At 50.5% G+C, this 63,331-nt stretch overlaps 3 pseudogenes; all 3 read right to left on the bottom strand.

Annotated features, from left to right (window-relative positions):
* Nucleotides 1-29,826: 29,826 nt before the first annotated feature.
* Nucleotides 29,827-44,788, bottom strand: LOC114814548 (annotated as a pseudogene).
* A 2,017-nt stretch (nt 44,789-46,805) lies between these two features.
* LOC100082174 lies at nt 46,806-47,744 on the bottom strand (annotated as a pseudogene).
* A 5,008-nt stretch (nt 47,745-52,752) lies between these two features.
* On the bottom strand, nt 52,753-53,700 carry LOC100082201 (annotated as a pseudogene).
* Nucleotides 53,701-63,331: the final 9,631 nt, after the last annotated feature.

Here is a 63,331-nt window from a genome sequence, read left to right on the forward strand (position 1 = left end):
AAGGCAAAGGCTGAGGGGCCCAGACCGGAATGAGAAGGGTTCGGGATCAAACCTGCAAGGCAAAGGCTTGGGGGGCGGGGGGGCAACCTACGAGGCAAAGGCTGTGGGACCCAAACTGGAACAAAAAGGCTTCTGGGCCAAACCTTCAAAGCAAAGGCTGCGGGACCCAAACTGGAAAGAAAAGGGTATGGGGCCAAACATGCAAGGCAAAGACTGTGGGGCCCAAATTGGAAGGAAAAGAGTCTGGGGCCAAACCCGCTAGGCAAAGGCTGAGGGGCCCAGATTGGAACAAAAATGGTTCAGGGCCAAACCTACAAGGCAAACTCTGTGGGGGAGCAAACTGGAACAAAAAGGGTTTGGGGACAAACCTGCAAGGCAAAGGCTGCAGGACCCAAACCGGAACTAAAAGTGTTCGGGGCCAAACCTGCATGTCAAAGGCTGTGGAGGACAAGCTAGAACGAAAAGGGTTTGGGGCCAAACCTTAAAGGCAAAGCCTGCAGGGCACAAGCTGGAACAAAAAGCGTTCGAAGTCAAACCTGCAATGCAAAGGCTGCAGGGCCCAACCTGGAATGAAAAGGTTTCAGGACCAGGCCTGCAAGGCAACGGCTGTGAGGGCAACCTTCAAGGCAAAGGTGGTGGGGCCTAAACTGGTACGAAAAGCATTCAGGGCCAAACCTGCAAGAGAAGGTCTGTGAGTTCTAAACTGGAACCAAAAGCCTCATGTCCAAACCTGCAAGCCAAAGGCTGTGGGGCCCAAACTGGAACCAAAGGGGTTCGGGGCCCAACCTGCAAGGCCAAGGCTGTGGGGCCCAAACCTGAATGAAAAGGGTTTGGGGCCAAATCTGTAAAACATACTCCTGGAGGCCAAAACTGGAACCAAAAGGGTTCGGGGCCAAACCTGCAAGGCAAAGGCTGCAGGGCCCAAACTACAATGGAAAGAGTTTGGGGCCACAGTTGCAAATCATAAGTGTGGGGCCCAAACTGGAATGAAAATGGTTCGGGGCCAAACCATTTGCAAGGCAGAGGCTGCAGGCCCCAAACTGGACCAAAAAGGGTACAGGGACAAACCTACAAGGCAAAAGCTGTGGGGCCCAATCTGGAACGAAAAGAATTCGGGGCCAAGCCTGCAAGGTAAAGGTTTAGGGACCCAAACTGGAACAAAAAGCGTTCGGGGCCATACCTGCAAAGCTTAGGCTGGGGGCACAAACTGGAACCAAAAGGCTTCGGGGCCAAACCTGCAAGAAAAACGTTGTGGGGGGAGGCAAAACTGTAAGGAAACAACTTGCAAACCCAAACTTGAACAAAAAGGGTTCAGGGCCAGGCCTGCAAGGCAAAGGCTGGGTGGGCAAATCAACAGGGAAAAGGCTACGGGCCCCAAACTGGAATGAAAAGCATTCGGGGCCAAACCTGCAAGGCAATGGCTCCGTGGCCCAAACTGGAACGAAAAGAGTTTGGGCACAAATCTGCAAAGCAAAGGCTGGGGGGCATAAACATGCAAGGCAAAGGCTGCAGGGCCGAAACTGGAATGAAAGGCTTCGGGGCCAAAACTGCAAGGCAAAAGCTGTAAGGCCCAAACTAGAACCAAAATGGTTTGGGGCCAAACCTGCAAGGCAAACTCTAAGGGGCAAAAACTGGAACAAGAAGGGTTCGAGGCCACACCCGCAAGGCAATGGCTGAAGGGCCCAAAACAGAATGAAAAGGGTTCAGGTCCACACCAACAAGACAATTCTAGGGATCCCAAACTGGAACCAAAAGGGTTCAGGTCCAGACCTTCAAGGCAAAGGCTGCGGGGCCCAAGTCTGAACAAAAAGGGGTTGGGGCCAAAACTGTAGGGCAAATTCTAGGGGGTCCAAAGTGGAACCAAAGGGGTTTGGGGCCAAACCTCCAAGGGAAAGGCTGCGGGGCCCAAACTGGAACCAAAAAGGTACAGGGCCAAAACTGCAAGGCAAAGGCTGCGGGACGCGAACTGGAATCAAAAGTGTTCGGGGCCGAATTTGCAATGATAAGGCTGCGGGGCCCAAAGTGGAAGGAAGAGGCTTCAGATAAAAACCTGCAAGGCAAAGGCTGTGGGACCAAAACTGAAAAGAAAGTGTTTGGGGCCACACCTGCAAGGCAAAGGCTGCAGGGCCGAAACTGGAACTAAAAGCGTTCGGAGCCAAACTTGCAAGGCAAAGGCTGTGAGGCCCAAACTAGAACCAAAATGGTTTGGGGCCAAACCTGCAAGGCCAACTCTAGGGGTCCCAAACTGGAACCAAAAGGGGTTAGGGCATTACCTGCAAGGCAAACTCTCAGGGGGGCCAAGCTGGTACCAAAAGGATTCGGCTCCAGACCTTTGAGGCAAAGGCTGAAGGACCCAAACTGAAATGAAAAGGGTTCAGGACCAAACCTGCAAGGCAAACTCTTGGAGGGGCCAAACTGGTACCAAAAGTGTTCTGGGCCAACCTGCAAGGCAAAGGCTGCGGGACCCAAACTGAAACAAAATGGGTTGGGGCAAAACCTGAAAGCCAAAATCTGGTGGGGGGGTCACACTGGAAAAATTAGGGTTGGGGTCCATATACGCAAGGCAAAGGCTGCGGGGCCTAAACTGGAAGCAAAAAGGTTCCAGGCCCAACCTACTAGGCAGAGGCTGCAGTGCCCAAACTGGTACTAAAAGGGTTAGGGGAAAAGGCTGAAAGGCAAATGATCGGGGGCCAAACCTGCAAGGTAAAGGTTGTGGAACCCAAAGTGGAACTAAAAGGGTTCCAGGCCCGACCTGCAAGGCAAAGGCTGCGGCGCCCAAACCTGATTCATTCATTCATTAGGTCAATAATATTTACTGAGCGCTTACTATGTGCAGAGCACTGTACTAAGTGCTTGGAATGTACAATTCGGCAACAGATAGAGACAATCCCTGCCCAATGATGAGCTCAAAGTCTAATCGGGGGAGACAGTCAGACAAAAACAAGACAACATAATCATGATAAATACAATCAAGGGGATGTACACCTCATTAACAAAATAAATAGGGTAATAATATATACAAATGAGCACAGTGCTGAGGGGAGCAGAAGGGAGAGGGGAGGAGCAGAGGGAAAGGGGTTTTAGCTGAGGAGAGGTGAGGGGGGAAAGGGAAGGGAGCAGAGGGCAGAGGGGGAGCAGAGAGGAAACAGAGGGAGCAGAGGGAAAAGGGGTAGCTCAGTCTGGGAAGACCTCTTGGAGGGGGTGAGCTCTCAGTAGGGCTTTGAAGAGGGGAAGAGAGTTAGTTTGGTGGAGGTGAGGAGGAAGGGCATTCCAGGACAGCGGTAGGACGTGGGCCAGAGGTCCAACGGCAGGATAGGCTTGAACGGGGAATGGTGAGGAGGTGAGCTGCAGAGGAGCGGAGCTTGAGGGGTAGGCAGTAGAAAGAGAGAAGGGAAGTGAGGTAGGAGGAGGTAAGGTGATGGAGAGCCTTGAAGCCCAGAGTAAGGAGTTTTTGTTTTGTGCGGAGGTTGATGGGCAAGGACTGGAGGTTTTTAAGGAGGGGAGTGACATGCCCAGAGCGTTTCAGCAGGAAGATGATCAGGGCAGCAAAATGAAGAATAGACTGGAGTGGGGAGAGACAGGAGGAAAGGAGATCAGAGAGAAGGCTGATACAATAATCCAGTCGGGATATTATGAGAGCTTGTACCAGTACGATAGCCATTTGGATAATAATAATGATGGCATTTGTTAAGCGCTTACTATGTGCAAAGCTCTGTTCTAAGAGCTGGGGGGATACAAGGTGATCAGGTTGTCCCACGTGGGGCTCACAGTTTTAATCCCCATTTTACAGATGAGGTAATTGAGGCACAGAGAAGTCACACAGCTGACAAGCGGCAGAGCCGGGATTAGAACCCATGACCTCTGACTCCCAAGCCCGGGCTCTTTCCACTGAGCCACGATGCTTCCACGCTGCTTTTCTGCTCTGCACAAAACAAAAACCCCTCACTCTGGGCTTTAAGGCTCTCCATCACCTTGCCTCCTCCTACCACACCTCCCTTCTCCCTTTCTACTGCCCACCCCGCACGCTCCGCTCCTCTGCAGCTCACCTCCTCACTGTCCCCCATTCAAGCACTCTCTCCTCCCTCACCAACTCTGAAATCCCTCTCTCAGACTCTCACCTTCTCACCTGCCTCCTCTCTCACACTCTGTCCTCCTGCAAATCTGTACTACTCCCCTAGAGAGACCTCTGCTCTCTTGATCCCATCCATCTCTCCGAAAGCATCTCTCCCCACCTTGCCCTCCTGTCCTCTCTTCCCACTCTCGATGATCAGGTTACCGCTCTCAACTCCACCCTCTCTACTCATCTTAACATTATCTCCCCTACTTCCCTTGCCGCTCTCGCTCCAGTAACCCACAGCTCTGGGTCATGGCCTCTGTCCACCTCCTACGCTCTTATGCTCAAGCTGCTGAGCGCTGCTGGCGAAGGTCCAAGCACCAAGCCAATCTTATCCATTTCAGAGTTATCCTTTCCTGCCTTAACTCTGTCCTCTCCTCCGCCAGGCAAAACTTCTTTTCTTCCCTCATTGGCACCCATGCCCATCACCCCCGCCAATTGTTCCGGACCTTTAATTCTCTCCACAGGCCCACTGTTCCTCCCCCTCCCCCATCCCTCATCCCCAACGATCTGGCCACCTACTTCATCAGACATAATCAGGTCTGAGCTCCCCAAAATCACCCCTCCCACTTCTGCCTCCCCCCACACAATTCCTCTCCCCTACTTTCCCATCTTTCCCTGCAGTATCCTCAGAGGAGATCTCCCTCCTCGCAAGTGCCACCCCCTCCACCTGTGCTTCGGACCCGCTCACCTTATAAAAACCATCACTCCTCTCCTCCTCCCCTCCTTAACTTCTATCTTTAACCGCTCACTCTCCAATGGCTTCTTCCCCTCTGCCTTCAAACATGCCCATGTCTTCCCCATCCAAAAAAACCCTCTCTCGACCCACCTCCCCTTCCAGTTATCGCCCTATCTCCCTACTATCCTTCCTTTCCAAGCTCCTATAACAAGTCATCTACACTCGCTGCCAAGAATTCCTTAACTCCAATTCTCTCCTGGACCCCCTCCAATCTGGCTTCCGTCCCCTCCACTCTACCGAGACTTCTCTCTCAAAGGTCACCCATGACCTCCTTCTTGTCAAATCCAATGGCTCCTACTCTATCCTAATCCTCCTTGACCCCTCAGTTGCCTTTGACACTGTAGACCATCCTCTTCTCCTCCACACTTTCATTCATTCATTCAATAGTATTTATTGAGCGCTTACTATGTGCAGAGCACTGTACTAAGCGCTTGGGATGAACAAGTCGGCAACAGATAGAGACAGTCCCTGCCGTCCCGTATCTCACCTTGGCTTCACGGACTCCGTCCTCTCCTGGTTCTCCTCTTATCTTTCTGGACGTTCATTCTCGGTCTCCTTTGCAGGCTCCTCCTCTCCCTCCCATCCTCTAACTGTTGGGGTTCCTCTAGGGTCAGTTCTTGGCACTCTTCTGTTCTCCATCTACACTCACTCCCTTGGTGAACTCATTCGCTCCCACAGCTTCAACTATCATCTCTATGCAGCTGACACACAAATCTACATCTCTGCCCCTGTCCTCTCCCCCTCCCTTCAGGCTCGTATCTCCTCCTGCCTTCAGGACGTCTCTACCTGGATGTCTGCCCGCCACCTAAAACTCAACATTTCCAAAACTGAGCTCCTTATCTTCCCTCCCAAACCCTGTCCTCTTTCTGACTTCCCTGTCACTGTGGACGGTATGACCATCCTTCCTGTCTCTCAAGCCCGCAACTTTGGTGTCATCCTTGACTCAGCTCTCTCATTCACCCCACACATCCAATTCGTCACCAAGACCTGCTGGTCTCACCTTTATAATATCGCCAAGATCCACCCTTTCCTCTCATCCAAACGGTTATTTTACTGGTACAGGTTCTCATAATATCCTGGCTGGATTATTGTGTCAACCTTCTCTCTGATCTCCCTTCCTCCTGTCTCTCCCCACTCCAGTTTATTCTTCATTCCACTGCCCGGATCATCTTCTTGCAGAAATGCTCAGGGCATATCACTCCCTTTCTTAAAAGCTTCCAGTGGTTGCCTATCAACCTCCACACGAAACAAAAACTTCTCACTCTAGGCTACAAGTCTCTCCATCACCTTGCCCCTCCTACCTCTCCTCCCTTCTCTCTTTCTACTGCCCACCCCGTAGGCTCTGCTCCTCTGCTGCCCACCTCCTCACCGTCCCCTGATCTTACCTATCCCCCCATCGACCCCTGGCCCACGTTCTCCCGCTGTCCTGGAATGCTCTCCCTCCTCACCTCCACCAAACTAAGTTTCTTCCCCTCTTCAAAACCCTACTGAAAGCTCACCTCCTCCAAGAGGCCTTCCCAGACTGAGCTTCCCCTTTTCCCTCTACTCCCTCTGCTCCCTCTCTGCCCCCTCTTCACCTCCCCTCAGCTAAGCCCCCTTTCCTCCCCTTTCCCTCTGCTCCTCCCCCTGTCCCTTCCCCTCTCCTCAGCACTGTGCTCATCTGCTCATTTGCATATATTTTATTACCCTATTTATTTTGTTAATGAGACATACATCCCCTTGATTCTATTTATTGCTATTGTTTTTGTCTGTCTCCCCAGATTAGACTGTAAACCCGTCAGTGGGCAGGTATTGTCTCTGTTGCTGAACTGTACATTCCAAGCCCTTAATACAGTGATCTGCACATAGTAAGCGCTCAATAAATACTATTGAATGAATGAACTAGAAGGTTTTGGGGCTAGGCACGGAAGGCAGTGGCTGGGGGGCCAAAACTGGTAATGGAAGGGTTTGGGGCCAGGACTGGAAGGCAAAGGCAGGTGGGCCAAAACTGGAACGAGAGGGTTCGGGGCCAGACATTGAAGGCAAAGGCTGGGGGGCCAAAACTGGAATGAGATGGGTTCAGGGCCAGGCGTGGAAGGCATATGCTGGGGGGCCAAAAGTGGAACTAGAGGGGTTTGGGGTTAGGCCAGGAAAGCAAAAACTGCAGGGCCAAAACTGGAATGAGAAGGAATCTGGGGCAGACCTGGAAGGCAAAGGCTGGTTGGCCAAAATTGGTAAGAGAAGAGTTCAGGGCCCGGCCTGGAATGTAAAGACTTGGGAGCCAGGCTTTTCAGGCAAAGACTGGGGGGCCAAAACTGGAACGAGAAAGATTGGGGAACAGGCTTGGGAGGTAAAGGCTGGGATGCCAAAGATGGAAAGGGAAAAATTCCAGGCCATGCCTGGAAGGCAAAGGCTGAGGTGCCAAATCTGTAATGAGAAGAGTTCAGGGACAGATCTGGAAAGTAAAGGCTGGGGGGCCAAAAGTGGAACTAGAGGGGTTCGGGGTTAGGCCAGGAAAGCAAAACCTGCAGGGCCAAAACTGGAATGAGAAGGAATCTGGGGCAGACCTGGAAGGCAAAGGCTGGTTGGCCAAAATTGGTAAGAGAAGAGTTCAGGGCCAGGCCTGGAATGTAAAGACTTGGGAGCCAGGCTTTTCAGGCAAAGACTGGGGGGCCAAAACAGGAACGAGAAAGATTGTGGAACAGGCTTGGGAGGTAAAGGCTGGGATGCCAAAGATGGAAAGGGAAAAATTCCAGGCCATGCCTGGAAGGCAAAGGCTGAGGTGCCAAATCTGTAATGAGAAGAGTTCAGGGACAGATCTGGAAAGTAAAGGCTGGGGGGCCAAAACTGGACCGAGAAGGATTCGGGGACAGACCTGGAAGGAAAAGGCTGTGGAGAAGCCCTAGAAAGCAAAGGCTGGGGGACAAAACTGGCACGAGAAAGACTCAGGGACAGGCTTGGAAGGCAAAGGCTGGGGTGCCAAAACTGGAAAAAGAAACATTCATGGACAGGCCTGGAAGGCAAAGACTGGGGGGCCAAAAATGGAAAGAGAAGGATTCGGGGCCAGGATTGGAAGGCAAAAGATTGTGGGTAGGGGGTGGCGCAAACCTGGAACGAGAAGGATTCGGGGTCATTCCTGGAAGGCTAAGACTGGGGGCTAAAACTGAGAAGGGTCCGGGGCCAGGCCTTGAAGGCAGTTACCGGGGGCCAGGCCTGGCAAAGGCTGGTGGGCCTAAACTGAAACGAGAAGGATTCGGTGCCAGGCTATAAAGCAAAAGCTGGGAGACCAAACATGTTAGGCAAAGCCTGGTAGGCCTAAACTGAAACGAGAAGGATTCGGTGTCAGGTTATAAAGCAAAAGCTGGGAGACCAAACATGTTAGGCAAAGGCTGGTGGGCCTAAACCTGAACAAGAAGCGTTCAGGACCAGGCCTGGAAGGTAGAGGTTGGGGAGCCAAAACTGGAACAAGAAGCCTTCAGGGCCGTGTTTGGAAGGCAAAGGCTGAGGGGCCAAAACTGAATAGAGCAGGTTTCGGAGCCAGACCTTGAAAGCAATTAATGGTGGCAGGGGCAGGACTGTAAGGCAAAGGCTGGGGGTCCAAAATTGGAACTAGAAGGGATCTGGGGGAGGCCTGGAAGGCAAAGGATGAGGGGCTAAAACTGGAAAGAAAAGTATTCGGGGTCAAGCCTGGAATGCAAGGGCTGGAGTGCCAAATCTGTAACGAGAAGCATTCAGGGACATGCAGGGAATGCAAAGGCTAGGGGACCAAAACTGGAATGAGGAGGGATATGGGGCAGGACAGGAAGGCAAAGGCATGGGGGCTAAAACTGCAAAGAGAATGATTGTTCATGGTCAGGTCTGGATGGCAAAGCTGGGGGGGCCAAACTGGAACAAGAAGCGTTCAGGGCCAGCCCTGGAAGGCCAAGGCTTGGGGTCAAAACTGGAACGAGAAGGGTTTGGGGCTATACCTGGAAGGCAATAGCTGGGGGGGCAAATTGGAAAGAGATGGGTTCCGTACAAGATCTTGTAAGGCAATGGCTGAGGGGCCAAAACTGATTAGCAAGTTTCAGAGCCAGGTCTTGAAGGCAATAGCTGGGGGGAGCCAGGCCTGGAAGGCAAAAAGCCTGGGGGGCCAAAACTGGAGCTAGAAGGGATTTGGGGCAGGCCTGGAAGGCAAAGGCTGGGGGGACAAAACTGGAAAGAGAAGTACTCGGGTCAGGCCTGGAATGAAAAGGCTGGAATTCAAAATCTGTAATGAGAAGGGTTCGGGGTCGGCCCTGGAAGGCAAAGGCTGGGTGGCCATAACTGGAACGAGAAGGGGTAGGGGCCAGGACTGTCAGGCAAAGGCTAGGAGGCCCAAACTGGAACGAGGAGAGTTCAGAGCCCAGCCTACAAGGCAAAGGCAGGTGGGCGGCGGGGTGGGGGGTGGGCAAAACTGGAAGGCGAAGAGTTCGGGCCAGGCCTGGAAGGCAAAGGCTGGGGTGCAAAACTGGAATAAGAAAGATTGGGGACCAGATCTGGAAGTCAAAGGTGGGGAGACAGTCCCAGAAAGAGAAAGGTTCGGGGACAGGTCTGGAAGGCAAAGACTGCGGGGGGGGGGGGGGGCTGGGGGGGGGGCAAAAACTGAAAAGAGAAGGAAGGATTGGGGACCAGGCCTGGAAGGCAAGGGCTGGGAGGCCAAAACTGGATTAAGAAGGGTTTGGGGCAAGGTTTGGAAGGCAAAGGCTGGGCGGCCAGGCCTGTAAAGGTAAGGCTAGGTGGCAAAAACTGGAATGAGAAGGGCTCAGGGCCAGTCCTGGAAGGGATAGGCTGGGGGCCAAAACTGGAACGACAAGGGATCGGGGTCAGGACTGGAAGGCAAAGGCTAAGGGACCAAACTGGAATGACAAGCGTTCGGGCCCAGGGCAGGATGGCAAAGGTTGGGGGGCTAAAACTGAAACGAGAAGTGTTTGGGGCCAGGCCTGGAAAGCAAAGGCCTGGGGTGGGGGGCAAACTGAAACGAGAAGTGTTCAGGACCAGACCTGGAAAGTAAAGGCTGGAGGGGGGAGGGGGCGCAAACTGGAACGAAAAGGGTTTGGGGCTAGTCCTGGAAGGCACAGCCTGGGGGTGCAAAACTGGAAGGAAAAGGGTTCAGGGCCAGGCCTGGAAGGCAAAGCCTTGGGAGCCAAAACTGGAACGAGAAGGATATGGGACCATACCTGGAAGGCAATGGCTGGGGATGCAAAACTGGAAGGAAAAGCGTTGGGGGCCAGGCCTGGAAGGCAAAGGCTGGGCCAAAAATGGAAAGAGAAGAGTTAGGTATCAGGTTTGGAAGGCAAATGCTGGGGTGCCAAAACTGGAACAAGACGGGTTCGGGGCCAGTCCTGGAAGGCAAAGGCTGTGGGGGCAAAACTGGAACGAGAAGGGTTCGAGGCCAGACATTGAAGGCAATGACTGGGGGGCCAAAACTGGAAGGAGAAGGGTTCAAGAACAGGTCTGAAAGGCAGAAGCTGTAGGGCCAGGCCTGGAAGGAGGAGAGTTTGTGGACAGGCCTGCAAGGCAAAGGCTGGGGGACCAAAATTGAAATGAGAAGGTTTCAGGGCCAGGCCTTGAAGGCAAAGGCAGGGTTGCCCAAACTGGACCAAGCAGCATTTGCGGACGTGCCTGGAAGGCAAAGGCTGTGGGCCAAAGCTGGCATAAGAAAGATTCGGGACCTGGTCAGGAAGGCAGAGACTGGGGTGCCAAAAGTGGAACGAGAACGGTTTGGTGACCAGTTTGGGAGGCAAAGACTGGGGGAACAAAATGGAATGAAAAGGGATCTGGGGCAGGCCTGGGATGCAAAGGCTGGTGTGCCTAAACTGGAATGAGAAGGATTTGGTGCCAGGCCTATAAAGCAAAGACTGGGGGACCAGACGTATTAGGCAAAGGCTGGTGGGCCTAAACCTGAACAAAAAGTGTTCAGGACCAGGCCTGGAAGGCAAAGGCAGGGGGACAAAACTGGAAAGAGAGAGGTTTGGGTCCAGGCCTGGAGGGCAAATGCTGGTGGGCCAAAACTTGAACGAGTGGGTTCAAAGCCAGAGCATGAAGGCAAATATTGGGGTGCCAAGCCTGGAAGGCAAAACCTAGGGGGCTAGGCCTGGAATAAGAAGGGTTTGGGGCCAGGCTTGGAAAGTAAAGGCTGGGGAGCCAGGCTTGGAAAGCAAAGGCTGGGATGGCCAAAACTGGAACAAGAAGGGATTTGAGGAAGGCCTGGAAGACAAATGCAAGGGGGCCAAAACTGGAAAGAGAAGTGTTCGGGGCCAGGCCTAGAAGGCAAAAGCTGTGGGGCCCAAACTGGAAAGAGAAGGGTTTGTGGCCAGACCTGCAAGACAAAGGCTGGGGAACCAAAACTGGAAAGAGAGAGGTTCAGGGCCAGGCCTGGAAAGAAAATGCTGTGGGGCCAGAGCTGTCAGGCAAAGGCTGGAGAAGCAAAACTGGAATGAAAAGGTTTCAGGGCCAGGTCTGGAAATCAAAGTGTTTGGGGCCCGACCTGGAAGGCAAAGGCTGGTAGGTGAAAACTGGAACTAGAAGGTTTCAGGGCCAGGCTTGGAAGGCAAAGGTTGGGGAGCCAAAACTGGAACAAGAAGGGATCTGGGGCAGGCCTGGAAGGCAAAGGGTGGGGGGGGCCAAAACTGGCAAAGTGAAGAGTTCATGGTCAGACCTGGAAGACAAAGGCTGGGGGCCCAGTCCTGGAAAGGGAGAAGTTTGGGGCCAGGTCTTGAAGGCAAAGGCTGGGGAGCCAGGCCTGAAACGAGAATGATTCGGGAACAGGCTTGGAAGGGAAGGGTGGGGGCGGGGGGTAGTCTTGGAAGGCAAAGACTGGGGGCTAAAACTGGAACGAGAAGGGTTCGGGCCAGGCCTGGAAGGCAAGGGCTGGGGTGCCAAAATGGAAAGAGAAGAGTTCAGCATGAGGCTTGGAAGGAAAAGGCTGGGGGGCCAAAATTGGATCAAGCAATGTTCGGGGCCCACCTTGGAAAGCAAAGCCTGGGGGTGAAAACTGGAGCTAGAAGGGTTGGGGGCCCGGCCTGGAAGGCAAAGTGTGGGGGGCCAAAATTGGAAAGAGAAGCAACTGGGGCCAGATCTGCCAGGCAAAGGCTGGGAGGTCCAAACTGGAACGAGAAGGATTTGGGATCAGGACGTTAAGGTAAAGGCTGGGGGGCCAAAACTAGAACGAGAAGGGTATGGGGTCAGGTATGGAAGGCAAAGGCTGGGGTGCAAAACTGGAACGAGAAATATTGGGGACCAGGCCTGGAAGGCAAGGGTGGGTGGCCAGGCCTGGAAAGAGAAAGGTTCGGGAACAGGTCTGGAAGGCATAGGCTGGGGTGCCATAACTGGAAAGAGAAGTGTTCACAGCCAGGTCTTGAAGACAAAGGCTGGGGGAGCAAAACTGGAACAAGAAGGGTATGGGGCCAATCCTGGAAGATAAAAGCTAGACGGCCAGGCCTGGAAAGCGAAAGGTTCGTGGCCAGGTCTTGAAGGCAAAGGCTGGAGGGCCGGGCCTGAAACGAGAATAGTTTGGGGCAGGCCTGGAAGGTAAGGGCGGGGCGGGGGAGGGGGCAGTCTTGAAAGGCAAAGGCTGGGAGCCAAAACTGGAATGAGAAGGATTCAGGGCCAATCCTGGAAGGCAAAGGCTGGGGGGCGGGGGGCAAACCTGGAACGAAAAGTGTTCGAGGCCAGGCCTGGAAGTCAAAAGCTGTGGGGGCCAAAAAAGGAACCAGAAGGGTTCAGGCCAGACCTGGAAGGCAATGGCTGGGGGGCCAAAACTGGAACGAGGAGGATATGGGGCCAAGCCAGGAATAAAAAAGCTGGAGGGCCAGGCCTGGAAAGAGAATGGTTCAGGGCCAGGCCTGGAAGGCAAGAGCAGTGGGGGCAGTCTTGGAAAGCAAATGCTGGGGGCCAAAACTGGAACAAGAAGGATTCGGGGCCAACCCTGGAAAGCAAAGACTGGGATTCTAAAACTGGAAAGAGAAGGTTTCGGGGCCATTCCGGGAATGCAAAGGCTGGGGGGCCAAAACTGGAATGAGAAGGGATCGGGAGCAGGCCTGGAAGGCAAAGGCTGGGGGGAAAAAACTGGAAGGAGAAGGTTACAGGGCCAGGCCTGAAAGCCCTACTGAGAGCTCACCTCCTCCAAGAGGCCTTCCCAGACTGAGTTTCCCCTTTTCCTTCTGCTCCCTCTGCTTCCTCTCTGCTCCCCCTCCGCCCTCTGCTCCCTCTCCCTTCTCCCATTCACCTCCCCTCAGCTAAGCCCCCTTTCCCTCTGCTCCTCCCCCTCTCCCTTCCCCTCCCCTCAGCACTGAGCTCATTTGTATTTTTATTACCCTATTTATTTTGTTAATGAGGTGTACATCCCCTTGATTCTATTTATCGTGATTATGTTGCCTTGTTTTTAACCATCTGTCTCTCCTGATTAGACTGTAAGCCAGTCATTGGGCAGGGATTTTCTCTATCTGTTGCCGAATTGTATATTCCAAGCACTTAGTACAGTGCTCTGCACATAGTAAGCACTCAATAAATGAATGAATGAAAGGCAAAGGCTGTGGGGTCAATTTTCGATCAAGAAGCATTCGGGCCCTGCCCGGAAGGCAAAGGCTGGGGAGGCAGGCCTGTAAGGCAAAGCCTGGGGGGCCAAAACTGGAACGAGGAGGGTTCGGAACAGACCAGGAAGGCAATGGCTGGGGGTGCCGAAACTGGAACGAGAAGGGTTCGGGGACAGGCCTGGAAGGCAAAGGCTGGGGGACCCTAACTGGAACGAGAAGGGTATGTGGCCAGGCCTGTAAGGCAAAGGCTGGGGAACCAAAACTGGAAAGAGAGAGGTTCAGGGCAAGGCCTGGAGGGCAAATGCTAGGGGGCCAAAACTTGAACGAAAGGTTTCACGGCCAGGACATGAAGTCAAAGATTGGGGTGCCAAGCCTGGAATGAGATGGATTCAGGGCCAGGCCTTGAAGGCAAAGGCTGGGGTGCCAATTCTGGAACGAGAAGAATTCAGGGCCAGGCCTGTAAGGCAAAGGCTGGGAGGCCAAATCTGGAACAAGAAGGAATTTGAGGAAAGCCTGGAAGTCAAAGGCAGGGGGGCCAAAACTGGAATGAGATGGATTCAGGGCCAGGCCTTGAAGGCAAAGACTGGGGTCGCAAAACTGGACTGAGAAACGTTTAGGGTCCGGCCTGGAAGGCGAAGGCTAGGGGGCCAAAATTGGAACGAGAAGTGCTCTGGGGCAGGCCTAGAAGGCAATGGCTTGAGGGGCAAAACTGGAAAAAGGAGGGTTCCGGGCGAGGTTTGGTAAGGCAAACCCTGGGGAGCCAAACTAGAAATAGAAAGGTTTGGGGCCAGGTCAGAGGTCAAATTCTGGGGGGGGTGGTCAAAACTGGAACAAGAGCGTTCACCACCAAGGCACGAAGGCAAAGATTGGGTACCAGGCTTGTAAGGCAAAAGCTGGTGAACCAGAACTGGAAAGAGAAGCGTTCAGGGACAGGCCTGGAATGCAATGGTTGGGGGCCCAAACTGGAACGAGAAGGGTTCAGGGTCAGGCCTAGAAGCCAAAGGCTGGGGGACCAAAACTGGAACGAGAAGCATTCGGGGCCAGGCCCAGAAGGCATAGGCTGTGGGGCCAAAACTTGAACGAGAAGGTTTTGAGCCCTTCTCCTTCCAGTTTTGGACCCCCGGCCTTTGCCTTCCAGGTCTGGCCTCCCAGTCTTTGACATCCAGGCCTAGCCACAAACCATTCTCTTTCCAGTTTTGTCCACCCAGCCTTTGCCTTCCAGGCCTGGTCTGAACCTTTTTCCTTCCAGTTTTGCCTCCCAGCCTTTGCCTTCCTGGCCTGGCCCCGAACCCATCTTGTTCCATTTTAGCCCTCCAGGCTTTGCTTTCCAGGTCTGGCCCCCCAGTCTTTGCCTTCCAGGCATGGCCCCGAATCCTTCTCTTTCCAGTTTTGGCCCCAAAGCCTTTGCCTTCCAGGCCTGCCCCGGATCCCTTCTCGTTCCAGTTTTGGCCCCCAAGCGTTTGTGTTCCCGGCATGGCCCTGAACCCTTCTTGTTTCTGTTTTGCCTCCCCAGCCTTTGCCTGACAGTTCTGGCCCCACAGCCTTTGCCTTCAAGACCTTTCCCCGAACCATTCTCGTTCCAGTTTAGCCCCCAAAGACATTGTCTTCCAGGCCTGTCCTTGAAACCTTCTCATTCCAGTTTTGGTCCCCCAGACTTTGTCTTACAGCCTGATTCCAAAACTATGTCGTTCCAGTTTTGGTCCCCCAGCCTTTGCATTCCCGGCATGGGCCTGAACACTTCCTGTTCCTGTTTTTCCTCCCCAGCCTTTTTCTGACAGTTCTGGCCCCCCAGTCTTTGTATTCAGGGCCTTGCTGTGAACGTTTCTTGTTCCAGTATGGCCAGGCAGACTTTACCTTCCAGGCATGGCCCCAAACCCTTCTTGCTTCAGTTTGACCCCTCAGCCTTTGCCTTCTAGGCCTGGCCCTGAACACTTCTCATTCTAGTTTTGTCCCCCCAGCCTTTGCCTTCCAGGTCTGACCCCCCAGCAATTGCCTTAAAGGCCTGTCCCTGAACCCTTCTCGTTCCGGTTTTGGCCTCCTCAGCATTTGTCTTCAAGGCCTTACCCCTTCTCTGTTCAGTTCTGGAACTTCGGAGTTCCAGGCCTGTCCCGAACCCATCTTGTTCCAGTTTTGTGCCCCCAGGCTTTGCCTTCCAGGCCTGACCCCGAACCCTTCTCCTTCCCTTTTGGCCCCCCAGCCTTTGCCTTCCAGGCCTGGCCCTGAACCCTTCTCTTTCCAGTTTTGGCTCCCCTACTTGCCTTTCAGGCCTGCCCCAGATCCCTTCTCGTTCTATTATGTTCTCCCAATCTTCACCTTCCAAGCCTGTCGCTGAACCCTTCTCATTCCAGTTTTGGCACTCCAGACTTTGCCTTCCTGTCCAGGCCCTGAATTCTTCTCATGCCTGTTTGGCCCCCAGCCTGTGCCTCCCAGGCCCGACCCCCCAGCCTTTGCCTTCCAGGCCTGTCAGCAAATGCTTCTTGGTCCAGTTTTAGCACTCCAGCCTTTGCCTTCAAGGCCCTGCCCCATATCCCTTCTCGTTCCAGTCTTGCCCCCCCCCAGCCTTTGCCTTCCAAACCTGGCCCCAAAACATTCTTGCTCCAATTTTGGCCCCCCAGCCTTAACCTTCCAGGCCTGGCCCCCCAGCCTTTATCTTCCAGAACTGGCTCCGAACTCTTCTTGTTCCATTATGCGCCCCCAGCCTTTGCCTTCCTGGTCTGTCTCCCAGCCTATGCCTTCCAGGCCTGGCCCTGATCCTTCTTGTGCCAGTTTTGGCCCCCAGCATTTACCTTCCAGGCCTGGCCCTTAACCCTTCTCATTCCAGTTTTGGTCCATCAACTTTTGTCTTGCAGGTCTTGCCCCAAACACTTCTCCTTCCAGTTTGTACCCCCCAACCTTTGCCTTCCAGGCCTGGACCCGAACCCTTGTCTCTCCAATTTTGGCCCCAAAGCTTTTCCTTCGAGGCCTGGCCCCGAACCCTTCTCCTTCCAGTGGGGGCCACCCAGCTTTTGCCTTACAGGCCTGGTTCACTAGCCTTTCCCTTCCAGGATGGGCCCAGAACGTTTTGTGATACAGCTTTGGCCCCCAGCCTTTGCCTTCCAGGCCTGGCCTCGAACCCATCTCTTTCCAATTTTGGCCTCCCAGCATTTGACTTCCCAGCCTGACCCCGAACATTTCTCTTTCCAGTTTTGGCCCCTCCCCCCAGCTTTTGCCTTCCAGGTCTGGCCCTGATCCCTTCTCTTTCCATTTTGGAACCCCAGTCTTTGCCTTTGAGGATTGGCCCCTAATTCTTCTCATTTCAGTTTTGGCCCCCAACATATGCCTTCCAAGAATGCCCCCGCGCCTTTGCCTTTGAGGCGTGGCCCCTAACCATTCTCTTTCTAGGCCTGGCCCCCAAGTCTTCGCCGCCCAGGTTTGGCTCTGAAACTCTCTCATTCCAGTTTTGTCCCCTAAGCCTTTGCCTTCCAGGCCTGGCCCTGGACCCTGCTCTTTCCAGTTTTGGCCCCCCAGCCTTTGTCTTCCAGGCCTGGCCCCAGATCCCTTCTAGTTCCAGTTTTGGCCCCCCAGGCTTTTTGTACCTGGCATGGCCCTGAACCCTTCTCATTCCTGTTTCGAACCCCAGCCTTTGCCTGAGAGTTCTGGCCACCGAGTCTTTCGATTGCAGTTCTGACCCCGAATCCTTCTCGTTCCATTTTGGTCCCTCAGTCTTTGCCTTCCAAGCCTGGCCCAAAACCTTCTCATTCCAGTTTTGGCCACCCAGCCTTTGCCCTCCCTTCCTGGCTCCCCAGCCTTTGCCTACCATGCCTGGATCGAACCCTACTCTTTCCAGTTTTGGTCTCCCAGTCTTTGCCCTCCAAGTGTGGCCCCTAACCCTTCTTAATCTAGTTTTGGTCCTCCAGCCTTTGCCTTCCAGGCCTGGCCCCGAACTCTGCTCTTTCCAGTTTTAGCCAACCAGCTTTTGTTTTCCAGGTCTGTCCCCCTAATCCTTTTTCCAGTTTTGCACACCAGCCTTCGCCATCCAGGCCTTGCCCCAAACCCTTCTCGTTTCAGTCCTGGCCCCCCCCAGCCTTTGTCTAAGAGATCTGGCCCCAAACCTTTTCTCTTTCCAAGCCTGTCCCCAAATCCTTCTTCCAGTGTTGCACCCCAGCCATTGCCTTCCAGGCCTGGCCCCGAACACTTCTTTTTCGAGTTTTGGTTCCCCAACCTTTGTCTGCCAGGCCTGCCCCAGATCCCTTCTTGTTCCAGTCTTGCCCTCCCAGCCTTTGCCTTCCAGACCTGTCCCAGAACCTTTCTCTTTCCAGGCCTGGCCCCCCAGCCATTGCCTTCCAGGCCTAGTCCCGAATCGTTCTCGCCCCAGTTTTGGTCCCCAGATTTTGCCTCCAAGGCCTGGCCCCCCAGCCTTTGCATTCCAGGGCTGGCCCCAGATCCTTTCTCGTTCCAGTTTTGGCCCCTCAGCCTTTGCCTTCCAGGCCTGGCCCTTGAACCCTTCTCTTTCCAGTATTGGCCCACCAGTCTTGGTCTTCCAAGTCCGCCCCAGATCTCTTCTCATTACAGTTTTGGACCCCAGCCTTTGCCTTCCTGGCCTGACCCTCAACCCTTGTCATTCCAGTTTTGGCCCCTCAGCCTTTGCCTCCCTGCCTGGCCCCCGGGAAATTGAGGCCTGGCCCCGAACCCTTCTCATTCCAGTTTGACCCCTCAGCTTTTGCCTTCTAGGCCTGGCCGAAAACCCTTCTCGTTCCATTTATGGTCCCCCAGGTTTTGCCTTCCAGGCATGGTCCCAAACCCTTCTCATTCCAGTTCTGGCCCCTAAGGCTTTGCCTTCAAGGCCTGGCCCCGAACCCTTCTCTTTCCAGTTTCAGCCCACCAGACTTAGCCTTCCAGGTCTGCCCCAGATCCCTCCTCATAATAATAATAATAATGTTGGTATTTATTAAGCGCTTACTATGTGCCGAGCACTGTTCTAAGCACTGAGGTAGACACAAGGGAATCAGGTTGTCCCACGTGGGGCTCACAGTCTCAATCCCCATTTTACAGATGAGGTAACTGAGGCACAGAGAAGTTAAGTGACTTGCCCACAGTCACACAGCTGACAAGTGGCGGAGCCGGGATTCGGACTCATGACCTCTGACTCCAAAGCCCGTGCTCTTTCCACTGAACCACGCTGCCTCATACCACTTTTGGGCTCCCAGCTTTGGCCTTCCTGGCCTCACCCCTAACCCTTGTCGTTCCAGTTTTGGCCCCACAGCCTTTGCCTTCCATGGGTGGCCCCGAACCCTTCTCATTCCAGTTTGGCCACTCAGCCTTTGCCTTCCAGGCCTGGCCCTTAACCCTTCTCTTTCCACTATTGGCCCACCAGTCTTTGCCTTCCAGGTCTGCCCCTGATCTCTTCTCATTACAGTTTTGGCCCCCCCAGCCTTTGTCTCCAGGCCTGGCCCCCTGGCAATTGCCTTCAAGGCCTGGCCCTGAACTCTTCTCTTTCCAGTTTTGGCCCCTAAACTTTGCCTTCTAGGCCTGGCCCCAAGCCCTTCTCATTTGAGTTAGGCCCCTCAGACTTTGCCTTCCAGTCCTGGCCCCAAACCCTACTCATTACATTTATCATCCCCCAGCCTTTGCCTTCCAGGAGTCATCCTGAACCATTCTCATTCCAGTTTTGGCCCCTAAGGCTTTGCCTTCCAGGCCTGGCCCCGAACCCTTCTCTTTCCAGTTTAGGCCCACCAGTCTTAGCCTTCCAAGTTTGCCCCAGATCCCTTTTCATACCACTTTTGTTCCCCCAGGTTTTGCCTTCTTGGCCTGACCCCCAACCCTTGTCATTTCAGTTTTGGCCCCACAGCCTTTGCCTTCCACAGGTGGCCTTATACCCTTCTCATTCCTGTTCTGACCCCCAGCCTTTGCCTTACAGGCCTGGCCCTGAACTCATTTCGTTCCAGTTTTGTACCCCAGCCTTTGCCTTCCAGACCTGGCACCGAACCCTTCTTGTTAGAGTTTTGGCCCACCAGCCTTTGCATTCCAGGCATGGTCATGAAACCTTCTCGTTCCAGTTTTGGCCCCTCAGCCTTTGCCTTCCAGGCCTGTCCCCTAACACTTCTCTTTCCAGTATTGGCCCACGTGCCTTTGCCTTCCAGTTCTGCCCAGATCCCTTCTCATTCCAGTTTTGTCTCCCCAGACTTTGTGTTCCCCTCTTGGTCCCGAACCCTTTTCATTATTGTTTTGCATCCCCAGCATTTGCTTTCAAGGTCTGGCCCTGAACCCTTCTCTTTCCAGTACTGGACCACCAGTCTTTGTCTTCCAGGTCTGCCCTGTATCTCTTCTCAGTACAGTTTTGGCCCCCCAGCTTTTGCCTTCCTGGTCTGACTCCCAACCCTTGTCGTTCCAGTTTTGGCCCCCCAACCTTTGTCTCCAGGCTGGGCCCCCTGGCAGTTGCCTACAAGACCTGGCCCTGAACCCTTCTCATTCCAGTTTTGGCCCCTAAGTCTTTGCCTTTCAGGCCTGGCCCCAAACCCTTCTCGTTCCATTTATGGTGCCCCAGCATTTGCTTTACCTTCCTTCTCTCCTTCTCTCTGCCCACTCTGATCCTCGGAGACTTCAACATCCATACGGATGTACCCGACGACTCCTCTGCCGCCCGCCTGCTATCCCTCCTCGACTCTGCCGACCTCCTCCTCCACCATACCGCGCCCACTCACCGACTCGGTCACACCCTCGATCTCGTCATCTCCTACCGCTGCACTATCTCCTCCCTCACCAACTCTGAAATCCCTCTCTCTGACCATAACCTTCTCACCTGCCTCATCTCTCACACTCCCTCCCCCTGCAAATCTTCGCTACTGCCCCACAGAGACCTCCGCTCTCTCGATCCCATCCGTCTTTCCAATAGCATCTCTCCTCACCTTGCCGCCCTGTCCTCTCTTCCCACTCTCGCCGAGCGGGTCTCCACTCTCAACTCCACCCTCTCTACTCATCTCGACTCTCTCGCCCCCCTTTCCCTCCGCCGCTCTCGCTCCACTAACCCACAGCCCTGGATCACCTCCTCCGTCTGCCTCCTATGCTCCTATGCTCGAGCTGCTGAGCGCTGCTGGCAAAAGTCCAAGCACCAAGCCGACCTCACACACTTCAAATTTATCCTTTCCTGCCTTAACTCTGCCCTCTCCTCTGCCAGGCAAAGCTTCTTCTCCTCCCTCATCGACACCCATGCCCGTCACCCCCGCTGATTGTTCCGGACCTTTAACTCTCTCCTTAGGCCCCCTGTTCCTCCCCCTCCCCCATCTCTCACCCCCAAATGATCTGGCCACCTATTTCCTCACGAAAATCAACACGATCAGGTCTGAGCTCCCCAAAGTCACGCCTCCGCTTCTCCCCTCCCCCCCACCAACCCCCTCCCCTACTTTCCCATCCTTCCCTGCAGTATCCTCAGAGGAGATCTCCTCCCTCCTCGCAAGTGCCACCCCCTCCACCTGCGCCTCGGACCCCATTCCCTCTCACCTTCTTAAAACCATCGCCCCTGCCCTCCTCCCTTCCTTAACTTCTATTTTTAACCACTCAATCTCCAAGGGCTCCTTCCCCTCTGCCTTCAAACATGCCCACGTCTCCCCCATCCTAAAAAAAACCCGCTCTTGACCCCACTTCCCCGTCCAGTTATCGTCCTATCTCCCTACTACCCTTCCTTTCCAAAATCCTAGAACGAGTCGTCTACAATCGATGCCTAGAATTCCTTAACTCCCATTCTCTCCTAGACCCCCTCCAATCTGGCTTCCGTCCCCTCCACTCTACCGAGACTGCTCTCTCTAAGGTCACCCATGACCTCCTTCTTGCCAAATCCAATGGCTCCTACTCCATTCTGATCCTCCTTGACCTCTCTGCTGCCTTTGACACTGTCGACCATCCCCTCCTCCTCCATACCTTATCTCACCTTGGCTTCACGGACTCTGTCCTCTCCTGGTTCTCCTCTTACCTCTCTGGCCGGTCATTCTCGGTCTCCTTCGCTGGAGCCTCCTCCCCCTCCCATCCTTTAACTGTTGGAGTTCCTCAAGGGTCAGTTCTTGGCCCTCTTCTGTTCTCCATTTACACTCACTCCCTCGGTGAACTCATCCGCTCTCACGGCTTTGACTACCATCTCTACGCAGATGACACGCAGATCTACATCTCCGCCCCTGTCCTCTCCCCCTCCCTTCAGGCTCGCATCTCCTCCTGCCTCCGGGACGTCTCCACCTGGATGTCGGCCCGCCACCTAAAACTCAACATGAGCAAGACTGAGCTCCTCATCTTCCCTCCCAAACCCGGTCCTCTCCCAGACTTCTCTATCACCGTGGATGGCACGACCATCCTTCCCGTCCCGCAGGCCCGCAATCTCGGTGTCATCCTTGACTCGTCCCTCTCGTTCACCCCACACATCCTATCCGTTACCGAGACCTGCCGGTTTCACCTCTACAATATCGCCAAGATCCGCCCTTTCTTCTCCACCCAAACGGCTACCTTACTATTACGGGCTCTCGTTATATCCCGGCTAGACTACTGTGTCAGCCTTCTCTCTGACCTCCCTTCCTCCTCTCTCGCCCCGCTCCGGTCTATTCTTCACTCCGCTGCCCGGCTCATCTTCCTGCAGAAACGATCTGGGCATGTCACTCCCCTTCTTAAACAACTCCAGTGGTTGCCTATCGACCTCCGCTCCAAACAAAAACTCCTCACTCTAGGCTTCAAGGCTCTCCATCACCTTGCCCCTTCCTACCTCTCCTCCCTTCTCTCTTTCTACCGCCCACCCCGCACGCTCCGCTCCTCTGCTGCCCACCTCCTCACCGTCCCTCGGTCTCGCCTATCCCGCCGTCGACCCCTGGGTCACGTCCTCCCGTGGTCCTGGAACGCCCTCCCTCCTCACCTCCGCCAAACCGATTCTCTTTCCCTCTTCAAAACCCTACTTAAAAATCACCTCCTCCAAGAGGCGTTCCCAGACTGAGCTCCTCTTCTCCCTCTACTCCCTCTGCCATCCCCCTTTACCTCTCCGCAGCTAAAGCCTCATTTTCCCCTTTTCCCTCTGCTCCTCCACCTCTCCCTTCCCATCCCCACAGCACTGTACTCATCCGCTCAACTGTATATATTTTCGTTACCCTATTTATTTTGTTAATGAATTGTACATCGCCTTGATTCTATTTAGTTGCCATTGTTTTTATGAGATGTTCTTCCCCTTGACGCTGTTTAGTGCCATTGTTCTTGTCTGTCCGTCTCCCCCGATTAGACTGTAAGCCCGTCAAACGGCAGGGACTGTCTCTATCTGTTGCCGACTTGTTCATCCCAAGCGCTTAGTACAGTGCTCTGCACATAGTAAGCGCTCAATAAATACTATTGAATGAATGAATGAATGAATTTGCTTTCCAGATGTGGTCCTGAACCCATCTCTTTCCAATTTCGGCCCACCAGACTTAGCCTTCGAGGTCTGCCCCAGATCCCTTTGCATACTACTTTTGGCCCCCCAGCTTTTGCCTTCCTGGCCTGACCCCCAACCCTTGTCGTTCCAGTTTTGGCCCCCCAGCCTTTGTCTCCAGGCCTGGCCCCCTGGCAATTGCCTTCAAGGCCTGGCCCTGAACCTTTCTCGTTCCTGTTTTGGCCCCTAAGCCTTTGCCTTCCAGGCCTGGCCCCGGACCCTTCTCATTCCAGTTAGACCCCTCAGACTTTGCCTTCCAGGGATGGTCCTGAATGCTTCTTGTTCCAGTTTTGGCCCCTAAGGCTTTGCCTTCCAGGCCTGGCCCCGAACCTTTCTCTTTCCAGTACAGGCCCACCAAACTTAGCCTTCCAGTTTTGCCCCAGATCCCTTCTCATTCCACTTTTTCCCCCCAGCTTTTGCCTTCCTGGCCTGACCCCCAAACCTTGTCATTCCAGTTTTGGCCCCACAGCTTTTGCCTTCCATGGGTGACCTCATATCCTTCTCATTCCTGTTCTGACCCCCAGCTTTTGCCTTCCAGGCTTGGCCCTGAACCCTTCTCACTCCAGTTTTGAAACCCAGCCTTTGCCTTCCAAGCCTGGCCCCGAACCCTTCTCATTCCAGTTTTGGCCCACTAGCCTTTGCCGTTCAGGGCTGGCCCTGAACTCTTCCCGTTCCAGTTTGGCCCCTCAGCCTTTGTCTTCCAGGCCTGGTCTCAAATCCTTATTCCATTTATAGTCCCCCAGCCTTTGCCTTCCAGGCCTGGCCCTGAACCTTTTTCTTTCCAGTTTTGGCCTACCAGACTTAGCCTTCCCAGTCTACCCCAGATCCCGTCTCATTCCAGTTTTGCCCTACCAGCCTTTGCCTTCCAGGACTGGCCCTGAACCCTTCTCTTTCCAGTTTTGGCAACCCAGACTTTATGTTCCCCACATAGTCCCGAACCCTTCTCCTTACTGTTTTTCCTCCCCAGCATTTACTTTCAAGACCTTGCACGAACCCTTCTCATTCAGTTTGGCCTCTCAGCTTTTGCCTTCAAGGAGTGGCCCCAAATCCTTCTCATTCCGTTTATGGTCTCCCAGTCTTTGCCTTCCAGGCCTGGCCCCGAACCCTTCTCTTTCAAGTTTTGGTCATGAGCCTTTGCCTTCCAGGTCTGCCCCAGATCCCTTCTCATTCCAGTTTTGGGCCACCACATCTTACCTTCCTGGCCTGTCCCTTCTCGTTCTAGTTTTGAACCCCAGCCTATGCTTTCCAGGCCTGGCCCCGAACCCATCTCGTTCTAGTTTTGAACCCCAGCCTATGCTTTCCAGGCCTGGCCCCGAACCCTTCTCGTTCCAGTTTTGGCCCCCAGCCTTTGCCTTCCAGGGCTGACCCGAACCCCTCTTGTTCCAGATTTGCACCCCCAGCCTTTGCCTTCCAGGCCTGGCCACGAGCCCTTCTCTTTCGAGGTTTGGCACCCCAGCTTTTGCCTTCCTGCCCTAGCCCCGAATCTATCATGTGCCAGTTATGGTCCCCAGCTATTGCCTTCCAGTCCTGGCCCCCCAGGCTTTACATTCCAGGCCTGGCCCCAGATCCCTTCTCGTTCCAGTTTTGGCCCCCCAGACTTTGTGTTCCCCACATGATCCTGAACCTTTCTCGTTCCAGTTTTGCCTCCCTAGCATTTGTCTTCCAGGCCTGGCCCCAAACCTTTCCCATTACATTTATGGTCCCCCAGCCTTTGCATTCCAGGCATGGTCCCGAAACCTTCTCGTTCCAGTTTTGACCCCTAAGGCTTTGCCTTCCTGGACTGGCCCTGAACCCTTCTCTTTCTAGTTTCAGCTCACCAAACTTAGCCCTCCAGGTCTGCCCCAGATCCCTTCTTATACCACTTTTGGGCTCCCAGCTTTTGCCTTCCTGGCCTGAGCCCCCAATCTTGTCATTCCAGTTTTGGCCCCAGAACCTTTACCTTCCACGGGTGGCCCAGTTCCCTTCTCATTCCTGTGTTGAACCCCAGCCTTTGCCTTTCAGGCTTGACCCTTAACCCTTTTCATTCCCGTTTTGAAACCCAGCCTTCCCGTTACATTTATGGTCCCCCAGCCTTTGCATTCCAGGCCTGGCCCCGAACCCTTCTCATTCCAGTTTTGGCCCACCAGTCTTTGCCTTCAAGGTCTGCCCCAGATTTCTTCTCATTACACTTTTGGACCTCAGCCTTTCCCTTCCTGGCCTGACACCCAACCCTTGTAGTTCCAGTTTTGGCCCCCCAGCTTTTGCCTCTAGGCCTGGCCCCCTGGCAATTGCCTTCAAGGCCTGTCCCTGAACCCTTCTCATTCCACTTTTGGCCCTCCAGGCTTTGCCTTCCAGGGGTGGCCCCGTACCCATCTCTTTTCAGTTTTGCCCCCCAACTTTTGCCTTCCAGTCCTGGCCCTGAATCCTTCTCTTTCCACTTTTGGACCCCCAGCGTTTGCCTTCCAAACTTGGCCATGAACGCTCCTTTCCAGTTTTGGCATCCCAGCATTTACCTTCCAAGCCTGGCTGCATGCCCTTCTCTTTCCAGTTTTGGCCTCCAGCCTTTGCCTGTCAGGGCTGTCCCCGAATTCTTCTCATTCCAGATTTGCCCCCCTACATCCTGTGCCTTCCAGTCCTTGCCCCCAATCCTTCTCTTTCCATTTTTGGCCCCCCAGTCTTTGCCTTCCAGGCCTGGCCACGAACCCTACTCTTTCCAGTTTTGGCACCCCCGTTTTGCCTTCCAGGCCTGGCCCGGGAACATTTCTCTTTTCAGTCCTGGCCCCCCAGCCTTTACCTTCCATGCCTGGCCCCCAAACCTTTGCCTTCCAGGCCTGGACCCAAACCCTTCTCGCTCCAGTTTTGCCCCCCAAGACCTTCCCTTCTAGGCCTAGACATGAAACCTTCTCTTTCCTGTTCTGACCCCCAGCCTTTGCCCTGTAGGCCTGTCCCAGAACACTTCTTGTTCCAGTTTAGGTCTCCCAGGCTTTGCCTTGCAGGCCTGTCCCCGAACCCTTCTAGTGCATTTATTCATTCGTTCGTTCATTCATTCATTCAATAGTATTTATTGAGCGCTTACTATGTGCAGAGCACTGTACTAAGCGCTTGGAATGTACAATTCAGCAACAGATAGAGACAATCCCTGCCCACTGATGGGCTTACAATCTAATCGGGGGAAACAGATGGACAAAAACAAGACAAAAAATAGCAATAAATAGAATCAAGGAGATGTACAACTCATTAACAAAATAAATAAGGTAATTAAAATATATACAAATGAGCACAGTGCTGAGGAGAGGGGAAGGGAGAGGGGGAGGAGCAAAGTGAAAGGGTGGCAAGGAGGCTTAGCTGAGGGGAGGTTAAGAGGGATCAGCGAGGGAGCAGAGGGAGCAGAGGGAAAAGGGGAAGGTCAGTCTGGGAAGACCTCTTGGAGGAGGTGACCTCTCGGTAGGGCTTTGAAGGGGGGAAGAGAGTTAGTTTGGCAGAAGTGAGGAAGGAGGGCATTCCAAGACAGCTGGAGGACGTGGGGCAGAGAGGTAGACGGCAAGATAGGCATGGATGGGGAACGGTGAGGAGGTGAGCAGCAGAGGAGCAGAGTTTGCGGGGTGGGCAGTAGAAAGAGAGAAGCAAGGTGATGGAGAGCCTTGAAGCCCAGAGTGAGAGTTTTTGTTTCGTGTGGAGGTTGATAGGCAACCACTGGAGAATTTTAAGGAGGGGAGTGACATGCCCAGAGCATTTCTGCAGGAAGATGATCCGGGCAGCAGAATGAAGAATACATTGGAGCGTGGAGGACAAGAGAAAGGGAGATCAGAGAGAAGCTTGACATAATAATCCATTAGGAATTTTATGAGAGCTTGTACCAGTAAGATAGCCATTTGGATGGAGAGGAAAGGGCGGATCTTGGCGACATTGTGAAGGTGAGACCGGCAGGCATTGGTGACAGATTGGATGTGTGGGGTGAATGCGAGAGCCGAGTCAAGGATGACACCAAGGTTGAGGACTTGAGAGATGGGAAGGATGGTCGTACCATCCACAGTGACAGGGAAGTCAGGAAGAGGACCGGGCTTGGGAGGGAAGATAAGGAGCTTAGTTTTGGACATGTTGAGTTTTAGGTGGCGGGCAGACATCCAGGTGGAGAGGTCCAGGAGTCAGGAGGAGATACAAGCCTGAAGGGAGAGGGAGAGAACAGGGGCAGAGATGTAGATTTGTGTGCCATCTGCATTGAGATGATAGTTGAAACTGTGGGAGCGAATGAGTTCACCAAGGGAGTGAGTGTAGATGGAGAACAGAAGAGGGCCAAGAACTAACCTTTGAGGAACTCTTACAGTTAGAGGATGAGAGGGGGAGGAAGAGCCCGTGAAGGAGACTAAGAATGAACGTCCAGAAAGATAAGAGGAGAACGAGGAGAGGATAGAGTCCGTGAAGTCAAGGTGAGATGAGTTGTGGAGGAGAAGGGGGAGGTCGACAGCGTCAAAGGAAGCTGAGAGGTCAAGGAGGATTAGGATAGAGTAGGAGCCATTAGATTTGGCAAGAATAAGGTCATGGGTGACCTTTGAGAAGGCAGTGTCGGTAGAGTGGAGGGGACAGAAGCCAGACTGGAGGGGGTCCAGGACAGAAATAGAATTGAGGAATTAAAGGCAGCGAGTGTAGACGACTCGTTCTAGGAGTTTGAAAGAAAAGGTAAGAGGGAGATAGGGTGATAACTGGAAGGGGAAGTGGGGTCGAGAGAGGGTTTTTTTAGGATGGGGGTGACATGGGCATGTTTGAAGGCAGAGGGAAAGAAGCCATTGGAGGGTGAATGGTTAAAGATACAAGTTAAGGAGGGGAGGAGGGAAAGGGCGATGGTTTTTATAAGATGAGCGGGAATGGGGTTCAAAGGACAGGTGGAGGGGATGGCACTTGCGAGGAGGGAGATCTTCTCTGAGGACACTGCAGGGAAGAATGGAAAAGTAGGGGAGAAGGTGCGGAGGAGGAGGCAGAAGGTGGAAGGGTGACTTTGGGGAGCTCAGACCTGATTGTGTTCATTTTGGGGATGAAGTAGGTGGCCAGATCGTTGTGGGTGAGGGATGGGAGAGGGGGAGGAACAGGGGGCCTGAGTAGAGAATTAAAAGTCCAGAACAATTGGCGGGAGTGACGGGCATGGGCGTCAATGAGGGAAGAAAAGTAGTTTTGCCTGGTGGAGGAGAGGGCAGAGTTAAGGCTGGAAAAGATAAATTTAAAATGGATAAGTTTGGCTTGGTGCTTGGACCTTCACCAGCAGCGCTCAACAGCACGAGCATAAGAGCGAAGGTGGCGGACAGAGGTAGAGACCCAAGTCCGTGGGTTAGTGGAGCGAGAGCGGCTGAGAGAAAAGGGGGCGAGTGAGTTGAGATAAGTAGAGAGGGTGGAGTTGAGAGCGGTAACCTGATCATCGAGAGTGGGAAGAGAGGATAGGGAGGCAAGGTGGGGAGAGATGCTTTGGGAGAGATGGATGGGATCAAGAGAGCGGAGGTCTCTGTCGGGGAGTAATACAGATTTGCAGGGGTAGAGATTGTGAGAGAGAAGGCAGGTGAGAAGGTTATGGTCGGAGAGAGGGATTTCAGAGTTGGTGAGGGAGGAGATGGTGCAGCGGTAGGAGATGACGGGATCCAGAGTGTGACCAGGTTGGTGAGTGGGAGAGGTGTGGTGGAGCAGGAGGTTGGCAGTCGAGGAGTGATAGCAAGCAGGTGGCGGAGGAGTCACTGAAGTCTCCGAGGATCAAAGTGGGCAGGGAGAAAGAGAGAAGGAAGGTGTGAAAGGGGTCAAGGTGGTTGAAGAAGTCGGAGGTGGGACCAGGAGGGCGGTAGATGACAGCTACAAGAATCTGGAGGGAGTGGTAGAGGTGAATGATATGGGCTTCAAAGGAGGGGAAAGAGAGGGAAGGGGGAGGAGGGATAGTGCGGAAGCGGCAACGGGGTGAGAAGAGGAAGCCGACGCCTCCTCCCTTTCCAATGAGTCTGGGGGTGGGGGTGGGAGAAGGAGAGGTCTCTGCTGGAGAGAGCAGCAGAAGAGACAGCGTCTTCATGAGTTAGCCAGGTCTCCGTAAGGGCGAGGAGGAGGAGAGAGCGGGAAAGGAAAAGGTCAAGGATGGAAGGTAGTTTGCCTGTAATGGAGAGGGGATTCCAAAGGCCTCACTTGACAGTAGCTGTGGGTGCAGGGGACGGAGTGGGGAGGGAGCGAGGGTTAGGATGGGAATGAGATGACAGGGGCCTGGGCGGGGAGAGGGGGATGAGGGGTGGCGGTGGGACAGGAGGACTGCGGTGGGGCGTGGGTGGGGAAGAGGGAAGGAGAGGGGGTGGGATGAGGGGGTTTGGTGGGGAGGAGCGCAGGGGGAGGTGGAAGAGGGGTGACACTAGTAAAGTGGGGTTCTAGGGTGGGGGAGGGGAGGAGGGGAGGAAGCAGAGGAGAGAGCGGGAAAGAGCTGGGCGAGAGAGGGGAAGGGGAAGGGGAGGATTGGGAGGGGAAGATGGGAGGAGGAGGGGTGGAAGGACATGGTGAGGTCAGAGAGGTAGGTGGCAGCACTGAGAACAATTAACAATAACATGCGAAAGTGGTAATATAGTAACATGATACAATAGGATATTATTAATAAGTGGGTGATGACCAGGGTCAGGTGTTGACCTGACTAAGGGTCGATCGGATCAAAATCAAAAGTCTAGTGGCAAGGAGAGTCCTGGGGCTCGTGGTCCAAATGCCTCTTTGGCGGCGGAGGGAGCCCTGAGGATGTCTGATGTGGGTTGCGGGTGCGTGTAGCAGCGAAAGTAACACAGTGAGAATAAGGGCACTGTTGCCCGGGGATGGGGGTGGGGAAGGGGGGGCGAAGGAAATATATCACCTCACAGAGGAAGAGGGAGTGAGGGCTTCCCAAAGGATAGCCGCTTCTGGGCGGGGGGGCGGGGAAGAGCGGCAGGGGAGCACAATGTCCCACGACTCTGGAGGGGGAGGGGATTTGCTGGGGAGAACAGAGTCCTGCGGTTCGGGTTTAATACCAGGATGGGCAAGAAGGGTCAGGGAAAGTTGGGGGGAGGTCTGGGAGCTACTCGTGGACCTGGTGGCTGCGGTGGCATGGGGGGCGGGGGGGTCCTCAGTGTCTGAGTCCTTGGGCAGGGGTGCAGAAGTCCGGGTTGGGGACCTGACCATAAGCCCAGGGGCAGGTCATTGAAGTCTGATAGCATGGCTCCAAGGGAGCAGAGGTCCTGAGTCCACATGGCGGCGATGACTGGAGGAGAAAGATTCAGCCGGGAATAAGGGGACTTGCTGTGTCAACTGGGCATTGACTAGAAGCCCAGAGACAGATTGGTAGGGCTGGCAACTGGTAACTGTCTTGAGTATTCTCCAAAAGTGGCCAGAAATGTGCAGTGGAGAAAATATCGAGTTTTACATAAGGAGAGTCTCATTCGAGTGGTCATGCCACGCATATGGAAGTTGCAAATGCTTGCTTGCTAAACCTGTGTGAATGATGGTGTGAGTGGAGAAGGAAATGACCAACATCGCTCTGCCCTCTGAGTGGTGCTCATGTGAATCTCGGGGGATAAAAAATAGGTCTGGCAAAGGTCCTACAGCAGGTTTTCTACAAGTATTTTTTTACAGCGTCATTTTTCTGGTCATTCTGCTGGGGGCGGAAAAGGGTCTGCGGTTCACCTAGGCAATAAACTCGGCTCTATTCTCCTCAAGAGCTCACTTGCTGTTAGATAACTTAGAGCTGCCCTGGGCCAGTACCCAAACACTTCTGGTGTTGCCTGAGGATGTGAGTTGGGGAGGAGTCTTTTGGGATCCTGGGTAACACACCCCTCCCCCGGGGCAACTCTCCTATGGGAAGGGGAAATGGAAGAAAAGGAGAAAAGTTCCTGGTCACTCCTGTAAACAGGCGCCAAATCCATCCTCGGTTGACCCAGGCCCTTCTTCCTGTCCCAAAGCCGCATTGGACCCACAGCAGACTGGGGCTGAGGGCATAGAAGGATTCAGAAGGGGCATGCCTCACCTGCATATGGACGTGTAGTTTTTCGGTGGTGTCAGCTTGCTCCTCACAGAACAGACAAGCAGCACACACAGGATGCTCTTCCCAGTTTCCCAGTTAGACCAATCTATGGGAGAGACGGTGGAGGGCATGGTCAGCCAGCTCCAGGGAAGGGCCGGGCTGAGATCGTGGCTAGCACCAGATCTGAAGCATCTCCCCTTAGGGACTCCCACCCACCCTCACCAGGCGCAGAGGCTATTTTGTAATAACTAGCTGTGAACTGGAGAGGTTCTATTGCTTTAAGGGCAGGGCTAGGGCAGTGAGTGGAGTTGAGTCTCTAATAATGGCTGGTACTGATTTCTGTCTCAGCTGTAGGAAGGTTCCTCTGCTGCAGGACACCCAGAATCGAGGGTTCTAGCAGGGAATTCTCATTTCCTACTCTTCCTGAAGGTCCAGCAGCTCCCAATCATCTTCTGACTGAACTTCTTCCCAGGATTTCCCAAGTTCCTATGCAAAGTGGACATTAGAAGCAGAAGGTGATGTTAGGAGGCCAGAGAAGCCTGCACAAATAAAGAGCCAAGAAGGGGGGAGCGGGGAGGGGAGCCCAGGAGGTAGCAACAAGAGAGCCCCTCGTCCTCCCAGCAATCATTAATAGGGTTTGGGTATTGTGGGGTCTAGCCCAGAGTTCTGGTCACCTAAGCAAATGAGTGCCCATAATCACATCATCCATTCAAAATGGCTGTAATAAAAATGATGATGGCATTTATTGAGCACTCTACTAAGCATTGAGGTAATCAATCAATCCTATTTATTGAGCGCTTAGTATGTGCAGGGCATTATGCTACGGGCTTGGGAGAGAACAACACAACATTATAATAGATACATTACCAGTCCACAACAAGCTTGCAGTCTAAAAGGGGAGACAGACATTAATATAAATAAATAAAATTACAGATGTGTGCAGAAGTGCTGTGGGGATTGGGGCAGGAATGGTGAATAAAGGGAGCAGGTCAGGGTGATGCAGAAGGGAGTGGGAAAAGAGGAAATGAGGGCTTAGTCAGGGAAGGCCTCTTGGAGAAAATAGAAATGAAAAGGGAGAGCATCCAGACCACAGGCAGGATGTGGGCGAGAGGTCAGACTCCTTGGGAAACATTTGAGCGAGCACAGTCAAGGCCAACCCCCACCCCATCCTGCCTAGTTATTTGCACACTGCCGGCATAGTGCCAACCCCAGATGGGAGGAAAACGGACCTGCTGAAGGAAGGAGGCCCCACTGAACGACCACCAAGGACATACTGCCTTTCGAACTTTGGGGCCCCAGGGATATCTGGAAGGGAGCATCAAGACAGGTGGCCGATGCTCCGCCCCCCCCCCCCCCCAGAACAGGGTCCCCTTTGCTCTTGGCACAACAGAGGGGATATAAGGCAGTGCATGGGGAGGGAGGGTGCAGTGTGATCTCTCCAAGTCCACCGGCCACCACGGACTGTTCTGTGGGTAAGCCCCCCCCCCCCACTCCACTCTGAATAAACCATCAACCTGGATTTATTCGCCTCTTTCTTCAGTATTCCATTACAATCGATATACAGGGGACGGGTAGTCTATGCAGGCTCCGATCCCACCTGGTACAGTCAGTGGCAAGATAGATAAGATCAAGGTACAGTGAATAGGTTGGCTTTAGGGGAGCAGAGTGTGCAGGCTGGGTTGTAATAGGAGAGCAACAAGGTTTGGTAGGAGGGGCAAGGTGATTGAATGCTTTAAAGCCGATGGTAAGACGTTTCTGTCTGATACGGAGGTAGATGGGCAACCATTGGAGTTCTAGAGGAGTGGAAAAACAAGACCTGAACATTTCTGTAGAAAAATGATCCAGGTAGCAGAATGAAATATAGACTGGACAGGGGGAATACAGGAGGCAGGGAGGTCAGCAAGGAGACTGATACAGTAATCAAGATGGGATACAATAATTGCTTGGATTAATGATGATGATTATGACATTTGTTAAATTCCTACTATGTGCAAAGCACTGTTCTAAGCGCTGGGTTAGCAGTTTGGATGGAGAAGAATGGCCAGATTTTGGTGACGTTGTGAAGGTCAAACTGACAGGATTTAGTGATGGATTGAATATGTGGTTTGAATGAGAGAGAAGTCAGGGATAACACCAAGATTATGGACTTGAGAGACAGGAAGGATGCTGCCCTCTAAAGGGATAGAAAAGTCTTGGGAAGGACAGGGTTTGGGTGGGAAGATAGGGAGTTCTGTTCTGGACGTATTAAGCTTGAGGTGACAGTGGGACATCCAAGTAGATATGTTTTGAAGGCAACCCAAGTCTTCTGACTCCTAAATCCATGCTTTTGCCACTAAGTCATGCTGCTTCTCTAAGACAATCAAAGAATTACAAGATTACAAGGTAACCAAAGAAGCAGCAAGGCCTAATGGGTAGGGTACGGTCCTGGAAGTCAAAAGGACCTGGGTTCTAATCCCAGATTTGACACTTGTCTGCTGTGGGACTTTAGGCAAGTCACATAACATCTCTGTGCCTCAGCTCCCTCATCTGTAAAATGGGAATCAATACTGTGAACCACATGTGGGCAGAGATTGATTAGCTTGAATCTATCCCAGTTCTTAGTACAGTGCTTGGCAAATAGTAAGCACTTAACAAATACCATTTTAAAAAGTCAGACACAGTCCCTGCCCTAAATGGGCTCAGAGTCTAAGTGGAAGAGGGGAGAACAGGTATTGAATATTCATTTTACAGATGAGGAAACTGAGATACAGAAAAATTGACTTGCTGAGATCACAGAGCAGACAAGTGGCAGAACCGGATAGAACCCAGGGCCTCTGACCTGCAGACCCAAGCTATTTCCACTAGGCTATTTCCACTTCTCATTCAGTACTCAATGAATAAAGAATAATAAATGAATAAAACAGATGAGCTGTGCTAATCCATTTGTGAAATGTAGAAGAGTAAGGAGTAGTAGAGAAGCAGCGTGGCTCAGTGGAAAGAGCACGGGCTTTGGAGTCAGGGCTCATGAGTTCGAATCCCAGCTCTGCCACTTGTCGGCTGTGTGACTGTGGGCAAGTCACTTAACTTCTCTGTGCCTCAGTTCCCTCATCTGTAAAATGGGGATTAAGACTGTGAGCCCCACGTGGGACAACCTGATTCCCCTATGTCTACCCCAGCTCTTAGAACAGTGCTCGGCACATAGTAAGCGCTTAACAAATACCAAAAAAAAAAGGAGTAAGGAGAGACAGAGAAAGCAAGAACCAAATTAGGCAAGCTACCTTTGTGTGTATGGGACAGTGGATGGAGGCTGCATCTCTCTTTCCCAGAGGGGGCAGTTCTGCCACTCAAAAATCCCTGAAGACCCCAGGCCCAGCCTAGGACCAGCAGCTCTGGGCTGCGTTTACAGAAGGTAACCGAACTTGCGTGGGAGAAGATGGGGGGAAGATGAGGGGAAGACTGTCTGAGTTTCCTCCTCAGTAAAATAAGAATAACATCACCTTCCTAACTCATAGGGATTTCATGAAAATGACACAAGATTTAGGCTTTAGAAATGTTTTGGGAAAATTAAAAAAAAACAAAAACCTTCACTAATTTGAGGTCTCATCACTAATTACTATGTCTCTCTTTATTGCCAAATTGTACTTTCCAAGCACTTAGTATATACAGTGCTTTGCACACAGTAAGCACTCAATAAATACAGTCGAATGAATGAACCCCTCCTCACCTCTTCAGAGTGGGTTATTTTCCTGACACACTGGTGGTCCCGGGAAGGCTGTGGGCAGGCAAGGATAATAAACTCTGACAGTGGGAAATACTCTTTTGTTGGGTGATGATCTGCTTTTCCTGAATTCAGTCGTGAGCCAAAGTAGCTGCTTTGGAAACTCTGATGCTGCCAAGGAAATAATCCTGGAAAGGTCCTTGACTCAGGTTTGGGTGGAGGGAGGACCTGGTATGGAGGACCAGAGATGGTTAGGCCAAGATTTCTATCAATCAATGGTATTTATTGGTGTTTACTGAATGCAGACAACTGGACTAAGTGCTTGGTAAAGTACAACAGAAAAAGAGTTTGTAGACACACTTCTTGCCCACGAAGAATTTACAGTATAGGAGGGGAACAGATATGCAGATAAATTACAGATGGACATGTGTACATAAGGGCTATGGGGTTGAATGTGGGTAGATGGTGAATATCAAAATGTTTAAGGCAACTAAGGATCCATATGCAGAGCTCTGTGATTAGTCCCCCAGGTTGGGAGAACAAGTCTTAACAAATAATTGATAACATAAAATCAATCATAGTCTCTGTTCTTCACATTGATCTGGCAGTGCTCCTTCTTTTGCATGTGCTCTTTCAAGGTACTTTTGTCTAGAAGATTTTTTATGGTATTTCTTAAACACCATGAGCCAGGCACTGTGACTAGTGCTGGGTAGCTGCAAGCCAATAATAATAATCATGATAATAATGTTGGTGTTTGTTAAGCACTTACTATGTACAGAGCACTGTTCTAAGTGCTGGGGTAGATACAGGGTAATCAGGTTGTCCCACATGAGGCTCAGTGTTAATCCCCATTTCACAGATGAAGTAACTGAGGCACAGAGAAGTTAAGTGACTTGCCCACAGACATACAGCTGACAAGTGGCAGAGTTGGATTCGAACCCATGACCTCTAACTCCCAAGCCCATGCTCTTTCCACTGAGCCATGCTGCTTCTCAATCAGGTTGGACACAGTCCATTTCCCAGTGAAGCTTATAATCTTAACCCCCATTTTAAAGATGATGTACCTGAGGCACAGAGATGTTAAATGACTTGCCCAAGGTCACATAACAAAGATGTGGCCGAGCTGGGTAGGACCCAGGTCCTTCTGACACCCAGGTCCGGACTCTGCTAACTCTGCTTTACTCTTCTAAAAGCTCAAAATCCTGCTCTGCACCAATCAAGTCTGTGCTTAGTCAATTCTATGCCTTGATTGTTTGACTATTTAAGAATAGGTTCTAAATTAGTGATATTGATTAATTAATTTACTGTTTGGCTGATGAGTGCACTGACAGAACATTCAGAACATTCAGAACATTCAGAACATTCAGAACATTCACCTGCAAAACAGCAGATGGATGAAAGGGAAAATTTTTCTCATGTCAAAGACCACACAATTTTCCTACTCTCTCTGATGGCTTTCTTGGGACTTTGACTCAGCATGGAGAGACAGAAGAGACTTGTGTGTTAAGATCTAGTTCCACCACTTGGACACACGGAAGAAACCTCTACCTCACCCAACTAAAATCTCAGCATGGTGGGGATGGGGGGTGGGGGGAATCTCTCCCAGGCTCTTCCAGGGGAGAACTCCCCCTGGTTTTTCCCAGAACTCATCCAGGTCCCTGGGAAGCTCTGCCATCAATTGCTTTCGGGGTCATATCTCCGCTGTTGGGATCCTCGGGGTGGACCATGGTTTGTCTGGGTGAATGAATCCTACTCACTGAGCAGGGAGGTGAGAGACTCTAAAGGCCGAGAGTCAGGCTGTTCACGATGGGGTCTGGGAAAACAGGGGCCAGGAGCCATAGCTGAGCTGTGGGAAGCCATGTTCAGGAGCACTAATGAATCTATTCCTTTAACCACGATGGCCAATGACAGAGACTGGGGCCCTTGGGAAACACAGAACAGAGAGCCGAAACAGGTGCTCAAAGCATAGAGGTGAGGCTAGGGCTGCTGGAACTCAGACTGAAGATGCACTGGCTAGGTTACTTAACCCATTTTACCTTTATCTGGGATCCATCATGATGGGGGTGGGGATTGAAAAATAGTTTGGAGGAGAAGGAGTTATCTTGGCTGACATAGATGGAGAAGACAGTCGATTATCTAGGTATTTTTCCCAGCTCAGTCGTGGGTCTTTTCATCACCTCAGGCAAATCTTTCAAATACAAATCACAATCACACTCACAAAACTTTGAAGTACATGACTAAAAAAGAAGAAATGCACAAGGTAGTGATAGTGGCTAATGGGACATCCCAACCAGGAAAGAAAGCTATCAATCCAGGAAGGCTTCAAGGAGGAAGTAGCATTTGGTTCTGAAGGAGAGTTCTGATCTTGATTCTATTTATTGCTATTGTTCTTGTCTGTCCGTCTCCCCCGATTAGACTATAAGCCCGTCAAAGGGCAGGGACTGTCTCTATCTGTTACCGATTTGTACATTCCAAGCTCTTAGTGCAGTGCTCTGCACATAGTAAGTGCTCAGTAAATACTATTGAATGAATGTGTTCTGGCTGAGGGAGGAGGGCAGAGTGATTTCTGGAGTGGGAACAGAGTAGGATATACAATATTGTAAGATCACCAGCGAGGTGCATTTGGAAGGTTTGCTTGGTAGGAGGAAAGGCCACAGCCTGGGTAGGAGGTTTGGGAGAAGAGATTAGATTGGTATCAGGGAGATAGTAGGATGACAGTCCTAAAGTCAAGAGAGAGGAGTTCTCATTTGATGTGAGTAGAAATGAGTTGGTGAGAAACATGTGACACATTCTCAGCCCATGAGGAGCTTTCACTCTAATGGGTAAGTTAGAAATAAAACATATCAAAAAATGGAGTGGTCAGAATAAGTTACTGAGTGTTTAGTGAGATTCCCCACTCCACCATTTGCCTGCTGTGTGACCTTGGGCAAATCACTTCACTTCTCTGTGCCTCGGTTCCCTCATCTGTAAAATGGGGATTAAGACTGCAAGCCCTATGTAGGACAGGGACTATGTCCAACCCTACTGTCTTATACTTACCCCAACACTTAGAACTTGCCTGGCAAATAGTAAGTGCTTAACAAATGCCATAATAGTAATTAATTAATAATGATTTATTCATTCATTCTACTTCTGCTATTACATCTGCTGCTCCTATGACTACTATATCTTCTCTGCCTACTTCTAGTACTGCTACTACTTCTGCTACTACTACTAGTCCTCAGCTATTATTACTTTTACTGTTGCCTCAATTATCAATCAATCCATCAGTCAGTGGTATTTATTGAACACTTCCTGTTTGTGACGCACTGTGCAATGCGCTTGGGAGAGTAAAATACAGTAGAGTAGATAGTCATGATCCTTGCCTACAAGGAACTTACAGTCTAAAGAGGGCAACAGGCGCTCAGATAAATTACAGATGGGTTTGTACATGAGCTCTGTGGCACTGAAAGAGGGATGAATATCAAAGTGTTTAAGGTGTAGAGATCCAAGTCCGTAGGTGATCCAGAAGGGATCCAGAGGGCTTAGTCAGGGAAGGGTTTTTGGAGGAGATACGATTTAGAAGGGCTTTGAAGGCGCAGTTCCTCCAAGATGCCTTCCCTGACTAAGCCCTCCTTTCCTCTTCTCCCCGTCCTTTCTACTTTGCCCTGACTTGCTCCCTTTATTCATCCCCATCCTAGCCCTACAGCACTCATGCACAAATTATTTATTTATTTATTTATTTATTTATATCAAAGTCTGCATCCCCCTCTAGACTGTAAACTCTGTGTGGGAAGGGAATATATCTGTTTATTTTTACATTGAGTAAATGAATGAAGTGGAGGTATTGGTGGCCTGTCAGATATGAAGGGGGGGGGGTGGAAGGGTGGAATTCCAAGCCAAAGGGAGGATGTGGGCAGTAAGCCCGTCAAACGGCAGGGACTGTCTCTATCTGTTGCCGACTTGTTCATCCCAAGCGCTTAGTACAGTGCTCTGCACATAGTAAGCGCTCAATAAATACTATTGAATGAAAGGTCTGTGGTGAGAAAGAAGGGATTGAGGTACAATGAGGAGGCTGGTATTAAAGAAGCTAAGTGTGTGGGTTGGGTTGCAGTAGGAGATGAGGGAGGTAAGATAATAATAATAATAATGATGTTGGTATTTGTTAAGCGCTTACTGTGTGCAGAGCACTGTTCTAAGCGCTGGGGGAGATACAGGGTAATCAGGTTGTCCCACGTGAGGCTCACAGTTAATCCCCATTTTACAGATGAGGTCACTGAGGCCCAGAGAAGTTAAGTGACTTGCCCATAGTCACACAGCTGACAAGTGGCAAAGTCGGGATTCAAACCCATGACCTCTGACTCCCAAGCCCGGGCTCTTTCCACTGAGCCACGCTGGGGGAGAGCTGATTAAGTGCCTTAAAGCCTACAGTTAGGTTTTTCTATTTGATTCACAGTTAGATGACCAACAATTGGAGGTTTTTGAGGAGAGGGGAGATATGGACTGAACCTTTTTATAAGAGAAATGGTCCGGGCAGCGGGTGAAGTATGGACTGAAGATGGGAGAGACAGAGAATCACTATTACTACTACTATTGATTTGTTTGTTTATTCATTCATTCATGTGTTCATTTCATCGTATTTATTGAGCACTTACTGTGCACAAAGCACTGCACTAAGCGCTTGGAAAAGTCTGATGCAGCAATGAAGAGTGATAATCCCTGCCCATAATGACCTCTCAGGCTGGGATGGCGGGACACAGACATTAATTCAAATAAACAGATATCCATACAAAAAAAAACCCAGCTATATACATAGGTGCTGTGGGGCTGTAAGGTGGAGAAGAGCAAAGAAAACAAGTCATGGTGAAGTAGAAGGGACTGGAAGATGAAGAAAAGTGGTACTTAGTCTGGGAAGGTCTCTTGGAGGAGATGTGCCTTCAGTCAGATTTTGAAGAGGTGGGGGGAGAGTAATTGTCTAGTGCATTTGAGACATATGTTCCAAGCCAGAGGCAGGATGTGGGTTAGGGGTCAATGGCAAGACAAGAGAGATTAGGGCACAGTGAGAAGGTTAGCACTAGAGGAGCGAAGTGTTCGGGCAGGATTGTAGAAGGAGAGAAGTGAGATGAAAGTAGGAGGGGGCAAGGTGATGGAGTGCTTTAAAGCCAATGGGGAGGAGTTTTTGTTTTATACGAAGGTGGATGGGCAATCATTGGAGTTTTTTGAGGAGAGGGGTGATGTGTCCAGAACATTTTGGTAGAAAAATTATCCAGGAAACAAAGTGAAGTATGGACTGGAGTGAGGAGAGATAGGAGGCTGGAGGTCAGCATGGAGAGACTGATGCAGGAATCCAGGCAGGATAAGATGAGTGATTGTATTAACGTGGTAGCAGTTTGGATGGAGAGGAAAGGGCAGATTTTAACGATGTTGTGAATATGGGACCTCAGGATTTCTTGACGGATTGAATCTGTGAGTTGAATAAGAGAGAGGGGTCAAGGATAATGCCAAGGTAACAGGCTTGTGAGATAGGAAGGATGGTGGTGCTGTCTACAGTGATGGGAAAGTACTACTTACTAGTATTATTCTGAACCCCATATGGTACAGAGACTCTGTCTTACCCGATTTCCTTGTAACCACCCCAGCACTTAGTACAGTACCTGACACATAGTAAGCACGTAACAAATACCACAATTATTGTTCTACAATTCATACAATCACAACCAGCTCTAAAGTTGTTGCGGAAAGGAATGGGGCAGATCTAGTGGACAAAGTGGTGGGCGGCTCAGACTTGGGAGTGCAAACAGAAAAAGAGGATGAAAAAGGATGACCTGAGGAGGTAGCTGAAAGTCCGTCCTCACTAAGGGAAGCTTTGGCTATTCAATTTCGTTTTCTGTTACAGAATCACTTAAAGCCTCTTATTTCTCCTTAAAGAAAGTCCCTCTTGTCTCCGTCCTTGATGTCCTACTTCACCTGCTTGCTTCGTGGGGTTCAGCATGGGGGCCACAGAGGAGTTTAGCACTGCCACCCTCTTGTTAAAGTCTAAACTTTGGGGGATGGCTTGATGTGCATGAACATGCAACTGCTGTAAGAGAGAAAGATGACGAGCGTGTGGGAAAAAAAGGCTTTTTTTTTCTTTGCTGGGTGGAGGACAGTCTCAGGATGGTGTGGGTGATGGCCAACTCTGAAATCCCTCTCTCGGACCATAACCTTCCGCCCTCCACCCCCCAACCCTCTCCCCTACTTTCCCATCCTTCCTTGCAGTATCCTCAGAAAAGAACTCCTCCCTCCTCTCAAGTGCCACCCCCTCCACCTGTGCTTTGGACCCCATTACTGCTCACTTTATAAAAACCATCATCCCTTCCTTCTTCCCCTCCTTAACTTTTATCTTTAACCGCTCACTCTCCAATGGCTTTTTCCCCTCTGCCTTCAAACACATCCCTGTCACCCCCATCCTAAAAAAACCCTCTCTCTATCCCACTTCCCCTTCCAGTTATTGCTCTATCTCCTTCCTTTCCAAGCTTCTAGAACGAGTCGTCTACACTCGCTGCCTAGAATTCCTTAACTCCAATTCTCTCCTGGACCCCTTCCAATCTGGCTTCCATCCCCTCCACTCTACCGAGACTGCTTTCTCAAATGTCACCCATGATCTCCTTCTTGCCAAATCCAATGGTTCCTACTCTATCCTAATCCTCCTCGACCTCTCAGCTGCCTTTGACACTGTAGACCATCCCCTTCACCTCCACACCTTATCTCACCTTGGCCTCACAGACTCCGTCCTCTCCTGGTTCTCCTCTTATCTTTCTGGACGTTCATTCTCCGTCTCCTTCGCAGGCTCCTCCTCCCCCTCCTATCCTCTAACTGTAGGGGTTCCTCAAGGGTCAGTTTTTGGCCTCTTCTGTTCTCCATCTACACTCACTCCCTTGGTGAACTCATTCGCTCCCACAGCTTCAACTATCATCTCTATGCAGATGACACACAAATCTACATCTCCGCCCCTGTTCTCTCCCCATCCCTTCAGACTCGTATCTCCTCCTGCCTCCAGGACCTCTCCACCTGGATGTCTGTCCGCCACCTAAAACTCAACATGTCCAAAACTGAGCTCCTTATCTTCCCTCCCAAGCCCTGTCCTCTTCCTGATCTGTCACTGTGGATGGTACAACCATCCTTCCCGTCTCTCAAGCCCGCAATCTTGGTGTCATTCTTAATTCAGCTCTCTCATTCACCCCACGTATCCAGTCCATCACCAAGGCTTGCTGGTCTCACCTGCACAATATCGCCAAGATCTGCCCTTTCCTCTCCATCCAAACGGCTATCTTACTGGTACAGGCTCTCATAATATCCCGGCTGGATTACTGTGTCAGCCTTCTCTCTCATCTCCCTTCCTCCTGTCTCTCCCTGCTCCAGTCTATTCTTCATTCCCCTGCTCGGCTCATCTTCCTGCAGAAACGCTCTGGGCATGTTACTCCCCTCCTTAAAAACCTCCAGTGGTTGCCTATCAACCTCCACATGAAACAAAAACTTCTCACTCTAGGCTTCAAGGCTCTCCATCTCCTTGCCCCCTCCTACCTCTCCTCACTTCTCTCTTTCTACTGCCCACCCCGCATGCTCTGCTCCTCTGCCACTCACCTCCTCACTGTCCCCCGTTCTCTCCTATCCTGCCATTGACCCCTGGCCCACGTCCTCCTGATGTCCTGGAATGCCCTCCCTCTTCACCTCCGCCAAACTAACTCTCTTCCTCTCTTCAAAGCCCTGCTGAGAGCTCACCTTCTCCAAGAGGCCTTCCCAGACTAAACTTCCCCTTTTCCCTCTGCTCCCTCTGCTGCCTCTCTTTTCCCCCTTCACCTCCCCTCAGCTAAGTCCCCTTCCCCACTTTCCCTCTGCTCCTCCCCCTTGTGCTCATTTGTATATATTTTTATTATCCTATTTATTTTGTTAATGAGGTGTACATCCCCTTGATTCTATTTATTGCTATTAAGTTGTCTTGTTTTTGTCCATCTGTCTCCCCCGATTAGACTGTAAGCCCGTCAATGGGCAGAGATTGTCTCTATCTGTTCCCGAATTGTACATTCCAAGTTTTTAGTATAGTGCTCTACACATAGTAAGCGCTCAATAAATACTATTGAATGTATGATGGTCGTGTAGGACATGGTGTCTAGTGCCAGAGTGACCAGGAGTGTCCCCACTGTAAATGTAAAATTCATCTGCTCAAATAATTGCATGTCAATGCACAAGATTTCTAGCTTGGGTGCAGTGTCACAGGTAAATAGTTCGATCACAGATGTTCAGCTGGAGACCCAGGATAAGGCCAGGAAAGATGATCAGGAAGCCAACCAGCCAGGAGCAGAGGACCAGCAGGGTGCAGACACTATGGCTCATGATGGTCAAGTAGTGTAATGGCTGGCAGATGGCGACATAGTGGTCGTAGGACATGGAGGCCAAGAGGAAGAACTCCATCGCCCCCAGAAGGATGTAAAAGAACAACTGAATGGCACAAGCCTTATAGGAAATGGTTTTGTCCCTGCCCAAAATTCCCACCAGCAGTTTGGGAATGGGGACCGACTTAAAATAAATTTTTTAGGAAAGAGAAATTCTAGAAGAAGAAGTACACTGGGGTGTGGAGGTGGGAGTTCAGTAGAGTGAGGGTGAGGATGGTCTGGTTCCCAGGGATGCTTAACAGGTAACTGAGTAGCAGGAATAAGAAGATGACAATCTTCCAGTATTGATTGTTCCCCAGCCCTAGGAGGATGAACTTAGTCACTGAGGTCTGATTTCTCAACGCTGACTCTGTATTTCCTCCGGAGTCACACCTGAGGATGAAAGAGGAAGCAGAACTGAAGTTGGTCAGGGCATTTTTCCATGTATTGTTATATTATACTCTCCCATACGCTTAGTATAGCGCTTTGCAAACAGTAAGAGCTCAATAAATATGATTAAATGAGGAAAGAGGATGAAAAGGGAAACTCAAAGAAGCCAGATGGAATGCTTCTCCTTCTCTCATTGGACCGAATCATTATCATCACTGGCTGAAACCAATTCTCATCAGTGTTTACTGGGCACCTCTTCTGTACACAACACTCTCATAAGCTCTTAGGGAAGTAAAATCAATCAATCAGTGGTATTTATTGAGACCTTACTGCATACAGAGCACAACAATAGAATACAGATCCTGCCTGTATGGAGTTTACAGTCTGATGGAAGAGATCAGCAGTAAAAATCAGCTATCGAGGAATTCACCCCGATTTTTGAACCCAGGGGCCTGCCAGGGGAGGTCATCACTCTCGTCACCCACCTCCACGCAGAGCTGGGGCTGGAACTCCAGGTATCCCAGAGCTGAGGACTATCAAATGGACCCCTAGAAGGGCTCCAGGCCAGAATCTGCCTGGTGAAAAGGTGACAGTTGCCAGGGGCAACAGATCACCTGAAGCACGGGCCAATCCCAACCCCTCAGAGATTGATCCAGCCAGCAAAAATACCAGTCCAGCTGATTCCTTTCCACTTGTCGCTATTTCCTTCCCTGCCCAAATCAGAAAGGTCAGATATGGGACAGGAAAACCCAGCAGAGATCAGATTTTGGGAGGACCGAGATACTTAAGGAGGAGCTTGTACTTAGTTTTCTGAAACTCTTGATGGTTTTGTTCAGAGTTTTCACCCTGAATATTCGGTTTGTTCATTTAAGAATACGAATCAACTTTCTCCCTGTTCTCAGGAAGCATTTCATACCATTTAGGCAGCACAAATCTCTCCCCATTTTCGTGGTGTCCTGCCAGGCAGGACAGAATCTCCCTTATCCTCCTACTTCTGCCGCTGCTACTTTCATTGGTATGCAGAGGGGAGAAGAGTTGGGGTCCTGGGGAACACCCTCCTTGCCAGCCTTCCAGCGGGGAAGGAGAAAACTGTTCAAGAGGGAAGGAAAGACAGGATAGCTGAGACTACAGAAAGTAAGCTGCTTCCTAACATTCACAGAAAGGAGTTTTGACATTATTCTTCTCTCCCTCAGCCCTTATTTTACAGGGGCAAAATTCAGCCCCTTTTATGAGTTCTTCCCAGTGCAGATGGTGAGGGCTCTTTAGATAACAAAGGAGACATTCCCTGGAGATGGAGACATTCCCTGGAGATGCTTATTGCAAGGCACTAATGAACTCGGCTCTCAAAGCCGAGACTTTTGAGCCGAGACTTCAGATCAAAGACTTCTGAATTGGGTGGGTAAAAGGAAGTGCCAGGAAAGACCCCGAAGGAGTGTTGGGGATCTTGAAGGCCTCTTTCCTGCAGTTGGGGCTGGCTTTGCCAATCCGCTCATTACCCAGTGGTCCCTGGTCCCTGGGCTACTCGTGGGGGAAAAGTGGCCATTGTACTCCTAGCTATACTGGGAAGCTGCTGTTGCTCTTTTGTTTTTCTTCTCCTGCTGTTCTCAAGAAAGTGGAAAATATCCCTCTGGCCCTTGGTCCCACTTCATTCATTTAAATTGTATTTCAATCAGTCGAATTCACTGAATACAAAGCACTGTACTAAGCGTTTGGGAGAGTACAATATAACAATAAATAAACATATTCCCTGCCCATAGCGAGCTTAGAGTCTAGAAATGGGAGAGTGGTATTAATATACTTATATAAAATTAAAGATATGTCCATAATAGCTGTGGAGCCGGGAGGGGGGCAATGAATAAAGGAAGCAAGTCAGGATGATGCAGAAGGGAGTGGGGGAAGAAGAAATTAGGGCTTAGGGAAGGCCACAGTGTGACGTACTCAGTGATGTCTAATTACTTCAGGAAAGCTCAGCAAGGTCTGCAGATGATGTAATCTTGGATACCCTCTCCACTCCCCCCATACGAATTGGACTTCCAGGTCTATAAATTAATCAATCAATCAGTCAGTCAATCTGTCACTCCTTTAGTCCATCTCTGATATTTACTGAGCACCTATTGAGTGCAAATCAATCAATCAATTGATCTCATGGTATCTTTTCAGTCTATTGAGTGCAAAGCAATCCATCAATTAATGAAATTGTATTTGTTGATCACTTACAGAGTTCTGATAGCATATGTTGAGGGCATACTAAGTATTAAGCAATCCATCAATCAATCAAATGGAATCTATTGACTGCTTAGTGAGTCCTAGGGACTATACTACTACGTTGCAGTAGTTACCAGTTGAATAAAGGAGATAGAGATGATTTCCAAAGAGTAAAAACAAGGATTAACTAGAGAGTAGAACAAATAGGACAGGTTGGAATGTCTGCCCAAATCAGATGAAATCAGTGCAATACAATATAACCAAGACAAAGCATATGTGCTGAGGATACATGAGAGAAGGGGAGTGAAAGGGTGGGAGTGAGCTGGGATGTGGGAGGATGGGAGTGGGAGAGAAGATAGAGGGGGTGGGAGAGAGAGAGGGGAATGAGAGATTGGGAGTAAAAGGTAGTAGACTTTGACTTCTCCTCCCCGTAATGACCAATGAGATTGGTCCTCATTCATTCATTCAATCATATTTATTGAGTGTTTACTGTGTGCAGAGCAAGGTACTAAGTGCTTGGTAAAGTATAATCCAGCAATAAAGAGTGACAATCACTGCTCACAACAAATTTACAGTCTAGACAGGGGGAGACATGCATCAACACAAGTAAACAGAGAAGCAGCGTGGCTCAGTGGAAAGAGCATGGGCTTTGGAGTCAGGACTCATGAGTTCGAATCCCAGATCTGCCACTTGTCGGCTGTGTGACTGTGGGCAAGTCACTTAACTTCTCTGTGCCTCAGTTCCCTCATCTGTAAAATGGGGATTAAGACTGTGAGCCCCACGTGGGACAACCTGATTCCCCTATGTCTACCCCAGCGCTTAGAACAGTGCTCAGCACATAGTAAGTGCTTAACAAATACCAACATTATTATCATTATTATTATTATTATTATTAAACAGATATCAATATAAATAAATAAAATTACAGATATATACCTAAATGCCACAGGGTGGGGAAAGTGGGGAAGAACAAAGGGAGGGGGTCAGGGCTAAAGTGCCTCTTGCTTAGCTCAGATACAGATGGGGATTTGCAAAAAACACACTGAACCTGGAGAGTCTATTGGTTTCCGCACAGACCCGCTGAACAAACCTTGGAATGTCTCACGTGGGGTGAAAAGGCTTGAGTCCTCCCTGAGTGGATGAGGACAAAGGAATGAGGTAGCAGGGAGACCTGGCCAGGGGAGGGATTTCCAGGAGGGTGGGTGCGGAGGCACATAGAGGGATGGAGAACCTTCGGGTCTTGTTTGTTAGACAGCAGGTGAAGCATAAGGCTAATGTACAGGTACTGAGCTTCTCTGGTCGACCCTCTGCATCTCCTGCAAATTTTCCTGTGGGATTTTGATGCTGAAAAATCCTCACCCCTTGGTGGAAAATTCAACTCTATGTGCCAGGTCCCTGATAGCCTGCTTAACCTGCTGGTTCCGTAGGGTGTAGATAAAGGGGTTCAGCATGGGGACCACGGAAGTGTAGAGCACGGCCACCCCCTTGCTTAGGTCCACCCTGTCCTTGGTGGACGGTTTGATGTACATAAAGATGCAGCTGCCGTATGTGATGGAGACCACAACCATGTGGGAGGAGCAGGTGGAAAAGGCTTTTCTTTTCTGCTGAGCAGAGGGCAGTCTCAGGATGGTGCGGGTGATAGCTGTGTAGGACACGGCCACTAACACCAAGGTGACCAGTAGTGTCCCCAAGGCCAAGATGAAAGCCATCAGCTCCAGGAACACGGTGTCTGAACAGGAGAGCAGGAGCAGAGGGGAGACATCACAGAAGAAATGGTCAATGGCTACGGAGCCACAGAAGTCCAGTTGTAGGCCAAGGATGACAGAAGGAAAGCTGACCAGAAATCCGGTCAGACAGGAGGAGAGGACCAGCAGAGTGCAGACTTTCTGGCTCATAATGGTTGTGTAGTGCAGAGGCTGTCAGATGGCGACATAGCGGTCATAGGACATGGCAGCCAGAAGGAAGAACTCGGTCACTCCCAAGAGGATGAGGAAAAATAGTTGAGTTGCACAGCAATTATAGGAAATCGCCCTGTCTCCTGTGACAATGGTAGCCAGGAATCTGGGAATGCAGGCGGAGGTGAAGCAGATCTCCAGGAAGGAGAAGCAGCGCAGGAAGAAGTACATGGGGGTGTGGAGGCGGTAGTCCAGCAGGGTGAGGGTGACGATGGTCAGGTTGCCAGTTATGCTCAGAATGTAGGTGACTGACATGTAAAGGAGAATCACCGCCAGCCAGTCTGGGTTGTTGGTGAACCCTAGGAGGATGAACTCAGTCACTTGAGTGTGATTCCTCATGTCTGACCTGTGACTCCTGTTGGATAACACCAGAGGACTGTCAATCCAGCTCACTGGAGGGGGACAGAGGGCTGTGACTCCTCTCCCACTAGATGAGCTGGGCAGGAACAGTTCCAGCTGTGGGAGGCGTTGGGCATGGTAGGATCACAACCCACTCCTTGAGATGACTTCATGGGTTGTTGGCAGACACCTCCCTGCGGAACAACAGAAGCATGGTTGTGAAGCGTGGTTGTCCCAGCAGTGATCCTTAGGCTTCATCTCCAAAAACCTGCATGATGGTTGAAGAAGAGATTACCCATTTGGGCGGGTCCAGCTCTAATAGCTCAGGAAAATACCTCATAACTATTCCCTGCCAACAAGGGGTTTCCATTCTTATGGGGTGGCAAAGATAAACATATTTACCAATATGGTCAAAATGAGAATTCGAATAGCTTAAATACCTGATTGTTGAGAATGGGTGCAGATTGCCTCCTGGAGCATGGGCCCATGAATGCCCTGTGTACATGTGATGGGGGGGAAATTGATCTTTAACCAAGCCCCTGAATGTCAAAGTCTCACCTAAATTCACGCCCCAAACCTATCATCTGTCAACACCTGGATAACTGAGATTGTCAGGAACTTTGAGGGAGGAAGATTGTTTGGGATCATGAGTGTAAGACCCAGTGAATGTTAAGGAGCTCATGGCCCAGTCATTCCCTGGAGATGCTGCCAGAAAAGAGAGAAGACCCTCAGGAGACAAGTCCGGGATATCTTCCCTGGGTGAATAATAAACAAGGTAATCATGTCTCACTCTAGGTTCCCAATCTAAGTAGGATAGAGACCAATAATTGAATCCCCATTTTGCAGATGAGGGAACTGAAGCATGAGGTAAGTAAGTGACTGGTTAAAGGTCACCTAGCAGGTAAGTGGATGAAAACCCAGGTCCTCTGACATCAGGATGTGCCTTTTCCACTAGACAACACTACTTCTGAAGATTAGAGGATCTGGATACATGGTGCAGGTGAGGTGCTCAGTTACTAACCACCCATCAGGAAGCCTCTCTGTATCAAAGGGACCCTGATTGCAACAGTAAGGATGACATAGAGCAGATTGGGGATTGAGCTCTGTGCATGTGTGTGTATGTGTGTGGTGTGTGTGCATTTGTCTCTTCCAGAGGTCTCTGTGGATGAAGTCCTCTTTTTCTTTAATGATAATTATGGTATTTGTTAAGCGCTTACTTTGTGCCAAGCACTGTACTGAATGCTGGGGTAGATACAAAGTAATCAGGTTGTCCCAGGTGGGGATCACAGTCTCAATCCCCATTTTTACAGATGAGGTAACAGGCCCAGAGACATTAAGTGGCTTGCCCAAGGTCACACAGCAGACAAGTCATGGAGCCGGAATTAGAACCCACAACCTCTGACTCCCATGCCCATGTTCTTGCCACTAGGCTAAGCTGCTTCTCTACTCCCTCTCCCTTCTGCACTACTTATACACTTGGATGTTTACCTTTTAAGTACTTGCTATTCACTCCACCTTCAATACTACCGCACTTACATTTATATCCATAATTGGCTTAAGGATTTATATTTATGTCTCTCATTCCCTCTATACTGGAAGGTTACTGTGCTCAGAGAACAGGTCTATCAACTCTGCTCAACTCTCCCAAGTGCTTCATGAAGTACTCTGTGCACAATAAGCTCTCAATAAGCACTACTGACTGAGTGATTTATTGACTGATAATTACCAGTTCTGAACGGGGGCTCCATGACAGGATCACAGGCTATGAGAGCCTGGGGCAGGAGGGAAGGTGGCTGCAGTCATCCATGGATTGAAGGTCTGAAATCCACAATGGAAAGGGAATGGACCAAAATGATTCTGACAGGTCCTCGCTTCCCTAGCACTCTGCCCTGATTCTGGATGTCATCCCAAATGCCCATATTGCATTTGGCAGGGAAGCAACACTGAGATGATATCATACCTGTGCGCAATTTCCCACCTGTTCCTCTATTTTGGGCCTTCACGCACCTCTCCAAACGATGCTTGTTTTTGCTCTACCATCACCACTGGACATGCGACCCCATCAAATCTACACGAAGCCAAAGTGCGTGGGAAAGAAGGCATCAGGATTTTTCTCTGCTCATAGCAGGGGAGTAAGTGTGGAACCTTTGAGCAGGAGATGGGCTACTCTACCTAATGCAGGAGCAAGAGTGAGGGTTTTATTCTCTTTGGTTTCTGATGGGCACAAGGGGACCAATTGTGAGAACAATGAAAGTCCCCCCAGGGGTTAGTCGGGAAACACTAATGAATGGTAGATGCTTTGGTGGCTCTGGATGTGAACGTTTAATACCCAGAATGGGGTCCCATTCTGGGGGTCTGGTGGGGGACGGGGGATGTGGGGGGTCAAGCTGCAGCCATTCCAAGCCATTCATTCCCAGTCCATGTGACCCAGTCTATCAGTCAGTGAATCGTTTTGTTGAGTGCTTACAGTGTACAGAGCACTGTATTAAGCACTTCAGACAGACCAATATAACAATATAACAGACATATCCCTGCCCACACAAGTTTACAAGTCTAAAGAGGGAGACCAACTTCAATAAAAATAAATAAAATTATAGATATGCATATAAGTTCTAGGGCCTGGGAGGGGTGATAAATAAAGGGAATAAATCAAGGCACCACAGAAAGGATAGGGAAAAGAGTAAAGGAGTGCAGACCAAGAGAAGAGTAAACAAATTGGAGCGATGGGGTTCTTCTTCTACAAATGGTGGCTGGGCCCAGTGGTTGTTGACATAGAGAACTATTTGGGAATGGAACCTACTCTCAATTAATCAATCAATTAATCATATTTTCTGAACATCCACTCGGGGCCCAGCACTGTACTGAGAGCTTGGAAGACGACAATGGAAACTACAGCTGAGAAGCAGCATAGCCTCTTGGAAAAGATCACGGGCCTTGGAGTCGGAGAACCTTGGTTCTGTTACATGCCTGCTGTGTGACCATGGGCAAGCCAGTTAACTTCTTTGTGCCTCAATTCTCCTGTACTCCCTCCTGCTTAGACTGAGACCCAAGCGGGACAGGGATTGTGTTCAAACTAACTAATTTGTTTTTACTACTACAGCGTTTTGTTTGACGCATTGTAAGCGCTTAACAAATACCATAAAAAAATGTGGATTGAAGCCTACACCCTACTACTTAGATTGTGTTCTCCAGGTGGGACAGGGACTATGCCCATTCTGATTATCTTGTATCTGACCCAAAGGTTAGTACAGTGCTTGGGACATAGTAGGCAAGTACTGTAAAAAATAGACACGATCCCTGCCCTCAAAGTTCTTTAGCATCCATCAGGGGATTTCCTGCTTTTATCCCCAGCATCCTGCCTCTCCTCTTGTATCAGTGGAACTCATCACTAGCACTGTCTTCCCTTAGAAGGTAGAAGAAAGTTATTTTCCTCTCCAGGAACCCTATCACCACATTTGCCTGTCTTCCTGCCCCTTCCTCCCAGTCTTTTCATTCCATCAGGTCCTCCTCACCCATGAGTTCACCCGAGTGTGTCTACATTAACCATGAGGAGAGCGAGGAGGAAGAAGATGACTAATAGACTGTTTATCCTAGATCTACTGGGCTCTCTGAAGCACTCGGTATGCTGTTCTACACACAGTAATTGTTCAGTAAGTACATTTAGATGGATACAGAACGAGATTTGCAAAAAACACCATGAACCTGGGGATTTCTACTGGCTTAGGCCCGGACCCACTTAACAAACCTCGGAATGTCTCTCTCATACAGAATGAAAAGGCTTGACTCTCCACTGAGTGGATGAGGACAAAAGGCTGAGATAGTAGGAGGACCTGGCTAGGGGAGGGATTTCCAGGTATTGACAGACTGGCAGGTGGTGCTTCCTTCTTCCCTTCAATTTGTCACCTTCCTCAGGCTCTAGCTTCGTGGCAGAGAGGTCAGTTCCAAGGTGCTTCCACAATGGAGTCCCATGCACGGGGCCTCTTGTGCCATGGGACATCGCCATGCTGCCATGGTCTTTTTTTCCCCACTCCAAACCGTGGCCTGGGTTGAGCCATGCCATATGGGGAGGGAGATCTGAGCCACGTTGTCACCCCTGTAGTCTGGGTTGTGGGTGTGGGGTGCCAAGTGCAAAGAAATCCATCTCTCAATCCAGAAGTGTTTATTGAGCGCTTACTGAGTGTTAAGCAATCCATCATTCAATCAAATGGCATCTAATGACCGTCTACTGAGTCTTAGGCACAATACTAAGCACTTGAAGGAGCACAGCTGATGAAAGTCACATGGTTCCTGCCATCCAATAGTTTCTATTCGAATGGAGGAGATAGAAAGAGATGAGTTCCAAAGAGTGGGAGCCAGAGTAAAAAAGAGATCATGGAGGGAGAAGAACAAATAGGACAGATGGGAATGTCTGCCCAAATCAGATTAAATCCGTGAAATTACTGTAATAAATGTACTGAATAACAGACACATACAAATAAACTGAGGATTGATATGAGAGGGAGATTGGGAGGTTGGGGGTGAGTGGGGGATTTGGAGGTTAGGACTAAGACAGGGGAGTGAGAGGGTAGGATTGAGAGAGGGGAGTGAGAGGATGGGAGTAAAAAGTGGTGAAGCTTTGGCTTTCTCTCCCCATAATGACCAATGACATCACTCCTCCAGCTGCAGGGCCTCATTTAGATGGATATGGAATGAGATTTGCAAAAAACACCGTGAACCTGGGGGTTTCTATTGGCTTAGGCACATACCCACTTAACAAACCTCGGAATGTCGCTCTCATGCAGAATGGAAAGGCTTGACTCTCCCCTGAGTGGATGAGGGCAAAGCGTTGAGGTAATAGGAGGACCTGGTCAGGGGAGGGATTTCCAGAAGGGTGAGTGCGTGGGCACACAGAAGGATGGATAACCAGTGCAGATGAAGTATTAGGCTAATGTCCAGGCACCGAGTCTCTGTGGTCGAGTCTTTGCATCTCCTGCACATCTTCCTTCTGGAATTCGTCACTGAGGAGCCCTCACCTCCTGGAGGAAAATCCAAAGCTGTGCACCAGGTCTCTAATGACCTGCTTGACCTGCTGGTTCCGTAGGGTGTAGATGAAAGGGTTCAACATAGGGGCCAAAGAAGTGTTCAGCACGGCCACCCCCTTGGTCAGGTCCACCCTGTCTTTGATGGATGGTTTGATGTATGTAAAGATGCAGCTGCCGTGATGTACTGTGATGGACACCACGATCACGTGGGACGAGCAGATGGAAAAGGCTTTTCTCTTCTGCTGAGTAGAGGGTAGTCTCAGAATGGTGCGATTGATGGCTGTGTAGGACATGGCCACTAAAACCAAGGTGACCAGTAGTATCCCCCGAGGCCAAGGTGAAAGCCATCAGCTCCAGGAACACGGTGTCTGAGCAGGAGAGTAGGAGCAGAGGCTTCTCACATCACAGAAGAAGTGGTCAATGGCTACAGAGCCAAAGAAGTCCAGTTGAAGACCAAGGATGACACTTGGAAAGATGACCAAGAGCCCGATTAAACAGGAGGAAAGGACCAGCAGGTTGCAGACTTTCTGGCTCATGATGGTCGTGTAGTGCAGAGGCTGACAGATGGCGACATAACGGTCATAAGACATGACAACCAGGAGGAAGAATTCAGTCGCCCCCAGGAAGATGAAGAAGAACAGCTGAGTGAAACAGTTGGAAAAGGAAATGATTCTGTCTCCGGTGGCGATAGTGGCCAGGGATCTGGGAATGCAGGCGAAGGTGAAACAGATCTCCAGGAAAGAGAAGCAGCGCAGGAAGAAGTACATGGGGGTGTGGAGGCGGGAGGCCAGCAGGGTGAAGATGACAATGGTCAGGTTGCCAGTGAAACTCAGTACGTAGGAGACAGACATGTAGAGGAGAATCACCGACTGTAAATCTGGGTCATCCGTGAGTCCCAGGAGGATGAATTCAGTAACTTGTGTGTGGTTCCTCATGGCTGACTTGCTATTCCTTTTGGATAATACCAGAGGATCATCAGTTTGACCTACTGAAGGGTGATGCGGGTATTGTCTCCTTTCCTTCCATACTAGCTGAGCAGGGACAGCTCTGGATGTGCCCAAGGTCCTCCAATTCGGACAGAATGCACGAGACTATGGGCATGGCAGTCCTTGGGATGACTTCATAGGTTGATGGCTGACACCTCCCCGCTGGACAATGAACCATGGTCCCAGCCATGATCCTTAGGCTTCATCATGGAGAACCTTCGTGATGGTTGGAATAAAGGTTACATTTACTGAGAGCCCTGGGTGAATAATAAATGTATTTTGTTCAAGCCCCTAATATGTGCCAAGCACCTGACTAAGCGCTCGGGTGGATAAAAGATAATAAGGCCTCACTTGGCGCTCACAATTTAAATAGGAGGTTAACCAAGAATTGAATCCCCATGAGTAGATAAGGGAACTGACGCATAGACAATGTAAGCGACTGGCCCAAGATCACACAGCAGTAGGTGTTGGAGCAGGGATTAGAACTCGTGTCCTCTGACTCTCAGGTCACACTTTTTCCATTAGGTGAAACTATCTCTGAAGATTGGGAGATTTGGATAAAGGGTGGAGGTGGGATTTCAGAAATTTAGCAGCCATCTGGGAGCCTCCTTGGATCAAAGGGGATAGAGCATGAGCATGACAGGTCAGAAAGACCTGGATTCTAATCCTGGCTCAGCCATTTGTCTGTTGTATGACCTTGGGCAAGTCACTTATCTTCTCAGGGCTTCAGTTACCTCATCTGTACAATGGGGATTAAGATCATGAGCTCTATATGGGCCCGGGACTGTGTCCAACCCAATTACCTTGTATCTACTGCTTAATACAGTACCTGGTACATAGTAAGCGCTTAACAAGTATCATGATTATCATTATTATTATTAAAAAGGGATCCGGCTTGGGGCAGTAAAGATGACAAAAGGCAGACTGGGGATAGAGTTCTGGGTGTGTGTGTCTGTGTTTTGTTTCTCCCAGAAATCTTTCTGGATGAACCCCTTTTTCCCTCTATTCTTTCTCCCTTCTGCATCGCTTATATACTTGGATATTTACCTTTTAAACACTTGCTATTCACCCCATGTTCTGTCGTACAACAAATACAGCCATACTTACAATTTATTTATGGATTTATATTTATGCCTCTCACTGCTTTTATATGGTGCGATTCTTGTGGTTAGGTCTCATGTCTACCAACTCTGTTGTTCTCTTCCAAGTGTTTTGTAAAGTGCTCTGTGCACAGTACGGCCTCAATAAATACCTTTCATTGATTGCTTGATTCCCTTTTAATTACCGGTTATGAACGGTGTCTCCAGAACAAAACCTCCGCTCCAAACAAAAACTCCTCACTCTAGGCTTCAAGGCTCTCCATCACCTTGCCCCTTCCTACCTCTCCTCCCTTCTCTCTTTCTACCACCCACCCCGCACGCTCCGCTCCTCTGCCGCCCACCTCCTCACCGTCCCTCGGTCTCGCCTATCCCGCCGTCGACCCCTGGGTCACGTCCTCCCGCGGTCCTGGAACGCCCTCCCTCCTCACCTCCGCCAAACTGATTCTCTTTCCCTCTTCAAAACCCTACTTAAAACTCACCTCCTCCAAGAGGCGTTCCCAGACTGAGCTCCTCTTCTCCCTCTACTCCCTCTGCCATCCCCCCTTTACCTCTCCGCAGCTAAACCCTCTTTTTCCCCTTTTCCCTCTGCTCCTCCACCTCTCCCTTCCCATCCCCACAGCACTGTACTCGTCCGCTCAACTGTATATATTTTCGTTACCCTATTTATTTTGTTAATGAATTGTACATCGCCTTGATTCTATTTAGTTGCCATTGTTTTTACGAGATGTTCTTCCCCTTGACTCTATTTATTGTCATTGTTCTTGTCTGTCCGTCTCCCCCGATTAGACTGTAAGCCCGTCAAACGGCAGGGACTGTCTCTATCTGTTGCCGACTTGTTCATCCCAAGCGCTTAGTACAGTGCTCTGCACATAGTAAGGGCTCAATAAATACTATTGAATGAATGAATGAAAGAACAGGGTCAGAGACTCCTGGAGTCCAGGGCTGGAAGGAAGGTGGACACGGTTGTCACGGATTGTGTCTTTGAAATCCACAATGGGAAGGGAACGGACCAAGGTAATCCTGAGAAGTCCTCCCCTTCCCTAGCACTCTGCTCTGATTCTGGGAGTCTTCCCAAACGCCCGTTGTAACTCAGGCCCTGGGCAGTGGCACAGAGATAATGCCATGCCTGCATGGAATTTCCAATTTATTCCCCTGCTTCAGTCTTTATACACCCCACATCCCACACCCTGTTCCCTTCCTCGGCTTCTTACCACCATTGGACATACGACCTCATCCACTCCCCCAAATTTTCTGCGTCCTCTGGGAAAGGGAGTGGGGGAAGGCATCAGGAGTTTTATCTCAGTAGGGAGGACTGCCTCGACCCTTTGGGCAGCAAATGGGCTTCTCTACCTACTACAGGACCAAAAGTGGGAGTCTTATTCTCTTTGGTTCCCGATAGGCACACGGGGACCAATTGTGAGAACAGTGAAAGTTTCCCCAGGGGTGAGTCGGGAAACCCTAATGAATGGAAGATGCTTTGGTGGGTCTGGCTGTGAACGTTTAAAACCCGGAATGGGGACATGTCCAGAGTGTCAGGGAATGAGGCACAGCCGCAGCCATTCCACACCATCAATCCCCAGTCCAGGTGACCAAGAGGAGAGCAATGGAGATGGAGCAGTTGGGATCTTTCTTGTACAAAGGATATCTTGGCCTAGAGGTGGTTGAAGTATTGGGCTCTTTTGGTGATGGAACGTACTCTCAATTAACCCATTAGTCATTTTTCCCGAGTGTCTACAGGGGTCCCAGCACTGTGCTGAGAGCTTGAAAGAGGGCAGTGTTGGGAAGCTGGGAAGCAGTGTGACCTAGTGGAAAAGTTCATGGGCTGCAAGTCAGAGAACCTGTGTACTAATCTTGTCTCTGCCACTTGCCTGTTGCGTGACCATGGGCAAGTCACTTAACTTCTCTGTTCCTCAGTCCTCTTGCACTCCCTTACTTAGACTGTAGGCTCCAGGCAGGGCAGGGACTGTATCCAACCTGATTATCTGGTAACCATCCCAGCACGTAGAAAAGTATTTGAGACCTAAAGTGCTTAACAAATACCATAAAAAATGGGGATTGAATCCTACACCCTCCTACTTAGATTGTGTTCTCTATGTGGGAAAGGGACTGTGTCCCTCCTGATTATTTTGTTTCTGCCCCTAAACTTAGTACAGTGCTTGACACATGGTAGAGTAGTACCATAAAAAATAGACATTATCCCTGACTTCAGAGAGCTTACCATCTATCAGGGGATTTCCTGCTTTGGTCCCCCAGGTCCCGCCTCTACTGTTCCAGTGGAACACCTCCTTCAGAGGATGGGAGAAAGTTATTCACCTTTCCAGGAGTCCCTATGTGCCAAGGTGGACCTGGGCACTGGCTACCCAAAGGTCAAAATGCCATCAGTGACGTAACCTCTCTGGCCAGAGGAGGCAGGACGGGAAGATAGGTGTCCCTCACCTCCGTGCCCACCCAATAAGGTATGGAAGGGAAGGGAGCGGAAGGGGGCGGAGATTGAACAGGAAGGAAGTGGGGACCACCCAAACCAAGGTAATAAATACCTACTGCCTCTGGTGCTCGGGTCTCTCTGGGAAGATCACAGCAGTGGCAACGGCCACCCACGTGTCTCTCCCTGTCCCGAGCACCAGACGCCATTCTGCCACCAGGAACAACGCACAGAGACAGGGGTCGCGGGACGGGTGAGTGTAACACATAACTGGGTTAAATAGATAAGTGGGTAATGTATGAGTGTAACGCGTATGTGAGCTTAGTGTATAAACGTGCAATGTATAAGTGAGTATAATGCACATGTGAGTTTAGTGCGTAAGTGGGTAGTGTACAAGCGAGTGTAACGCGCAAGTGAGTTTAACGCACGAGTGTGTAACGCATAAGTGAATCTAAAGCCTAAATGGGGTCGGCGCATAAATAGATTGAACGCTTAAGTGGATTCCTCCCAAGTGGGTGCGCACATGGTGGGAACTAGCCGCCTCACCACGTTGTTAGTAAACCATTAACGAGGTCTTCCTGGGCGGACCCTGGTCCGCCCACACTCGAGTAACATACTAGTGTAATCCTCCCATCAGGGAAGCTTTAACACCAAATTCCTCCCAAAGGGGAAGCTGTAACACCATACTTCCCCCAAAAGGGAAGGCCGACTGTCGCGTCTAAATAATTAATTAATTCAATCCGCCCCGTGGAATAAATTCTATACAAAACTCAGGTTTTCCATCTCCAGCCTCTCTCTCTCTCTCCCCCGCGCCGATTCCGAAAGAACCTGTCCCCGGCAACGGGTGACACCCTATCAGTGCCTTCACCTGTCGTCCTATCCCTTCCTCCCACTGTCAGTCTCTTCATTCCACCAAGTTTTCGTCACCCACTAGATCACCCAAGTCTGTCTAATAAGCAAGAGTAGGAAGAGACAGGGAGATAGAGAATGATAAATATGACCGGTAGCTCATATCTCTTAGATCTATTGGGCTGTCCGAAGCACTCAGTATATTGGAAGGCTGTGTCTCTTCTTCCCGTCATTTTCTCAGTACTATGCTGAGTGTTTGGGCAAGGACATTAGAATAAATAGCTGGGAAACGCTTTGGCCTGGTGGAAAGAACACGGATCTGGGAATCAGAAAACCTGGACAAACTTTGGCTCTGTCTCTTGCCTGTTGCATGAACATGGGCAAGTCACTGATTATCTTGTATCTGCTCCAACGCTTGGCACACAGTAGGCAAGTACCATATAAAAGTGACGGGATCCCTGCCTTCAAAGAGCTTACCATCTAACGGGAGACTTCCTGCTTTTGTGCCCAGGGTCCAGCCTCTCCTCTTATCCCGGAGGAACTCATCACTAGCACTGTTTTCCCTCAGAAGTGGGAGAAAGTTATTCATCTTTCCAGGAGCCCCTATCAGCATCCTCACCCGTCGTTCTATCCCTTCCTCCCACTGCCAGTCCCTTCATTCCACCAGGTCCTCGTCGCCCAAGAGACCACCCGAGTCTGTCTACATAATCATGAGTCTGTCTACATAATCATGAGGAGAGAGGCAGGGAAACGGACAGTGATAAAAATGACTGATAGATCGTACCTCCTCGACCTATTGGGTTCTCCGAAGCACTTAGTACATTGTTCTGCACACATCAGACTTTTAGTAAATACCCTTGATTGACTGATTGGTAGGAGGCTTCTCCTTCTTTCCTTCGTTTTCTCACCTTCCTCTGGTTCTGGCTCTGGCTCCGTGGCAGACGAGGCAGCTCCCGGGTGTTTCCACAGTGGAGTCCCATGCTCGATCCTCTCTTCCGTGGGGAGTCTCCGGTCTGCCATGGGCTCTTTCCCCCCACGACTCGAAATTGTGGCCTGGATTGAGTTCCCCCTTGTGGGGAGAGAGATCCGAAGTGTGTTGTCGCCCCTGCGCTCTGGGGTGTGCTCCCCGCAGCGCGGAGAGGGGGCTCAGAGCTGCCACTGCCCCTCCCCTCACTCTCTCGCGTCTCTCTTGCGGCACACCCAGAAGGTCTGCAGGTGATTCAGTACCCAAAAGCGGGACGTTCCCCTCCCACCCCTAATTCGCCTCCCCAGTGTCCCAGTGCCAGACGCTGCTGTCGGACCGGCTCCAGCAGCCCAGAACCGCAGCCCCCTTCATATACATTCACACTCCGACACCTAGGCGCCATGGGATGTCCCCCAGCCCGTGCCCCAGTGCGCAGCCTGCAACGTCTACTGGAACCCCTTCCGCTGCAAAATAATGCTAACTCCCACCCCACTGTACCTTGGGATTGACTCTAGAGTCCTGTGCTTCCCTAACGCCTTGGCATTTGGGGCTCTAACATGGCGCATAGAGCCACGAGGTGGAGATCAACTGCCGCCGACCTTTTGTCCATGTCCTGCCTCTGGCTTGAAACTCCCTCTCGTCATATTAATAATGTCGGTATTTGTTAAGCGCTTACTAGGTGCCGAGCACTATTCTAAGCGCTGGGGAAGATACAGGGTCATCAGGTTGTCCCATGTGGGGCTCACACACTTTTAATCCCCATTTTACAGATGAGGGAACTGAGGCACAGAGAAGTTAAGTGACTTGCCCACAGTCACCCAGCTGACAAGTGGCAGAGCCGGGAGTCGAACTCATGACCTCTAACTCCGAAGCCCGTGCTCTTTCCACTGAGCCACGCTGCTTCTGGAGGTGATAGTCAACAGACTATCACCTCCGCCCCTGCTCCGGCCCCCAACCACCTTCAAAGCCTTTTTGAAGACACGTCTCCTCCAAGAAGCCTTCCCTGACTGAGCCTCATTTCCTCTTCTCCCTTTCGCTTCTTCCTCACCCTTGCACTTTTATTTGCACCCTTTTGCACCCCTCCTCAGCCCCTCAGCACTGATGTACATATTCATAATTTCTCGATTTATATGAATGTCTATCTTCCCTTCTAGACTGTAAGCTCATTTCGGGCAGGGATATGTCTAATAACTCTCTAAGCGTTTAGTATGGTGATCTACACACATTAAGAGCTCAATAAATATGATTGATTGAGGGTTTGTTTGACCATTGGAGAAGGGACTCCAATGACCGGGTACCACAGGATACCGAGGGATACCAAATAATTGCTCCACCATCAATAAGAAGCCATGGAATCCGACTGACCTCACTAATGACGGTTGGCGATGGAAGAACCGTCTTCAGGAGGGCCAAAGGGAACTGTGTCAGTTTGGAGTGGGCTTATGTAAATGAAACAATGTGTTAAAACCCCACCCTTGTAAACGGTCCGTGCTGAGGACCTAGACAGGCGGCCATGTGCTGAGATCTCCTGGAAAAGTTAAAGGTACCTGGATTAAAGGTCTCTGACTAGGAGCTAATGGTTAATTCTGTTTTCTTTATGCTATACCCCTCTGGGAGAGGTAGCATCTTACAGTTCCTCTTTCCTTTCCTCCCTCCCTTTCCCCGTGGGCCCTCCATTATCTACCACCTGTACAGGAGTGAAGCTTTCCCTTCCCAAATCTCTTTATCCTCCTCGCAGTATTTTTTGAGAGCCTATTAAGTGCAAAACAATCCATCAATCAATGAAAAGACATTTGTTCAACACCTGCTGAGTGCAAAGCAATCCATCAATCAAATAGATAGCATTTATTGAGATCTTATCGAGTATTAAGCAATCCATCAATCTGTCAAATGGAATCTATTGACTGCCTACTAGGCACTCTATTCAGTGTCTGGGAGAGCACACCTGATGAAACTCACTCATTTGGTTCCTGCCACCCAGTAGTTTCCATTCAAATGGTTATATGGAATTGATTTCCAAAGAGTGGGAGCCAGAATAAAAACAGGGGTCGGGTAGGGTGCAGAACAAATAGGATAGATTGGAATGTCTGCCCAAATCTGATTAATTCAGATGAAATTGTGAGCCTGGGAGTCAGAAGGACTTGGTGTGTCTGCTATGTAACCTTGGACAAGTCACTTAAATACTCTGTGCCTCACTTATCACATCTGTAAAAAAGGATGATAGGAGGAAAGGTGACCAGGTACCCGGCCAGCAAGGAGCAGCGCCCCAGGTGAGTGCAAACTCTCTGGCTCATGACGGTCATGTAGTTCAGAGGCCGGCAGATGGCGTCGTAGTGGTCAGAGGACATGGCGGCCAGGAGGAAGCACTAGGTCGCCCCCAGCTGAAAAAAAGAATAGCTGAGTTGCACATCAGTTGTAGTAAGTGGTCCTGTTCCCGGTGAGGATAGTGGCTAGAAATCTGGGAATGCAGGTGGACGTGAGGTAGATCTCCAGGGAGGAGAAACAGCATAGGAAGAAATACATGGGGGTACAGAGGTAGGAGTCCAGGAGGGTGAGGGTCACGATGGACAGCTTGCCAGTGATGCTCATCACGAAGATGACAGACATGTAGAGGAGAATTACTGTTTGTAAATTCGGGTTGTCCCTAAGTCCCAGGAGGATGAAGTCAGTCACTGGCGTGTAGTTCCTCATGGTTGATCAGTGACTCCTACTGGATAACTCTAGAGGACCATTATTCTGGCTGACTGGAAGGGGATGGAGGCAGTATCTCCTCTTCAACCAGTCTAGGTGGGCAGGGACAGCTCCGGATGTGTCTACTAGAGTCCTCCACTCCGGGCAGGGTGAGTGAGACTTTGGGCAAGGCAGGGTCAGGATCCAGTCCTTGAGATGCCTTCATGGGTTGATGGCTGACATCTCCCCGCGGGGCAAAGGGAATCTGATGGTCCCAGCCACGATCCTTAGGCTTCATCACTGAAAATCTGAACGAAGGAGTAGAGATTACATTTACTGAGCATTCATTCATTCAATCATATTTATTGAGCACTTACTGTGTGCAGAGCACTGTACTAAGCGCTTGGAAAGTCAATTTAGCAAGAGATAGAGACGATCCCTACCCAACAACGGACTCACAGTCTAGAAGAGGAGGACAGACAACAAAACAAAACAAGTAGACAGGCATCAAAACCAATAAAATACATAAATAGAATTACAGATATATGCAAATGATTAATAAAATAGAGTAATAAATATGTACAAATATACACAAGTACTGAGGGGAGGGGAAGGGGGAAGAGCCGAGGGAGTGATTAGGGGCAATGGGGAGGGGAAGTAGGAGCAGTGGAAGTGCTCAGCGGAAGTGTTCAGTCTGGGAAGGCCTCTTGCAGGAGGTGAGCTCTCAGTAGGCCTTTGAAAGGGGGAAGAGAGCTAGTTTGGTGGAAGTGAGGAGGGAAGGCATTCCAGGCTAGAGGTAAGACGTGGGCCAGGGGTCGACAGCGGGACTACTGAGAACGAGGCACAGTGAGGAGTTTAGTGGCAGAGGAGCTGAGTGAGCAGGGTGGGCTGTAGAAGGAGAGAAGGGAGGTGAGGTAGGAGGGGGCAAGTGATGGAGGGCTTTGAAGCCAATATTGAGGAGTTTTTGCTTCATGCAAAGGTTGATAGACAACTACTGTTTTGAGGAGAGGAATGACTTGCCCAGAGCGTTTCTGTAGAAAGATAATCCAGACAACAGAGTGAAGTATAGACCGAAGTGGGGAGAGAGACAGAAGGATAGGAGATTACAAAGGAGGCTGAGCATATATTGCAACTGATGCACTTCTTTAGTCGCTCAGGAAAGTACTCATGAAGACATAAACGTAAATGTACTTACTAATAGCGTAGTCAAAATGAGAACTTGAATTGCATATAGACAATGATTGTTGAGAATTGGTTCAGACTAGAACATGGGTCCCTGAATGCCTTTTGTAATAATAATCATCATAATAATCATATTGACAATTGTGACATTTGTTAAGCACTTACTATGTGCCAGAAAGTTTACCAAACACTGGGGTGGATACAAGCAAATCAGGTTGGACACAGTCCCTGTCCCCATCCCGATTTTACAGATGAAGTATTTGAGGCAATAGAGAAGTGAAGTGACTTGTCCAAGGCCACACAGCAGATAAGTAGTTGAGCCGGGTTTAGAACCCATGGGCTTCATACTCCAAGACCCATTCTCTATCTACTAAGCCAGAGGGAGGGAAAGTG

This window comes from Ornithorhynchus anatinus, chromosome 10 (assembly GCF_004115215.2).
Source record: "Ornithorhynchus anatinus isolate Pmale09 chromosome 10, mOrnAna1.pri.v4, whole genome shotgun sequence".
Classification (NCBI taxonomy): domain Eukaryota; kingdom Metazoa; phylum Chordata; class Mammalia; order Monotremata; family Ornithorhynchidae; genus Ornithorhynchus; species Ornithorhynchus anatinus.